At 44.2% G+C, this 72,089-nt stretch overlaps 1 long non-coding RNA gene and 1 pseudogene across 2 annotated transcripts in view; both read left to right on the forward strand.

Moving 5' to 3' along the window:
• The window catches only part of LOC310800859 (protein odr-4 homolog), a 3,380-nt pseudogene extending 1,190 nt beyond the window's left edge, over window positions 1–2,190 (forward strand). The window contains exons 4-7 of the transcript in view: window positions 166–272; window positions 440–476; window positions 1,200–1,343; window positions 2,065–2,190. The product of the transcript in view is annotated as a protein odr-4 homolog (transcript). The remainder of the gene's footprint in view (window positions 1–165; window positions 273–439; window positions 477–1,199; window positions 1,344–2,064) is intronic.
• A 7,434-nt stretch (window positions 2,191–9,624) lies between these two features.
• Window positions 9,625–33,464, forward strand: LOC310800866. The gene is made up of 7 exons (XR_014553913.1): window positions 9,625–9,764; window positions 11,672–11,721; window positions 12,265–12,379; window positions 14,925–15,008; window positions 23,259–23,313; window positions 31,587–31,616; window positions 33,316–33,464. It is a non-coding gene; the product is annotated as an uncharacterized lncRNA (long non-coding RNA).
• The last annotated feature ends 38,625 nt before the right edge of the window (window positions 33,465–72,089 follow it).

Raw genomic sequence — 72,089 nt, forward strand, 5'->3', positions numbered from 1 at the left:
AAAGAAAGCTGGCACTAAGTGAGTGCGTGGAGGTATCTTTAACACCACCCTAATTAATTTGTTTTGGGCAGTCTGTAGTTTGTTTTTAAGGCGCTGCGGTGTACTATTATACCAGGAGGTGGCAGCGTAATCAGGAGGTGGCAGCGTGTGTGTGTGTGTGTGTAGCTGGTTTTTGCAGTGGAACAACTGATCTCCGGGGATCGCCTGTGGAGCCCCGCGGACGACGACGTCACAGATCGCATCACGCTGCACGTCAACCCCAAAACCAGGAAGTATCCTTCTCCACAGCCATCTGATTGGATCATATAGCCCCCAATAGATGGATGGATAGAGATGAAGGGATACGACCGATATGCTCTAGCATCAAAGTATTATACATGGTACAGAATACACAGGAAATGATGAGTTTTTGTGGCTGTTCCTTAACTCACCATGTCAGAACCATCTGCAGAACCTTTGATGTCAGAGACCCCAAGGTTAGTTTACATAGCATGCTGTCAGAAAGTATTCAACCTCTTTTCAGTGACACTCCAAATCAGGTTAAGGTTTTGAATGTCCTTAAGATTTCTCCAATTAAGTGTAATTAAGTGGTTATGCCCACCTGTTGTTCCAATCTATACCTTTTAGATCATCTGTTTATTTCCAATGCATGATACACAAATAGCTGAATAAGATGTACCGTAAATTCCGGACTATAAGCCGCACCTTTTTTCCCGTTTTTTGGCCTTTTTTGGCCCCTGCGGCTTATATAACGGTGCGGCTTATCTATGGATTTTTTCAAAAAAAAAAAAAATCTCTCTTTTTTAGCACTCTTTCTAACTATAAAGCCACTTCTGTTTTAATTTCCTCTCTTGCCCTCTTTTCACCACACTGTATGACACTGTATGACACTGTATGACACTGTATGACACTGTGTGCACTGTAAATAACAACACAGGTGGTGTTGTGTTATGTTGTTTTGTTGAAATGTTAATAAATGGGAGCATTACATATGGTAATTAAACATTAAAACACAAAAAAAAAAAAAAAAAAAAATACCATTAAAACACCCGCGGCTTATAGTCCGGTGCGGCTTATATAAGAAAAAAATAGTCAACTTTGCAGGTGCGGCTTATACACCGGTGCGGCTTATAGTCCGGAATTTACGGTAATGTAATCATCTGGCTGTAAGTTAACGAGATTGTGATTGGCTGTTTCAGAGCACGGCCAAGCCTGCTGATTGGAAGTACCAGTCCGGTGTGTGTTCTTCCTGGATTATGGTGTCATGTTGTCTAGATTTGGACATGATGTTGGCACTGCCAGAGGACCGAACCAGCACAGAAAGCATGGAGAAATGTCTCATGGTTAGCAGGCACGCACGCACACACACACACACACACACAGTATGATATTCCTACTCTGCTCCCTTTTACTTTTACATTGTGACCGTATAGTGTACATTGATTGGAGTTGGTCCCTGGTTGCTGCTCCTAGTTCTAGGAAGCTTCCTAGTAGAGGATGGGTCAAATGCAGAGGATGAATTTCCCCATGGGGATAAATAAAGGATAACTTAACTTATAACAATATCCACTACACTCTTATCATATACAAATATATTCTTGCATTTAAACAAAAGCATACATATCACTGACTCTAAATGCTCAGTTTTACACAACAATATTTTTGCTTTACTACCACCTTTTTGGTTCCCAAAAAATGCAAGCACGTACTGTAACTAACACATGCAAGTCTCAGCAGTCTTCACAAAAGGATTTTCACCCAATTAACTGGTGATTTACATAGCATATAATACAGCACTTTTAACACATGTTAACATACCTGTAATAGTAGGACAAACACAACCACACTCGGTAGGCACTTTAATTAGAACATAAGAATTCAGATAAATTATCGTTGTTGGTCTCAAATTAAACAGAAGTTGAAATGTATACATTAATTATTCATTAATCATTCATACTGTTACTCTTACACACATGCAAAGATGCACACAGTTACAGAACCCATACAGACATTCAATTCAGCAGCTTGACTGGAACTGTTCTCAGGTCAGGTCTTTTGTTTCAGGAGGGACTGAAAGCGTGGGCGCACCAGATTGAGGACGGAGTTTGTCTGATTGATGGCAAGAGGCTGCCGGTTGACAAAGAGATCACAGCAGGCCAGGTGAAGGACTCCTGTCACCTAATGATCTAAATCAATATGAAACTGAATCTAAACAATACAACTCGTTCTCTGATTGGAGGGAGGACAGGAGGGAGAATCTAACTCTGGCTTTTCTCTGCAGAGGAGGAACGTGAAACAGACTCTCACTGCTCAGCTGCTCGTCACACCGGTAAAACACACACACACACACACACACACACACACACACACACACTAGTGTTTTATAAAGGCAACCTGGTCGATGTCACCTCAGCAAGGAAAGACATTGGCTCCAATGTGAATGCTGCAGTACATGTCACAGGGTTCCTACGCAGGTCTGGAAAGTCTGGAAAACTATTCAAGATGAATTTGATCATTTCCAACTATTGAATAGATTGGTGATTTGAAGAAAAAAAAAGTCTGCAAAAGCTTGTGGTTCACGTCTGATACTCAGATAATTATGGTAAAATCGGGCTTCTCTAGTCCAATGGTTCTCAACCTTTTTGAACTGTGACTCCCAAAAAACTTTAGGCTGGGGTTCGCGACCCCCCCTCCCGCCACAACCCAACCCAATGACATTGCGCACGCATTTACACACTGATTTCACTCGCTCACTGAACTCGTTTTTATAGTTTATATAGCTTTATAATACATTAAACCATTGGTATGGGAGATTTCATCATCATGGGAGAAAAATAATTTATTTTCTTTTTTCTCTTTTGACAATCATCCTGCGACCCCCCAAAATAATCTTGTGACCCCCTGGGAGGGGGGGGGAGAACCACTGCTGTAGTCTACCAACCACTCAAAGCGCTTTAGTGCTGACATTCACACACACACCCATGACGGCAAGCTACGACGCAGGGTGCTGCGCAACCATCGGGAGCAATTTGGGGTTCAGTATCTTGCCTAAGGTCACTTTGACAAGTGTCCTGGAGGAACCGGGAATCGAACCACCGATGATCGGCGGACCGACCTCCTCGTTAGTGGACGGCCCGCTCTACCTCCTGAGCCACAGCCGCTCCACAGCGTTGAGGTTGTTGTAGAGCCACTTTGAGTCCACAGTTGATGTTGATGTGAAGAATAATGCTCAGAGGGATGCTCGTATTTACCCAGCCACTGCATTATATCAAATCAATTCACCAAAATCAAAACCAGTCAAGAACATGGTTAGAACACACGCCTGGAAAAATATGGAACTTTTAAAATGGAAAACCGTGTAGGAACTAGAGAGCTGCGCGGGCCTGAAATCTCGGCCCGAGCCCCCCCCGGCCCGTGACATGCAGGCCCGTGCCCGACCCGGCCTGGATGAGTCATGAAAGTAATTGGCCCGAGCCCGTTGCGAGGCCCGACATCAATATCACGATATGACAACACATCTCTCTCTCTCCCTCTCTGTGCATGCTGCCGTGCTGCTGAACTCGTTGGTCCAAAACGTTGCTAGACTGTGTTGCCTATAAAGACAACCACCGCAGCTTTCTCTCTGTCTCTCTCTCCCCCTCTCACACACGCTACCGTGGCCTATCAAAATCCAGACATATTGTCTCGAGAAAGAGAACGTTAGATCGTTTAATTGCCAACAGCAACAATGCCCATAAACTGAAACATTATGTCACTCAAGCATATCGAAATTAAAACAGCAGACTTAAGCTGTGTTCACACCAAGATATTTATTTTTCGCTCTGTCGCTTGATTCAACCCTTTGGAATCGCTCTGTCGCTCTGTTTAAATCGCTCGTCAACAGGCACATGAATTGACGGAGATGTGGGGGCTATAACGTTACGCAATGTCATGATATTTGTCCACTACGAGCCACCATCATTGTTTACAAGCTAAAGCCTATCAGTGTGCTCCTAATGCGAGCTCCATACCGGTAGGACAGACTTCACTTCATGTCAGCTGTCAGCCTGTCAATCAGCTGTCAATGCGGTTTGTTGCCACACAATAAACCAGCGGTTTGTTCCAAGCCAGTGTGATCCTTGACTCACTCTCACACGGCAGCCAATCAGCGTTGAACAGCGAGCGACTGATGCCAGCGTAATTTCGCTCGAGTTGGGATATTTCATCTCGAGCGACGAGCGTATTTTCTCCCTATCGCTCTGTCTCTGTTGCTCGGACGCCCAGCGATATTTCTCCCAGGCGAATATACGCTCAATCGTTCGTTTGCATTGACTTTTTATGTAAACTCGACGCCAGCAAAAAACTTTAATAGGTCGGTGTGAACGCAGCTTTAGATTCACATGTCCTCTTACTCCCTGATGAAGGCTCCTGTGTGAGCAGAAACATGTTGGTGTGTTTTTTAATCTATAGCCATGTTTAAGATAAAGGCTTTTTAACATTTTCTACTAAAAAGACCAGTGTTGCTGTGGGATTTTTTTAAGGTTTGCTCGCTTCCACTCTCCACAAAAGGTTTTTTCTTGCGGGAGACAAACTTTATTTTTCTATAAGACACAGCACCTATCCGGACGAGCCTAGGACCACTCTGGAACCTGAAGCGCAGCAGCCAGTGTCCGTTCTGCTTTACTACTCCAGCCTGGGCCAATAACAGGACCTGTTATTGCCCGGGACAAGAGTAAGTACTCACTAGGCTCTTTCACACACAGATCGTGGCAAAAAAGCAGTTTAGGAGTCCCGCAAAGCCCGCAGCCTCGCCACAGAAATTGCTTTCACACAGAGCCAAGAAGCACGGCCACATTCCCGTGCTGCAGTGTACTTTCAGGTGAAATCCCCTGCTCCCGGATTGAAAGGCAAGCACCACTCGCATGGTGGGCGGACTCGCCTTAATATCAAAACGCATGCATCTGCTCCTCAGACCAACTCGCCACAGACGGCTATTCACCTTATTCTTTGCTCACACATGGACGCTTCCGCATTACGTCATTTCGTAATAGTATTTCCGTTTTGACTTGCCAAAAACCCCGCAGGCAAAATGGCCGCGCACACTCCCCTCCTAAAGTGGCAAAATTACTCCCCCATAAACTAACATATCTTGGCCAATACGTATGTAACATACAAAATAAAACAACCCGTAATATCTTAATTTTATGTAGAATGCAGAGGACATGTAACTGTTTAGTTAAACTTGCATTCCAGGAATATTGTGCTCTAAAGATGACGTTAGTGGAGTCGAGGCTGTTGCGTCCTGAAACCCACATAACCTATGTGTGGTTTGGCGTAACCTACGTATGTGCGAGATAGAAACGTTATGAATATAGCCACGTTACAAACAACAAACTAACGCTGGTGATCCGTATGGAAACAGTGTTACTCAAAATGGTTAAAAGTTATATCAATTTGGGAGGTACGGTGGTGCAGTGGTAAGCACTATCGCCTCACAGCTCGAAGGTCGTGGGTTCGATTCCCACCTGGGACGAGGTGAACGCTGAAGGAATGCGTGCCCGTCCGCATGTCCTCGAGTGCCCACCGCCCGGGTAGGGTCGGCAAAAGGGCCTTTCTGTGTGGAGTTTGCATGTTCTCCCCGTGCCTCCCGGGGGTTTCCTTCACATAGGAACCCCCTTCACAAAAACATGCAATATCCTGGTTGCTAATGTGGTTCCTCCTCTGGTCGTTAAGGGCGCCTGTTCAGAGGGAGGGGAACTGGTTGGAATAGCGTGAACCTCCCACGTGCTATGTCCTACCGGTGAAGCTTCCTCTGTCAGGTGAAAAGAAGCGGCTGGCTGACTGCCCATGTCTCGGAGGAAGCAGTGAGCCAGTCTCGGCTCTCCCCAGATCGGCAGAGGGTGGAGTAGCAACCAGGATTGAGAAATCAAAGCTATTTTCACACATGAACTCCGGATCAGGTGAGGGTTGCCCCCCACTGAGCCTGCCCCGGATGATATGTGAAGTGTACCCTTTCACACATGAGGCATGTTGCTTTCACACATGAGTAGCACCTCCGCAGAGTTTGTAAAGTAGAGAGGGGGCGGGCAGCGGGGGTGGGGGAATTTGGGCATGACCACACGAGTTGTGAAAACGAAAAATACATAATGGGCGATAACTGCCTAACGTTCACGGCATATAATCGTTTGCGCATAACGTTAGTAAGTAATTAATTAAACAACCCTACAACTCACGCCCAGATGCATCGATTTCATCGAGTCGCAAGCAGTACAAACAAAACAGGTCTTTGCTATGTTCAGTCCTAAAATGCATCCAACCTACTAGAATTATACAGAATACAGGAAGCTAGACGTTTTTACCTTCAAAATAAAATAAATGTTGTATTACTTAGTAACAAAAAATCAGAATGTCGACTCACTACGGGTTAAAATTGACTTTTCGAAGGGAGCAGATATTCTTCCAGTTTATCTCCATTCTGTATCTTTCGAAACACACACAAAAAACATTACACGTGCATTTACTTTATTTAATTGCCATTATTGCGAAGGTTATACCCGGAAGTTTTTGTTATATACTGCCTGACTTGACGCTACTTGGAATTTGCGGTTCTGCCATTGAATCTTCACAAACGCTGTGTACACGTTAAATCAAAGACATGAACGCAACCAGATCGAGATACCCTACCTAGCGATGTCCAATACTGGGAAGCGGGACGACCCTCGCGTCCAAAAATGCTTATTAAATGTGTGTGCTGTGCGAAGCAGACATGAAATCAGATCAGAGCCATGAGCCTTTCAATCCAGCAATCCAGCAACATGTTGGCTGTCGCACACGGAGCAGTTTTGAGCTTCATTTGGAAACCAAATGGCATGTGTTTTTTGCTCGCTCATTCACATCGACTATTTATATAATAATAATCTGTCACGATCGTCTCTGTCCTCATGCACTCACGAGCTGACTACTTCACGGAGCTCTGGGGGGGGGGGGGGGGATCCACTCCTGCGACTACGGCTGGGGCTACATATAGGATAGGACGAGGATCCGCGGGAGCGCGCATGAGCCACATGCACACATTCACACATGACAGCCATCCGGATAGCCTCTAGATAACTCCTGAATTCCAGACATGTGTGAAAGCAGCTCAAGTGAGCACTAATGGGGGATAAAATGGGATAAAAAAATCGGGGGGGGGGGGGGGAAAAGTTATATCAATTTGGTCATTCAGTGGCACTTTACTGCCATATAACATAACTAACTAGCGGCTAATATTAGCCACATAAGGCAACTAGCGCTGAACCGGAAGAACAAATATGTTTGCGTTGAACGCGGAAGAGAGAAAAAGTGGGTGTGGTGAATAAGGTGAATAGCCCTCTGAAGCTTATTATTATATCCGTTAATTTTACCTACCGTACTAATGTCAACATCGTTTGAGCATAAAGCCTAACCGCACGGAGCATTCCTCCTGGCGTCCCTGCAGTCATGATTGTATAGGCTACTTTTTTTTACTTTCACTCGTGCACTTTCTTGCTACATGAGGTGATTTCCCCTGTAATTTTTTTATGAATGAGCTGACCATTCGCACCTTTTCCGGCTTGCTGCGACACGCTTTCAAATGGAGGCGGGTTGCCAGGTAACCCGGCACTGTTACTACCTCCCGTCGCGGGACAAAAGGCGTAAAACAATTATCCACCAACGCGCGTTCACGACTTTCACATCGGAGGCGCAAATCCTATTTTCCGTGCATTTTTCGGCTTTCAAGGCCGGTGTGAAAGAGCCTACCGAATTGCGGCGGACACATTTGGCTCATTTCCACCACATTTTACTGCCCTGCACAGCTCGTCACCAGTCGGCTCTACTCGTTTCGGCCCGATGGATGTTCTGCTTCGACCGCAGATCATCTGCCCCCACCCACCCCCGCCCACAGCTGGTCGTCATAGCGACCGCATATCTGTCCTTCGCTTATAGCCGAAGTAGGCTATAACATCACGTTACAATTAAATCCATCCACAGAACTTTTAAACTGTTTATGAAATACTGGTGCCTCTAAATGACCTACAGTGTACATGGGCAAATGTGACAATCGGCCAGGAGATGCATGCGCTGCGCTGCGCGGGGACGGGAGAGGCGCTACAGACAGAGTGTGAAGCCTGTACCCCGGCGGCCTCTCACCGGGCAAGACCGCGGCTTCAGCAAGACCCGCCTGCGGCCCAGCGGAGCGCTGCACAGGAGCTTCCTGAGCAGCGGACTTTTTTCACACTCAAAACAATTGAAACCACCGCCAAGATTTTATTTCACCAGAGGCGAAGGCAGCAACACAAAAGACTGATGGAAATATACATAACAGAAGAGAAGGTAAGCCCACTAAACTGGTATGCAGAATTGCATTGACAGTCAGTAGATAGAGTAAACACGATTCTGCCTGACCAATTGTAACAAAGCTCTAGCATTGGTAGTACTTTGTTACCAATAATTTGCACTATTTTCACATATATATGGGAACATGGAATTATTGACTTGTTTACACAGCATAATTTGCACAGCATTAATAATGACACAAGACATGTGTAGTATTTATTGAATATATTTTATTTGTGACTTAATTGGTCTTGTCCTGCTGGATCAGCTAATCAGCAGGAGCAATGAGCTCCACCTGTGAAACAAACAAACAAATGGTTAGTAGCCTGCTTAACCTGACATGTAGTAGGTTTTCATAGTTTGGTTTGGGCTAGTGCAATATAACTTAAGTGCAATATAACTAAGTGCAATATAATTCTAGTACATTGTGCAAAGCAAATATTTTAATTGTTTGATGCATGCAGTCACTTACCTGTTGTCTCTCTGTTCTCAGGGTGTTCGGGCAAAAGAGTCCTCTAGGTCCGAGCACCTATTTATGGTTCCGGGAGGAACTATCTAATGGGATAGCAGGAGGGGGGTGTTGTGCATTTGCTTCAACTTGAAATGTGTATTGTTTATATGTTGCATTATTAAATGGATTGAGAGCAACATTTATTTAACTGTCTATTTGATAGATATGTAGACTGGTTGGTTAAAGGGGCAGTATGCTGTTTTATTTAATGCTATTTTTAAAGTGACCCCTATGTAATTGGTAGCATCCAGCTAATTACCTGAGGCAGACTATAAAAAGCTGCCAGTGTGTGTGTATGATTCAGTTTTGCTGCTGGTAAGACACTGGAGGGCTGCTCTCAGCCATGCCTCATTTCTGTCAAATCCTTGTTGTCCTGTTAAAACTATTTTGTTCTTTTTTTGTTGGTGAATAAACACCCTTTGATTGCACAGTTCAACTGCCTCTTCTTGCTGTAAATCCAGCCGCTATTTGGGCCAGCCTAACACCAATCAGTCGTCAACAATGTTTTCATGTCACTGTATGGTACCGGGTTGACAGAATAGAACCCCGACGAGGCAGGTACGAAAAGTAGCACGACTCAACCCCAATACAACCCGGGCTGGGACGGTTTTAACCGGTGGAATGAGACAATTTATCGAGTCGAGCGGAGCGGGATCGCGCTACTACCTGTGGTGGAAATGGGCCAATTGAGGCCGGCTGCGGGGCCAGGCAGGGTGGGGAGAGCATTGTGCTTGTGTACAGAAGATTAGCTGTGGGTTTCCTGTCCTCCAACAGAACAAGGTGTGTGGCACTGGGACGACGGCCTGTGATTGGGCGAGCTACGTCGGAGAAGCAAGAGTCATCTGTGAAAGCAAGGGGGAAGCCATTGGACCGCAGCAGAGGGGTGGTGTTGCGACGTGCCCCTCTCTCGAGTTAAAGTGTAACTAACCCCCAAAACACTTTTTTTCATTTGACACCAAACTGTTACCATTTGACCATTTGTATCATTTTTCAGCAGCATATCTGGCATAAGCGCCCTCTAAGGGTGTAACACTGCTTTTTTTTCTTTTCTCAAATGAATGGGAGATTAGGAACACACTGACGTCACAGTGTTCCCAAAGACTATGGGATTTCAAGATAGTTACTCCACTACTCCCCCTGTACCCTTTCGGCTCCTCACAACTCCAAGCCTATTCCTATTGAAGTTTGCTCTTAAAATACTGAACCAAACGTCGTCAAAGTTGGCACATGTCTTAATTATAGTTAGTTTCCCGCTGAATGTGTCATTACTTTATTAATATCTTACCTGGATAAGCTCGAATGATGATGTTTATATTATCAGTCCGAGTTGAAAGCACTGTCTCCAGCCCAGGCAGGCGGGAGAGAGTCGTACTGTAAACCTCATGGACGAGCCCCAAGCTCCGGGAGCGCGCGCAGCAGCAGCTGGGCTCTCTGTGCTCCGAGAGCAGAGAGAGCACAGTCTGACATTTCCGCGGCTATCAGTCCGACTTGGAAGCACTTTCTCTCGGCCAGTCAAACGGGAGAGTCTGCTCTCTCATGCACCCGCGGGGGCGCGCAGCAGCAGCAGCACACAGCAGCAGTGAGAGGTGGGGGCTTTCAACAGTCTGACATTTCAGCAAACAAATCTCGTCGCAGTTTAGCGGACATGTAAAATATAACGCTATACTACGACGTGACAACGTGACAAAGCTTCTCTAAACATATCGGCTAATATAATATCATCACTGTGTACAAGCAATGCCAACTTCTCAGGAAATCAAGTCAGCAGAGCAGAGCGACTGGCTCTGTCTGTGTGTGTGTGCTCATCGGGGGGATTTGCATAGGAACAGTCTGTGAGGAGGAGAAGAGCTCTGCGCTGCCTCCTGCGCCCTGAGAGGAAAATCAGAGGTGCTGTAACTTTCAACAAGAATCACGAAAAGCCCCAAAACGCAAATTAAAAACGGATTTCATTGCGCGGTTTATCTCTAGTTAGACGAGGGAATTACGTGGAGAAATCTCGCATTGTGTTACCCCAGAGCGAGAGGTTTGTCCTCACTGTGCTGTGTGCTGAGAGCAGCGAGGCTCTTTAAACAGAAGTTTAGACAAGCCACGCACACACACATGGGACAAAATGGGACAAAAATAATTAAATTTCTAGTTCACCACTGAATGGCCAAATTGATATAACTATCAACAATTTTGAGCAACACTCTTTCCATACATGCCACCAGCGTTGGCTAGTTGTTGATATTTATAAAGATATTGCCCCTCTCAAAAAAAATATTTTTGAGGCGGTAGGCAAACTGTAATGGCGTCCATTTCCGAAAAAAAATCTTGACTTGAACACAGCCAAAGAGTTTAGTATAGACAAGAGCATATGTCATTTCTTGGTTTTTTCCATAGGTATTTTCAAATCACTGTTCTGATACATATCTGGGGGGTTAGTCCCCCTTTAAGTACCCCTTGCTCCCTTCCTCCTGTCCAGCATTTTATAAGAACACGGCGATTGCCATATTTTAGACCTGTTTTTAGCGTTTTATCTGGGACATTTTTATTTATAGTGTTGATCTTAATGGGCCCTTTTACCCCCAGCCACTTTTAAAATATTCCGTAGTTCCACCTGCTGTCACCAGGACCACTGGGACTTTTGACTGCTATTGCAGCACATCCCCCTAGCCTCGACCCAATTACTGTGAGATTTGTCGAGCTTAATACCTACGGGTTCCTATCACGAGTGATTAGCATGCAGAGTCGCTATTAATTTGCAGTGGATGTTTTGCAGTGGATATTTGCCTTAAAGTTAACTTGAGTGGCAGTGGTGGCTGACGCTGTGTTTGATCTTTAAAGGATACCGGAGAGCAAGCGGGAGGACTGAGACAAGTGGACCTGGATCTTCAGTCAGTGGAGCTGGGCTGGGTCACCTATTTTTATAAATAAATATTGTTATTCCCTTTTTACCTTGGTTGTAGTTTTTATCTCTGCTTACTCCTGATTTTAAACGAACCTGTGCAGCTTTTAATCTTTCAGAACTAGAGTTCCTAGGCTCTGCTGCAAGCCTAGGTGGCGTTGTCGGGCAACATTTTATTAAAGACCCTTTTAAGCATTTGTAAAAGTTGGCCACGTTGGCCCAATGTATTTTTCTGTTTCATAAATTAATTAAAAAAATCCACCTAAAACCCCATGGTATTCTCTAAGATAACCATGTATATTAGATTTTAATGTGCATGGATGATAATGGAATTATAGGCTACATGACCCCCTTTTTTCTACAGAGAGCAAACAGAGATATATAGAGAAAAGATAAATGTTTATACACACACACACACACATATATATATATATACCGTATATATATATATATATATATATATATATATATATATGTCATGGAGTAGGATGACAGAATGTAAATGTTTGGGTGAACATATCCTTTAATGCAGGTGCAGTGAAGAGAAGCCACTCCCCTGGGTCAGAGGTCGTGTTCCAGCCGGCAGTGTTGGGCATTCCTCCTCCTCATGTGCTCCGGTCCATCCCAGCCAACCACATTAACAAACAGTAGGTGTTGTTAACACGTTCACTGCCGTGGACGAGATATCTCGTCAAGCAGAAACCAATGGTTGACTGCCAATGACGAGATATCTCGTCCAAAAAAAAAAAAAAAAATTTTTGACGGTGGGACGTCGATCAACCCCTTTTACATCTCCTATTAAAATATGGGAGGTATTGAATGTGTATAATCTATTTTACCGACCCACTAAGTGGCGACAGTGCTCTCCAGACGAGAGAAAGCCAAGCAAAAACAGCCGCGTGAGGAAGCCATTCTCATGAAAATGGATTGGCGAAAACGCTTTCGCTTTCGCGCAGGGAGCTGGCGGTGGGGGATTGCAAATTTGCATAATAGATTATGGGTGCAACACACTTTGAAACACGCAGCATAAATAAGACCAGAATCGCAAAAGCTTCATCAAAGCTCTCAACCGAAACCCCAAGAAATGAGCGAGCCCATCCAGACTCGCCCAAAGAGTGGCCGCCAGCAGACAGGCAGCAGCAGCAGCAGCAACTCGCTTGTGACACGCCCGCTGCAGAGCCAGGGAGGCAGGAGGAGAACACACACGGAGGGAGGAGTTTGAAGGAGAGGGGGGTTTCCTGCTGTTATGGAGGAAATTACTGTTCAAAACTATTGTTTAGATGTCTGACGTCTTACTGATGCCAAAAATGAATGGTTAAAGTGACTGTTCTATCGAATTTCACAAAAAGCCATTTATCTCAGCTTAAATTTTCAGATGCTGAAACCATGCTGTATTCAAGTGCTAATGCCTACATAACTACTAACTCTACAAACTAACTCTTTTAGACAGAGAAAGCACACATTATATTAGTTCTTTTGAGATATTTTGTGTTCACAAAATCTTAGCAGAAAATAATCCTCGGCTGTTGAAAGATGAGCCAGAATCCTCAAAAAAAAACCTTGGCAGAAGCTACCTACAGTAAAAAAAAAAACGGCTGGCAGTGAATGTGTTAATGGTTCCTGAGTGGCTTGTACACATAGTAAAGTCATGACAAGAAGTGATTTAAATTATGAAAATTTAGTTTTGAGAGTGCACACATACAGAAAGGGTGTTCCTAAAGCTGTGTTCACACCCGAGATATTTATTTTTTGCTCTGTCGCTTGATTCAACCCTTTGGAATCGCTCTGTCGCTGTGTTTAAATCACTCATCAACAGGCACACGAATTGACGGACATCTGGGGGCTATAACGTTACGCAATGTCATGATGTTTGTCCACTACGAGCCACCATAGTTGTTTACAAGCTAAGCCTATCAGCGTGCTCCTAACGTGAGTTATATACCGGTAGGTATATACCAGGGGTACAGTGGTGCAGTGGTAAGCGCTGTCGCCTCACAGCTCGAAGGTCCTGGGTTTGATTCTCACCTGGGACACTGTGGGCGCTGGAGTTGTGACCCCCCCATATCTTCAGTGCCTACTGCCCAGGTGGGCTATCTCGTCGAAAGGGCCTTTCTGTGTGGAGTTTGCATGTTCTCCCCGCACCCCCCAGGGGGTTCCTCTGTACATAACCCCCCAACTAAAAACATGCAGAAGATCGTCATTCGACCAGTGACGACAACATCTGAAGTTGGTCCAATGATGGTCCAATGAAGGTCCCCGGGCGCTGGAAAGAAATAGCGACCACTGCTCCTGGCCTGCCCCCTGGAGGAAAGGACAAGCCTGGATGGGTCAAATGCAGAAGACATATTTCACCGGCCACCGTCAGCATGAGTGTGTGTAGTGGCCGCATGCATGTGTTGTAGTGTGTTCGTGTGACAATAAAGACGGGCTGCCGTCTGAAATCGTGTTTTTAGTACAGACTTCACTTCATGTCAACTGTCAGCCTGTCAATCAGCTGTCAATGCGGTTTGTTGCCACACAATAAACCAGCGCTTTGTTCCAAGCCAGTGTGATCCTTGACTCACTCTCAACACGGCAGCCAATCAGCGTTGAACAGCGAGCGACTGATGCCAGCGTAATTTCGCTCGAGTTGGGATATTTCATCTCGGGCGACGAGCGTATTTTCTCCCTATCGCTCTGTCTCTGTCGCTCGGACGCCCATCGATTTTTCTCCCGGGCGAATATACGCTCAATCGCTCGTTTGCATTGACTTTGTATGTAAACTCGATGCCTGCGAAAAACACAATACAGTGTAGGTCAGTGTGAACGCAGCTTAACACCTCTGCCATTTCAAAGAAGGAAACATTTTGAATTTTCCTCTGAAACGTGGTTGGATGTTTGCTACTTCAGTAAATGTAACCCATTATAGCGCTCAATAAAGAACAACCTTGATTTGAAACATCCACACCATGACAAATGATATACAGTAGATAGTGAAGGTATATAGAGTCATGAAGTGTCTCACTCTTTGCTGTTGGCCTGACCTTGTCTCTTGAAGGCCAAGGTGTGCTCACCACACAGTGAGGCCATTTTTGCAGTTGCTGGTAACAAGAGTTAGGGGGGGAGCATGAAATGGCAAAGGGGCTATAGTGACACTGTGTGGTGGAATTTGCTGGTTGGATCAGAAACAATGGTCTTTTTCTTTATATTCAGATGAAAAAGGGGCTTAAGCGGAAGGCAGACGACTGTTCTACCTCTGACTTGGAAAGAAGGAACGCCGTTGAGCTAAAACAACAGGTTGGTGTTTGTGTCTGTAAAAGTGAAAAGCCGTTTGGAGAATTTAATCACCACTACTTGGCTCTTTTGCTGAACCCAAAACTGAACCCAAAAATGACTTTTCTTTTCTTTTAGTTCAAATACCTGGGTATGCAGTGCACCTGTTTAACTCATTGAGTGCCATGGACGAGTATGTTCGTCATTTCGTTTAGTAACGTAGAGTGCCAAGGACGAGTATGTTCGTCAATTGCATTTTTTGACGGTGGGACGTGGATCAAAGCATCAGGCATCTCCTGTACAAATATGGGAGCTATTGAAGGTGTATAACCTATTTTACGGACTCATTAGGTGGCGACAGTGCTCTCCAGATTACAGAAAGGTCCGGAAAACTGCAGCAAAAAGCAGTGATCAAAGAGAAGCCGATGCATGCTGCAGCCAGAGCCATATAGATTGCTCTGTCTGCAGCTGACGTCGGGCTGCGAACATCAGTCAATCCGCGCACACAACTGAGCTCCTCTGCCTCTGTCTGTCTGTCTGCATATAGTTTCTCCACATGATTACCCACCAGAAAGGCAGCACCCGACGCCGAAGGGCCAAACCTATCCCTGCAGTCCCGTTTGGCATTTCCTTGTCGCGCTGGGAGCCGCCCGGCGCAAAAACGGAGGCTCCGAAAATAGACTGGGTGCGTGTGGGGAGGAGTTTGCAGCTGAGGCGGGGAGAGGGGGGTGGGGCACGCAGGCTCCACAGAACTACACCACGTCACTACATCAGAAAATATTAGCTAGCGTCAGTGAATGTGCTTGAAATGCTGCATTTCACAAAAGGCTGAATATCTCAGCTTATAATTTGAAACCTGTCTTTTTGCTCAAAACAGCCTATCTTCTCCGGCTCATAACTAAAGAACGGAAAATGGGATCAATAAACTTTTTTTTGCAGATGATAGAAGAGAGTCTCCTCGTTCTTTGTGCGTGTTCGGTGTTTACATAGTAATATCACACAATATTCTGTTGCCCTCGAGAAATCACTGAAAACGCTCTGAAACTCTGGCACTGGGAGCTTCCGTTCTCCAAAAGTGGCTGGCACTCAATGAGTTAATAATGTATGCCAAAAAAAATCACAAATCTAATTTATTTAGTTTTTCATACTTTTTCATGTCAAAAGTTCATTTTTCAAGATTTCATTGATAACGGTAATCTACAGTTTGCTGATGTCAGCTAGTACTATCAAATTTCTACCCCATTTCCACCAATCATATCACGACATGCAGCTGTCAATCAAATCTTCATTTCAGGATAATTTTCTCTTCCAAATGAAGTAGAAAATGGTGCCTAGTGCCTGTCATCTGGCCGAATTCCTATCCCATAAACTAACTACTAACTTGGTCAATTGTATGAAACATGAACAAAAAACAAAAACTATAATCTCTAAGAATGCAAAGAAATGTAACTAGCTCGTTAAAACGCGCATTCCAGGAATATCGTATTTACAGAAATAGCGTGAATGGCGCGCGGTTGAGAGCGTGGTAGTCAGGGGTCGCCCCTCGGAGATTCCAGGCGGGCGGGCAGCACCCATGCATCGGATTGTCCGCTCGCTCCGCACGAAGCAGCTGGCTGCCTGGTACTCTGATTGGTTTTGTTGCAATTAGTGAGAGGTTGACCCCAATTTAGTGGTAAAATGCCTGACCACCATGAAGACAGACCACATGTTGCGAATTCCTTTATCGCAAAAGAACTGGGATGTGGAGGCTAAATGACGTCACATCCGTTTTGTTAGCGTTCCATTTGCAGAATACTTGAGCTGGGAAGTTCACTGGTCAGATCCAGTCCCTAGCCAGGCTAGCCATTGTTAGCAATAACAGTTGATAACATGGCATTTTGCGCATACAAACACTGTAGCCTCATGTCCACACAGATATAAGTTATGCAGTGCTGTGTGTACAGCTGATTTAATGAGACACAAACAAAACAGCAGTGCTAAACAATATTACTGTGATTATAATCGTGCATTCCTTTATAACTGGGAACTGGTAATCTTACGACTTCAAAGTTCATGAGCTGGGACGGTGATGTCACCGAGCTGGTATTTCCCATTCCAAACTTGTAGGAGCCTCAGCAGCCCCAACCTCAAAAATCGCACAACAACAGTAGTAGTAATCGTAGTAATGTTGTTTAGCACTTCTGTTTTGTTTGTCTCATTAAATCAGCTGTACACACAGCACTGCCTAACTTATATCTGTGTGGACATGAGGCTGCAGTGTTTGTATGCGCAAAATGCCACGAAATGCCATGTTGTCAATTGTTATTGCTAACAATGGCTAGCCTGGCTAGCGACTGGATCTGACCAATGAACAGTGAACTTCCCAGCTCAAGTTTTCTGCAAATGGAACGCTAACAAAACGGATGTGATGTCATTTAGCCTCCACATCCCAGTTATTTTGCGATTTTGGACAACTCAAGTAGTTACCTTGTGAGCCAATCAGCAGTCACTTCTGTTTTTAGAACAGGTATGGTGATTGGATAAAATATGATGTACAATTAATTTACCATTGAAGTCGTCAACTTCGGCACCAAATGTATTTCGATAGTCTGTACCAACATCTCAAAGAAACTGTAATCTTGTTCCTTCCTATGTATGAGATGCATGCACAGCTTGAAGAAGGCGAAGGGAGGAGATGGTGTTTTTGTCACTCTATCCTCAGGCTTCTTCAGCTGCTATCTATCTGCTCGGCTACACGCCTTGCTCCTCCTTCATCTGTCAGCAAACATTGAATATGGATCATGCATTGATGTGAACAGTGAACACTGCAGCAAATATGCCATGCTTCACTCCCTGTAGACTAACCAGAGTTAGGAGGGTTCAGACTAGAGATGTAACGGTATGAAAAATTCACATCATTGGTCACATCGTGACCAAAATGATCACGGATATCAGTATTATCACAGTTTGTTAAAGTGTGACTGAAAATGTTCAAAAAGTACTAATACACTCACAGAAATCATTTCACCTGGTTTCATATTGAAAACTCAGACCCAAAAAGGATTGATACGCTCACTGAAATCATTTCTCCAAGGCTGCACGTTTGCATCTGGGAGACGGTTGACAACTTTGGTTGATGATGGACAGTATTTACCAAGTTTTTCAAAGCACAGTAACCATGGTACCACGGTAATCATGGTACCACGGTTTTAACGATCATGAAAATTTGAAACGGTACGGTTATTGTAAGGAATTTGATCACGGTGATCATTAAAACCGGTTATGGTTACATCCCTAGTTCAGACTCTTTTAAAGTCCTCTCAGTGCCCCTCTGACCAAGGCACTGGCTAAAGAGTTGGTGCAGGTGTTGTACTGCTGCGGCTGCCCTCTGCTCTGTGTGTTCTGGATGGATCAAATGTGGAGGATCAATTGCTTCTCGAGGATAATAAAAGAAAAAGTAATCAACCTGGCCTATTTAACCATGGCCAAATATGGTGACTCTCCACCATTCACTCTGTGAGCGCTCTCCTTTTCTACCATCAAGGAGGAGATGAGAGGTGCAGGGACAAAAAAAGCCCTAGTATTCATTTCAGCTCTGTGATCTCAGTCAGTCAATGCCTTGTTATCAGATTCTCAGAGCATTCAGATACATTGTTATCAGATTCTCAGAGCATTCAGATACATTGTTATCAGATTCTCAGAGCATTCAGATACATTGTTACCAGATTCTCAGAGCATTCAGATACATTGAATCAGATTCTCAGAGCATTCAGATACATTGTTACCAGATTCTCAGAGCATTCAGATACATTGAATCAGATTCTCAGAGCATTCAGATACATTGTTATCAGATTCTCAGAGCATTCAGATACATTGTTATCAGATGCTCAGAGCATTCAGATAATACGTTGTTATCAGATGCTCAGAGCATTCAGATACATTGTTATCAGATTCTCAGAGCATTCAGATACATTGTTATCAGATTCTCAGAGCATTCAGATACATTGTTATCAGATTCTCAGAGCATTCAGATACATTGTTATCAGATTCTCAGAGCATTCAGATACATTGTTATCAGATTCTCAGAGCATTCAGGCGGTGCTGAACAACATCACTGTTGATCCAGGGTTTCTGGTTTGGCATTAGTTTGATTATTTTTGTTGGGATTATATCCTCTGTGCATCTTTTTATGAAGCCTGTTACCGTTTCTGCATAATCGTCCAGGTCCCATGCAGCCCTGAACTCTTCCCATGCTACTTGGTCAAAGCAGTCCCTCAGGATGTCCTCTGATTGGTCTGACCAGCAGTGGGCGGTTCGGAAGGCCGGGGGGTGTTGCTTGAGTTTTTGATGGTACCTGGGAACGAGCAGGATGGAGGTGTGGTCCGATCTGCCGAAGGGGGGGCGGGGTGTAGCCTTATAACAGTATCGGATGTTCGAGTAGCACTGGTCCAGTGTGCGTTGCTGAGAGGTCGTAGCGGCATGTCTGGGTTTTGAAAGCACAGTAAGTTAAAATGTTTCTCCTCCTCACAAAATGCCTGAAACGATTAATTCAGTTTGTTTTGGTTTTGTGTGTGTGTGTGTGTGTGTGGTGTTAGGGGGGCAACTCATTACAAAAGTAACATATTACATGAAATATATTACTTTTAGCAGTAACTCAGTAATATAACTTATTACGTATAGGATTTCAGTAATAGTATACCAGTTACTTAAGTTAACTGAAGTTACAAATTGATTATTTTTCGGGATGGTTCCGGGGTGGCGATGTCATTCTGCTGCTGCTGTTGTTTTGGTAAAAGTAATGCAAAGGTAGTGTAATAAGTAACGAGTTACTCTACATAGAAAGTAATATTGTAAAGTAACTTATTACTTTCAAATTAAAGTAATTAGTAATATGTATTATGTACTATATTACATTTTGAAAGTAACTTGTGTGTGTGATGTGGAGGGCAGCTCGTGTCCTGTGCTGGGTGCAGAAAGAGAGGAGCAGCCAGACTCTGCTCCAGCAACCCTCCAGATCTTGCCTCTTCATCATGAGCCAACTCGTCCGTCCGCAGCCAGAGCGAGAAACAGAGGAGGAGACGAGAGAGGGACAGGGCCATACTGTCAAGTCAACACAATGTCACTTCTTTTATCAGGCTGTTTTCTAACTCAGTGGTTCTGAAAGTGAAAGTGAAAGTGGGGTCCAGGGACCTCCAAGGGATCCTCGAGGGGGAGAAGGATACGATACGATTTTGCATTGGGACCAGTTCTATTGAAGTGGCATGGAAAGTCAAAAATGCTTCCACCCAATAAAACACATTGATACGGTCATGTATCATGATGTAGTTAGGTCATCTAGCTCTACTTTGGACCAAACAGGGGCTTGAGTTGAGCTGTATGCAGCTGAGGGTCAGAGCTAGGGCTGGGTATCGCCACTGACTTCCCGATACGATACAATTCCGATACACAAGGTCCCAAGTCGATACGATTTCCAATACGATACGTTTCGATATCGATATTTTAGTTACAATACCAGTTTTGCTTTGATAATGGAAGAAATTCTCAAAGAACTAATGCTGTAAATTGTACAAGGAAGGAACCCTCTAACCTGGTGCATTATTAAAAAATATTAATATTTACATTCAGAATTGACCATAAAGCAAGCAGTTACATCATGTAATTATTTTTTATTTAAACATGACCAACATAGTCATTCAACACCTTATCTTTCTTTACAGTCTTCTGTCTCTTTCTTTACAGTCTTCTGTGAGAAGCCAAACAAATTTAGATTTCCACTATACAACAGAATCATTGAACAGCAGCATGCAGTAAACTGTTTTATAAAGTATAAATGCTTTGTAAATAAAATAAAATACAATTAAATACAGCTCATGAACATTTCCAGTTCACAAACATTATAGTGCAAACAGAATCAGATTTGAGGTCTATACATCTGCCCAATATTGAAATGGATCGAATCGGAATCGAATCGAATTGAAATTAATCGATTCGCAACCTTGTGAATCGGAATCGAATCGATTCTTGAAATTTGAACCAATACCCAGCTCTAACTGAACAGTACAAGTACAACCAAACTAATTTCAGGGTACGTATGGTCATGAGAAACCTGGAAAAGTCATGGAAATTTAAAATGCAATTTGTTTTATAAATATTTTCATGACGTTCATTTGCGCTGAGTTTCCAATAATTCATGCGCTAAGAAATAATGTTCACAAGCATGCAAACACTATCTATCTATCTATCTATCTATCTATCTCTTGGTTCACTATTATTTATACAGTAGGGCTGGGCGATGGGACGAATATATGGGCTATCTGCGATTGAGTCCACTGTCGGTTGCGTGATTTGATTTGAGTTGAGCTTTAAGCAGTGAGAGAGGTGGGGGGGAAGAAACTAAAAGGTGGAGCTGAAACGCGCTCTCCTGAGAATACGAGGCAGCAGGATGAGGGCAGCAGCTAGATTAGGAGCAATGCGTCCTCGCATTTAAAATAACTGCCAAAGTCTGACTGAAGCAAATTAAACTCAAACTATCACAAAGATAAAGCAGCCATCATAGATGAGATTCAGACACTTTTTGCGCGATGAGTTCCCCTCGATCTGCCTGTTTGTCTCTCTGCCAGTGCCCGCATGTTTGTTTAGTGTGCGTGTGTGTGTTGTAAAGGTTGCATTTGCGTTCGTGTCATTTTCATCGCCGTTCATTAACGAGCAGAGCGTGTGTTTAGGCTAGCAGTTTAGGCTGGCAGGAGATACTTAATCCCAACTTTCAAAGTCAGACTAAGAAAGTCCTTTATACATCAGTCGATCCTGAGGCTTAATCAAGAACATGGCCGAGGGTCAGTGGAGCAGTGACCAGTGTGTATGTATCTTTGTATTTTTGTCATGTGTTTGTGTGTGGGACTGCCGCTGTCTTGCAAGACAAATTTCAGTCTGAACTGACAATAAAGTATATCGTATCGTATCGTCCAGGCTCCGTCCCCAAATTAATTTTCATCGTCCCTGACGCTATTTTTAAGGTCCCCGGGATGATGGGAGGTCCTTCGTGTCAAGGCAAGCCCTGGTTGTGTGTGTGTGTGTGTGTGTGTGTGTGTGTGTGTGTCAAACCACTGCCCCTCCGTGTTGTCATCGTCCATGCTGCTGCACTTTGCAAAGTGAAAAGGGGGAGGGGAGGACAACTTTGGAAGCGTCTTTCACACATAGAAAAGCAACTGATAGAATGTGCACTACATGTAGCGCGATTCTAACGATCTGTCTGGAAAGGCAGATCGTGGAGCCATTCTGATCGTGAATGATCTGAGATCGTCATATCGCCCACCCCTATATTGAACCATATTTTTATTGTATTGATGACATCTCTATCGCAATATATATTGCTATCGTTTTATCGCCCAGCCCTAATGCCTACACTATCACCATGTGGTTATGTTCTGATATTGTAACGTTGTATTGTAAAGGCATTGAACATTTAACAAGATTCAGACTTAGAAAACTTCAAATAGTTCATCACACTATGACAAATCATTTCATTTTCACATGTGGGCAGAGTAAGACAAGAAGGGTGAGATTCGCTAAGGTTTGTCAACACCTAAAAAAACATGCGCACACATATTCTCTCATTCTCTCTCTCTCTCGTACCAATTTAAGCCTTAGATTTTATATTTTTGTTCCAACAGCACTTTGAACCTGTCTTTAAACGCTGCCCTTGATCAGTTGAATCAGGCGTGGGGTTATCATCAGTAGGGTGCACCTGGGGTAATGAAGGCAGATGATGTTTTCATTTCATTCAATCATGTTAGAGCAGGAAGAGCTGAAACACATGCAGGGCAGTGGTCCTCCAGTGGACAGCTGAGATTTATTTAAAGTGGACCTAATGTGTCATTCCTACCCCCCCTCCCCCCCCCCCCCCCATAGTGCCTATCATGGAGTCACCATTGCCCTCTAGACCAGTGGTTCTCAAATGGGGGTCCGGGGACCCCCAGGGGTCCGTGGCACTTTGCCAGGATGTCCGCGAAAAGTTTTCAGGATTTTTTTTTTTTTTTTTTGTAAAAGCTTCATAGTTCAAAGAAAATATTTAATACTTAAATCTAAAATGGTTTATGGATTACATTCTATTCTAACAAACCTATCAATTTAAAAGTCAAGCACGTGACCATGGAAACAATTAAGCTTAGCCCAAAATCACAAATCAGAATGAGGGGGTCCCCGGTATATTTTCTATCTTGTAAGGGGTCCTTGGCTGAAAAACATTTGAGAACCTCTGCTCTAGACAACACTCCTGTCACTTTTTCCCTCACCAAGGCCACCACCAAAGCGGCTCAGGATTGCCAGTGATGCAGTGTTGCATATCCTTCAGGTGAGAATTGGTCCTCTACTACTATCAATGTAATCTATAATGTGTCCTTACACTCACTACCTTACTGCTGTTCTCTTGAAACTCTTCTAATCCAAATTTAAATGTTTGTCCTTGCATTCAATTTTAGCCAACCTGGAGAGGCGCCCTCTTTTCACCGCAGTGTTAGGGCCTAAAAAAAGGAAAAGTTTGGTTCCTGTTGGTTGTCAGTTGAGGTGATGGGTCGGTAGGGATTTTTTTTTTTTTCCAGTGGCAGCAAGGGATAGATAGGAAATATATATATATTTTTATTTTCCTTAAAATTACAGCAGCGATGGATACTTTTTTCACAACATAGCCTACATGTACTCTACCACTGTGCTCTACACACGGTTTTATATGAACAAAATATTTAAGTCAATATGAATGCTTCAATGTTATTAAAACGTGCTGTGCACGAAACAGTATCTCGAAGGCGGACGGAGTCGCGGTACTTTGAGCCGTCGAGGGCACAGGTTCTAGCTCTGTCGTGCACTTCAGTGCTAAATACCTGAATTGAAATAAAGCCATGACGCCACTGACGAGCGAACCAAGCTGCTGAGTGGGGGTCGACACAACATCGCTGGCGATATCCATCCATTTGTCAGCTCTGTCCACTTTGCCGGCTGCTGATACGAATATACAAGGGCACTGTTTTAACTTCCTGAAGCATGTTTTCAAATGATTTTAACCCCAATCTCACAATTTTGGTTGGCACGCTAGTGCTGCATGGGCAGAGAAGCGACACAAAGCACATGTCCGTCATGCTCCCTGCAAACCCCGCCCCTTAGCGCCACCGTCAAATCAACAAGCTCATAAAATAAATTTGGGTCGCACGTAAATTGACAGGGTCGGTCGGAAACCGGAACCGAACAAAAACATTTTTTAGGCCCAGTCTTCGATGGAACGGCCTGCATGCTCGCCGAGGGAAACGCCTGCGAGCCCCTCATCAAAAATACCTCTCTCTCTCGCTCTCTCTCTCTGTGTTGCCCAAGTACACAAGTCTCTCTCTCTCCCAAGTCCACACAGTCTCTCCCTCTCTCTCCCAAGTCCACAGTCTATCTATCTGCCTCTCTCTTCCAAGTCCACACATGTTGGGTTTCCATCCACCTGTTTTTATGCCAAATTTAAAATTGTGCATTAAAATCCTGAGTGGAAACACCAGAAAATTTGATAAAACCTCCAAATATCACAAAAAAGTTTTCACGCTTGAGGAAGGCGAGGTGTATCGATAAAAAGAAATGTGATAAATGCAATGATAACAGCGAATCTGTAACTAAACTCCATTCAATAACATGCAGTTTGAACGGAGTAAGACAGCGGGATTTCAGGCGACTCACATCCAGAATTGACATTTTATTCACTTACAGCAGTGATCCTCACTATTTCTTCGATGAGAGCCGCACTGGCAGGACAAAGTCAATAGGAGAGCCACTTTTACCGCAAAACACCAAAAGCCACCCCAACCAAGCACATCTGCCTACCATTTTTTTGTTTTATTGTTTTCCACACACACACACACACACACACACACACACACACACACACACACACATATATATATATACCAGTTTCCCCTAGAAAATCTTTCAGGCCTGGAGGGATTTCGAAACGCACCCCGACCGCAACGGTGGCGGCCGTCGCTGGCGACGCTAAAGTTTTAGCTAACCTGTTCACATCTATGTTCGCAATGGCATCCCAAGTATCATCATACTATTATGGGATGCGATGCGAACAGTTGTATTATGGGATGTGCGTTTCCCAGGCAACGACACACGTTGACACATTTTGGAACAGCGCTGCACGCTGGCACAATACTCCTAAAAGCAAAATGCTTATTGTTTTGAATGATTTGGCACCTTCTATTACTGTCAACACCAGTATTGTTGTATTGTAATAATATGCCATAAAGGTTTATTGACATTTTGGGGAGAGCAGGGGGGAAAAAAAAAAAATCTTATTTTTTTTTTGCAATTTCTTAGAGCCGCCAACTAAAGCTTCGAGAGCCGCCAGCGTCTCGCGAGCCGCGCAATGAGGAACTAGGACTTACAGTAACATCTCCATGGATTATATATATCCCGAATTGAAGAGTGGCGTCTGGTAATACATTTGACGTACCTCTGTATAATCAAGAACCGTTAAATGAATGTGATGTTTTTCATAGCGTGACAACGGCACGCACGTGTAACAGCAGAGGCAGACAGCAGCTTGCACTCCGTCACCAAGCTTCCCACATAATGATTTCCTCCCCTTCAGTCTGAATATCAGGCTGGGTTGTTTTCTCTTTGCCTCACATTTATTCACAGAACGGGGGTTAATTTGCCTCGTTTGAGGGTTTGACTGGTGTCTGGCCATGTTTTAATCACATCAATTAATTGAACCTCCTCTTCACCATTCCTGATATTACGCATAACGGCAGTGGGTGGAAACATGCGTAATATCGCATTTTCTTTTGCCAACTTTCTGAAAATTCAATTAAAAGTTGCGATACCTTTGGATGGAAACGCAGCTACAGTCTCTCCCTCTCTCTCCCAAGTCCACAGTCTCTCTCTTTTGATATCTGCTGCACACAGTCTGTAAATTATGGTTGGATTATGGTTATGATTGTTACATATGCTGGCAATATGAACATGCCACTTGATTAATCCAGATAAGAGATCAATTTAAATACTGTACATTATCTGCACTTGTTAACTGCACTTGTTAATCAGATGCTCATTACGTTCACATAGAAGTGATGCTTGTGCTATTGTTGATATTGCGCTGTTCTCTCATCTAGGCTCAGCCCCATATGTTCCACTGTTCCTCAGAAACAGCGTCACATAACATCAGTATCCAACATTTCTGGTAAAGTGATTAAAACGCTCTCCTGCCCATCTCTGGCGTCCGATTGCAGATCTGAAGATGTAATAATCTACTTACGGAAGCCAGTAGTATGGCCGGGGGTCTTATAATGATATATAAGATGTCGGTGGCCTACCTGCCACCGACATCCGACCGCTTCAGCTCATTCAGAACGCTGCAGCCCGTCTGGTATTCAACCAACCCAAATTCTCTCATGTCACTCCCCTCTTCCGGGACCTCCACTGGCTTCCCATCTCAGCTCGCATCAAATTCAAGACACTGGTACTGGCCTACAGGGCAGTACACCAGTCAGCTCCCCTGTACCTGCAATCTATGGTCAGGTTCAGTGGCGGACTGCATAATCGGGCACGTCGGGCAAATGCCCGGTGGCCTGGCCTGGCCTGCAAAAAAAAAAAAAATTTTTTTTTTGCAGGCCAGGCCAGGCCACTCACTGAACAGCAGGCCAGGCGCCGCCTACTGGTTTACTAGTGGTTTTATTACTTTATTCAGGTTTAAAGTGGGTGCATCTCATTGTAAAATTGGACTTGGCCCAAATTGGGCTTCAAACGGCCCAAATCGGGCTTCAAACGGCTCAAATCTGGCTTTAAACGACCCAAATTGGGCTTCAAACGGCCCAAATTGGGCTTCAAACAGCCCAAATTGAGCTTCAAACGGCCCAAATTTTTCGCCGCCGCCCTTCGGACGCCGGCACGCGCGTCGGCCCGTATCAGCCTGGCCTGTTTGGTATCTAATGCCCGGCCTGAATTATGATCCCAGTCCGCCCCTGGTCAGGTTCCAAACCTCTCAGTGCTCCCTTCGCTCCTCCACCAGTGCAGGACGCCTCGCCCCTCCTTCGCTACGGGGGCTCAAAAGTCGCTCATCCCGATCTCGACTCTTCTCGTCCCTGGCACCCCAATGGTGGAACGAGCTTCCACCTTCGGTCAGGACTGCTGAATCACTGCTGATCTTTCGGAAAAGACTAAAGACTCACCTTTTCAGGCTCCATCTGGGCCCTTCTTGATCTAACTTCTTTCTCTCTCTTTCTATTAAAAAAAAAAAAAAAAATCCTAAACTAAACTCGTACCACTGTTCCTTCAGAATTTGTAGTTGTCATAGACTGTGCTCCATAGTTGATTGCTCTATTGCTGACAAAAAATGTGTTATGACTGACTGACTGACTTGATTTGGTGAATAATCACCGAGGATAAAAACACAATAAAGCCACTGGCTTATTTCCATTGCGGTCCTCAATTGTAAGTCGCTTTGGATAAAAGCGTCTGCCAAATGACGTAATGTAATGTAATGTAACCTTGTCAGTATTTCATGACATGTTTTACTTCCCAGGTGCGCTGGAATTGCTAACTGCCGCCGTATCCATGTGCCTGCAATGTTGTTTGCTCGCCGCGTGCAAGCGGTGCACCATGATAGTGAGATCAAACACACCGTGCTGTAAATTTGCTACAGGCTGCGATGAAAGACTGTTTCTAAATGGTTGTTTCACTCAGGAATATCATTTTAGCACCCCCGGCCATACTACTGGCTTCCGTAAGGAGATTATTATATCTGCGATTGGACGTCGGAGACTGGTAGGAGAACGTTTTAACTAGAGATGCACCGATTGCCATTTTCTTGGCCGATTTCCGATTTTTGAATAGTCTGACTTGCCGATACCGATTTTTGCCGATTCCGATTTTCTTTCTAAGAACAACAATTGACAGCTTACACAAACGTTTTTGTAACTTTGTTGGAAAATTAAGATTCATATCCAACAATTCTTATCATTTGCATGAAGTAGGACCATCTCACTCAAACACATCTCAAAATAAAAGTGTTCCAGGTTACTGGACAGAGCTTTTTTGTGCAAATACAATGAATACAAAAATTAAATAAAATCCAATAGCCTATATCCCACAGCTATCATGCATTTACTTTTCCAAAAGAAAACAGATGCAACAGAACATCAAAATGATCCATGGACAAGGAGTTTATAGCCTGGATCCAGACCAGTCCTCTTGAGTAGAGGGGAAATGAGTTTATGGGTTACAGTAACGATCTTCAGTCTGAATACCAGACTAGAAAAAGCCGAGCCAAAACTGCAGGGGAACGCGCGAGGAAACCATTATCATACTGTAAAATGGATTGGCGAAAACGCTTTCGCTTTCGCGCATTATCGCGCTGGGAGCTGGCGGTGGGGGATTGCAAATTTGCATAATAGATTATGCGTGCAACACACTCGCAAGCAGACTCGCCCAAAGAGCAGCCGCCAGCAGCCAGGCAGCACAGACAGGCAGAGCCTCGCTTGTGACAAACGCTGCAAAGCCACTAGAGACACACCCACGGAGGGAGGAGTTTGGAGAAGAGGGGGGTTTCCTGCTGCTATGGAGGAAATTACTGTTCAAAACTATTGTTTAGATGTCTGACGTCTTACGCCAAAAATAAATGGTTAAAGTGACTGTTCTATCGAATTTCACAAAAAGCCATTTATCTCAGAATAAATTTTCAGACGCTGAAACCATGCTGTATTCTACTGCTAATGCCTACATAACTACTAACTCTACAAACTAACTCTTTTAGACAGAGAAAGCACACATTCTATTAGTTCTTTTGAGATCATTTGTGTTCACAAAATCTTAGCAGAAAAGAATCCTCGGCTCTTGAAAGATGAGCCAGAATCCTCAAAAAAAAAACTTGGCAGAACCTACCTACAGTATTGAAAAAACGGCTGGCAGTGAATGTGTTAATAATATACATTGCCTGTTTGTGTTTTGCAGTATGGATATTGTTTTATTTATAATTAAATTGAGCATTGGGCCTTTATAAGAATGTTTATTTGTATTATTTCAATTGTCACACTCATGGATACATATTTGAGGTTTGTTTATTAATTGGGAAAAGGACCACTGGAACAAACGCCGCGAACATGATCCGGCTACTTTTTCAATCTGACTGGCTACTCAAAAGTTTGGGGAACTCTCTGTGTTCCATTATCATCGCTCGTGTTCAATCCCCTTTTTGCCCATATTTGGCCATGATTCAATATTTAAATCTTAGACCTCATACCAGCCCGTCTTCACCTCTTTTCTTAATAACGCCCCATCAGCATATGACTAGATCTAGGTTCATTCACCATTTAAAGTTGACTCTGCAGAGGTGTAACCTCCCTGCAGAAAAATACTCAAACCATTCATTTAGGATTGGTGCAGCTACAACGGCTGCTATGCAAGGAGTGTCCTCAGCCTCCCTTCAACAACTGGGGCAATGGACATCTTCCGCCTATGCTTCCTATGTTCGTCCTGAGTAAGATGCCATCCTGTCAGCTCAAAGATCCCTCCTACCATAATTTGGTAAGTCTTTAAAGCCCCATTCAGCAAGTTTTCCAAGTTTTGCTATTGGAGAAACTGCGCCCTCTGGGTGCAATAGTATCGATAACGATATCGCCGTTCAAAGTCAACAAAACACAGCGTCAGAAAGCTCTATGTACATGTTGTGACATCGGGTACTCACCACGTGATGAAATAATAATCCATAGTTCTGTGAAACATCATTTCCGTAGCAAATCCGAATCGAGTTACTTCCTTATTTTCATGAAGACAGCGCTTCCGCTGTACAGCGCATGCGCGCATCCTTTTTTTTTTTTTTTTTTTTATTGCCATGGGACGTGGCAGACAACCTGCTTAGTCCCAGGGCTGGCCAATGCAGGGCGGTGTGGGATAAATAAAGTCGAGAGTCTCCCTATTACAAGTCAATCTACCATGTCCTATGACTAGAAAGCTCTTACAGTAAAAAATGTCAAAAATCTTACTGATTGGGGCTTTAAAGCAAATCTTTGGTGGTGATCCTTCACAATCCCTTTGCAATTTATTCCCCATGTTTATCCGCATAGCTGGCCTACATCTTCCAGCATGCATTTTGCCCCTCATAGTGAATATCCCTCATAGCTGGCCAACATTTCCCAGCATGCATGCATAGATGGACTACAACTTCCAGCATGCGTTTTGCCCCTCATACTGAATATACCGCATAGCTGGCCTACATCTCCCAGCATGCATAGATGGACTACAACTTCCAGCATGCATTTTGCCCTTCATGGTGAATATCCCTCATAGGTAAACACCCAGCATAGCTGGTCTACATCTCCCAGCATGCACGCATAGCCGGCCTACATCTTCCAGCATGCATTTTGCCCCTCATAGTAAATATGCCCTAGTAAATAATTTGCATAGCTGGCCTACATCTCCCAGCATACATGCATAGCTGGCCTACATCTCCCAGTATGCATGTTGCCATTCATATTTATTTTAATCTAGTCTTGGTTAATTCAGGCTGGGTTTCATATTTTCTTTGGTGAGCTCCATGATTCCCTTTTACTTATCATTCTATCTGGTTAACTTTAGTTTTTCTTTGGGGGAATTCTCTATCCTATAAATCACTGACGTCTTCCGCTCATCTCAGGAGGATCCGTCATCATATCATGGAGCCATTCCCCAAATCTAATTACTATCATTAAAGGTTTATCTGTACCTTCTACCTGTCTCTAGTCTCTCATTATTGAAATACTATTGTGTGTGTGCCCCTTAAGTTTACATCAGTGCCTATGACATCATCAGTGATGTCATAAGATGATGTTTCTCTTATGACATCACTGATAACATCATCAGCGATGTCACAATGCGTCCTATGGCCGTGTGTCCATCTAGCTTCTTTTTCTGACCGTTAAATGCTGGAAGTATGCTGGGGAGAGCTGATCTCGGCGCACAATATGCAAGGAAGCAGTCTGAAAGTAATGTTAGCTCAGTGCGGTAGCTAGCTTGATAGCTGACAGCTAACATTAGCAAACAACACACATACAGTGTGATTTAGCTCAACACTCACCAGAAAGATTAAGTGTCTGGCCAATCTGCTCCCAAAATTGAGCCTTTCTGTCTCTGTTGTGATAGTTTATCCATATGATTAGTTGCCAGAAAAGGAGCACCCGACACCAGCGTCTTTCTGAAAAATGAAAATATTTTCAGCTGGAAGCGCTGTGAAAATAGATGCTGGGCACAGCGCACTTTCTCTAGACGTCTGTGTGCGCCTGCATACGCTCGCTCCTCATTGGAAACAACTGAAAAAAGACGCTAGATGGACACACGGCCTACGACAACATCAGCGGGACAAAAACTTTAAACAGAATAAATAAACATTGCCCACTTGTTCCCTTTTATAATAAGATAGAAGATACTGAGTAAAATTCAGTTGTCATTTTGATCACTTGTTTAAATTACATCCTCATTAAAAAAAATGCCAAAATCAATGTAATGTTGTGCTTTACCTCATTTTGTATGACTGAGTAGGTGAGATTTTCAATTTTGTCTGAATATTTTTCAGTTTAGGTGATTATCTAACTGGCCCTGTGCTTGTTTGTTCACCTCCAGGCCATTCTCTCCTCTTCATCAGGTGACTTGGTGAGTTTTTCCCGTTGCATGCTGGTCAACGTTGTTCAATCACAGCTTTGTATTGAAAACTTCTAATAGTGGCTTTCCAGTAAGTCACTACATTGTTGGCATGTCGGTGAAATTAATTGCTGTGTGCCGTTGGCATGGGTTGGGTAAGACACAAACCAATTACAATGTCCAGACATCTACTTTTGCTTTTTGTACTTTAAAAAAAAGATTATCCGCGTAAATTCCATCATCAGAGGGTGTGCACGCAGGCTCTCTGCAGACAACCCGCGTAGGCTACTTTTGGACTGTTTTAGTGGCCTCCACTGGACATGGCTGTGCATTTTCTTCTCTCTGATTTTTCCGCGTCACGTTGAGCCTCCCCTGAAGTTGGCTGGCGCCCCCCAGGGAAGGCACTCCTCACACTTTGAAGTGGAATATGTGAATAGAAATCAGTAGATAATTACATGTGAATAATCAGAACACATAATGAAGAATAACTTCAGTCACCAAGTGCTGCTAATGTGGAGGAATCTGTCATCGTCACATTAGTGCAGCGACACATCTGACAGAGCAGTGATCAAGTCCCAATTTAATATGTGCAATCAAACTAAATAGAGAGGCAAAGTGGAACGTCACTTCCTGCTTCAGCACTGTACCAGGGAGTTTCATCCGCCATTTATTTTCCCATAGACATTTCGTAAAATGCTTATAAAATAGTTTTACTTTGTTGAACCAAACGCTTCAGCTAACGCTATGATCAGGAGAGACCATAGAACATTTGACTCGGCCCAAAAGTTTAAAAAAAACATAGAAAAAAATATTTTCTTTAAACCCACATTTTTTTTAAAGTTTTGGTCACAGTGAAATGTTATGCGATCTCTCCTGTTTCTAAATATATCTGTACCGTTTGGTTTGAACCAGTAAAACTATTTTTATACGCATTTTACGAAATGTGGTCCAGGACATTTCTATCGTTGTCCCTGTTGTGTCAAGAGTCCACTGTGGCGACAGGCATCTGCTGAAAGTGCATTACAATATAAAAATGGAATTAAAGCAGGAATAAAACCTATATCAATACATAAATGTGTTCATCCTTGAACCAAAGTTTAAAAAAAGTGAAACAGAAAGATATCTGCAAATCAACACTCACGTTATATCACATTACATATCAAAATTGAGAATATATAATAATATAATGTATAATAATACAATACAATATAGACCGGTATAATAGACATATATATATAATATATAATATACAGGTTATGCAGGAAGGTCGCTAAAAAACAGTTTCCTGATCCTCTGGCGATCCGGGGAGAGTTGCAGACTAGCACATGCTTCCTCAGATACATGTGACGAGTTTCACCAGCAGGATGTAGCGCGTGGGATGATCACGCTACCCCCCCCCCCCCCCAATTCCCCTCCACCCCAAACAGGCGCCCTGACTGACCAGTGGAGGCGCTAGTGCAGCGACCAGGACACATACCCTTAATCCGGCTTCCCACCCGCAGACACGACCGATTCTGTCTGTCTGACCAAGCCGGAATTACCGCTGCTGGGAATTGGACCCGGGTCTCCGCGTCAAACATTTCTCCTGTGTGTTGTCAGTTTCTGTGTGAACCTCATTGTTGAACAGTGTTTCTCGTGTGTGTGTGTGTGTGTGTGTGTGTGTGTGTGTGTGTGTGCGCGCGTGTGCGCGTGTCCGTGTCCGTGTGTGTAGTTTGTCTGTGAACCTCAGTGTTAAACAGTGGAGACATCGCGCTGCACCTGAACCCGCGGCTGAAGAGCGGCCTCTTGCTCAGAAACTCCTTCCTGTCTGACTGCTGGGGGCCGGAGGAGACACGGCTCGCCGCCTTCCCCTTCACTCCGGGACAGTACAGTACTTTGAGGGGTGAGATCGTGACCTTTGACCCTGACATGGACGCCGCTTCAACACCACTCATCACAAACGTGATGTTTTTTTTGGCATGTGGCTTTGAGCTTGTTCCTCTGCTGTATCATAGCTGCCAACATGAGGCTGAATCTGACAGAGACTCTTTAGCTCACATTCAAATGAGCTTTATTGCTATTCATTCATTCAGTATCTGTCGCCAAAATGAAAAAAAAAAAGTAGCAATACAAATAATTAAATTTTAATTATTCAACCACACACAAAGAAAAAATATATAAATATCTTCTCTCCTCTCTCTCTCACCCTATCTCTCTCTCACACACACTCTCTCTCTCTCTCTCTCCATTTCTCTCTCTCTGCAGATTATCATCCTGTGTGAGGCTGGGCAGTTTAAAGGAACAGCTCACCCTAAAATCCAAAATACATATATTCCCTCTCACCTGTAGTGCTATTTATCCATCTATATAGTTTTGTCTTAGTTGCCTGAGTTTTGGAGATATCGGCCGCAGAGTTTCTGCCTTCTCTCCAATACAATGGAACTGGATGGCACTCGGCTTGTGGTGCTCAAAGTGCCAAAGAAATACATTTGAAAAACTCAACAGCAATGTCTCTTTCCAGAGACATTTTGGCGTAAAAAAAATATATAAAAAAAAAATATTGGACAGTATTGGAAAGTACGCAAATAGTGCATACTTTCCAATACCGAGTACTTTTTCACATGGCGGAGCCGATGCTCATAATGGTAAACTGCAGTACACCCTCCCAACCACTGAGCACCGAACCGATAGATCTGGCGCTGTGGAGCACCTAAAAACTTTGGCACTGGCATGTGAAAAACAGCTCGGTTTTGGAAAGTACACACTATTTGGGAGTGCCAGGGCACCCACACCATGGATAACAACATTGTCTCGGAGGTGGGTCCAGTTGTATTGTGATTGATAGCTTGTATATCGCGTACAGCCACTTAGTCGGCGTTGCAGTGGCTGTAGGGAAAAGGACTTTGGGGTGAAGGGCATGGTGCTACAATGTACATTTCATGTACTTAACACATTCACTGCCAGCCGTTTTTCAATACTGTAGTTAGCTTCTGCCAAGGTTTTTTTTTGAGGATTCTGGCTCATCTTTCAAGAGCCGAGGATTCGTTTCTGTTAGGATTTTGTGAACACACAATATCTCAAAAGAACTAATAGAATGTGTGCTTTCTCTGTCTAAAAGAGTTAGTTTGTAGAGTTAGTAGTTATGTAAGCATTAGCAGTTGAATACAGCATGGTTTCAGCGTCTGAAAATTTATTCTGAGATAAACGGCTTTTTGTGAAATTCGATAGAACAGTCACTTTAACCATTCATTTTTGGCATCAGTAAGACATCAGACATCTAAACAATAGTTTTGAACAGTAATTTCCTCCATAACAGCAGGAAACACCCCTCTCCTTCAAACTCCTCCCTCCGTGTGTGTTCTTCTTGGCTGCAGCGGGCGTGTCACAAGCTCGTTTCTGTTGCTGCTGTAACCTTGCGTCACCAGGCTCACTGCTTTGCTGCTGCTGTGCCTGTCTGCTGGCGGCCACTGTGCAAGTCTGGATATGGGCTCGCTCGTTTCTTGGGGTTTGTGTTGAGAGCTTTGATGAAGCTTTTGCGATTCTGGTCTTATTTATGCTGCGTGTTTCAAAGTGTGTTCCACCCGTAATCTATTATGCAAATTTGCAAAACCCCACCGCCAGCTCCCAAGCGCGAAAATGAAAGCGTTTTCGCCAATCCATTTTCATGAGAATGGCTTCCTCACACTGCTTTTTGCTTGCCTTCCTCTAGTCTGGAGAACACTGTCGCCACTTAGTGGGTCGGTGGAATGGGTTGTACACGTTCGGTGGCTCCAATATTTTTATAGGAGACGTGGGGAGCGTTGATCCACGTCCCACCGTCAAATTTTTTTTTTTTTTTTTTAAGCCGAGATATCTCGTCATTGGCAGTCAACCGTTGGATTCTGTAAGCCGAGATATCTCGTCAATGGCAGTGAACGTGTTAATCAGGGATGCAAATTAGTCAACAGTCACCTTTTTCATCCCAACATAGGATGCTTAAATTAATGATTTTTTGTGGTTTTGTGTCTGCCCTGGTAGATCTGTCACCTTTTTCACTCTACATGAGTTTGCATCTCTGACTTAATGGTCGCGAATGGTCATGGAAATTATATTCTGCGTCCTTGAAAAGTCATGGAGAAATTTTTGAATTTTGGCTGTGAAAAAGGGTGGGAACCCTGAATACTGTTGATGTGGTCGTAACGTAGCACTGGACCAAAGCGTCAAAGCAGTGACTGAGCAGGCTTCCCCCGCTGTGCGCCGCAGGTGTCCACGAGGAATACCAGCTGCCCTACTTCAACCTCTGACCCCTCCAGAGAAGAGATGAGGAAGATCTGACCCCTCCAGAGAAGAGATGGGGAAGGTGGTGTGTGACCAGAGGCTGAGGCCCAACGTGCCCAACTGGTGGCAGAGCTACGAGGTATTCATACTGGTTGACTCACTGGTTTTCCTGAAAATAGAGATTCAGATTGGATGGGTTACATAACTAACTGACTAACCTTTGGTCCTGAAATCCTCCATTACAGTTTCACATTGTTTATTTTGTACTAACTGATGGCCCCACCCACTCTGATAAACAGTGCTGTTAATGGGAATTAGAACACGGCTCTCTTGAATACTCGATTCTGATTGGTCAATCAACAATATTCACCGGTCATTATTTCTCGACAACCGACCGCTGCTCTGCCACACCTGGATTAATTAGTTGATAAGAGCCTTTTGTCAGCAAGACACTACTAATTAGGCCAACCAGTTGCAGCTGTGGTGTCTTGTGTGCCAATTACGAATGAAACCGCTTTGTCGTTGAAAACGCTATTAAAAAATATATTTGAATAATTATTTTTGTCAGATTATTGAATGATTTAGTTGTAGGCCGTGTTCTAAGCGGGATAATGTATATTGAGGCGGTGATTACTGGGAAATAATGACCTTCAGGTGAACGATTAAGCCCTCCGCTACGCGTCGGGCTCAATCCACCTGTCGGTCATTATTTCCCCCGTAATCACCGCCTCAATATACATTATCCCTTACGTATATGGCACCTAAAAAAAACAAGATTCAGATGCTATGAAAGTAGGCAGTTGGCCGTTGCAATGCAGCAGTAGACGTCTTCACGATGGAGTACTTCAGGAATGAGTCCAGAAGAGCTGGATAGATAGATAGATAGATTTTTATTTCTGTGTCATGCACCATATTCAAGGTGCCCAGCCCGTCTGGGCTTACAAGACACAAATCATTCAAGTTCAACAATACAAACAAATCAACAAACAAGCTACAAAACGCTCAAACATAAACAAGACAGAATTATATATTCAGATGAACAGCTTCTCCATTCTGAGTTTCCAAGCCCTCCCAATAAACCTGGCCAAACTGAAGACTTCATCTCTGAACAACCATTCCAACTTCGCATCATCTCCTGACCAAAATAGTTCCGGTTTCTTATTTTGCATTAACTGAAATAGAGACAATCTTGGTTCCTCATATAGCGTACAATGAAACACAAAATGAAATTCATCTTCCACAACACCTACGGTAATTCACATACAGTACAAAGTCTCTCCTCAGCAATAGAATTGAACCTGCCAACCTCAATAGCCAAAGGGAGGGTACCCGTTCTCAACTGGGCACATAAAGATCTTCTGGATCTATCCAGGGGTAAAGTAACATAGGGTTCTGGAGTGAACATATTTTTAATTTGAACATATGTTCTAAGTTTTGGTTTGAGCCAGATGTCATTGGCCCATTTTTCTTTATAATCAAGAAATAGCCTATGTTTAATATAGCGAACACTACAACGTAAACTGTTTCTGAAAATAAATTGCTGGTCAGCTTCCCTGAGCACAGCATTCATATCATTACACCATGGATAGTTATGTGCTTTATCCCAGTTAAACACTTGTTTTGCTACTCTACTCTCTGGCATATTAGATAGACGGTTCCACAATCTCAACATTTCACCTTTTTGTTTGATCAAACAAGGCTCCCAACCCATATCCCCTTGAAAAGCCAACACAGGTGTAAATTTATGTACGCCCAGAAAACATCGGATTGCACGGTTTTGGATGGCATTCACCTTGGAAAATTCCTTACTTCCCCAAACTCCAGCTGCATAAAACAAAACTGGTGACACACATGCATCATAAAGCTTTGAAAATGTAGCATAACCAAGATTTTTACAAGTTTTCACTTTACTTATTACTGAACCCAGGGCTCTACCAGCAGTGTCGGCCAACACACTGACGCCCTCTTCAAACGTAGAAAATTCATCAAAAGTAAAACCCAGATATTTATATGAACTGGTATATGCCAATGACATAGCTCCAACATGAAAATCAAAAATGCTTCTCCTTGTACCTGATTTCCAGACATGTACAATTTGAGTTTTTTCTCTATTAACTAATAATCTCCATTTCCTACTCCAAAGATGAACAACATTTAACATAATCTGCAGCTCTTTCTCATTCCCTGCTAGGAGATGGATGTTCGCACTTCTGGTTCCTATGTGTAAAAGTCAATAGGATTGTTGTATGGGGATTTGGTTAAATGGTCTGTCGTTAACAAATGTTTATGAAACAACAACGTTTGTGTTTAACGAGATCATCTTCACAAAATGACTTTTTATGATTTTCAAAGGAAACGCTTTAAAAGTCATAAAAGTGTTCTTCATTTGTGAAGATTATCTTGCTGAACACAAACTTATGTTTCATAAACTTTTGTTAACCACAGAACTTATTTCATGCATTTAAAGTCAAGCTGAAATGAAAAATGACTTTTCTATTTTAGATCACAGCCCTGTGTATTCAGTGCATCTATTTAATAATGTATGCAAAAAAAAAAGTTTTTCACTTTTTTTTTTAACATCAAAAGTTCCTTTTTCAGGATTTCATTCATAACTGTAATCCATAGTATGCTGACGTCAGTACTATCAAATTTCTACCCCATTTCAACCAATCATACCATGACATGACATCTGTCAATCAATCTTTATTTCGAGGAGAAAATTCTGAGCAGGCAAGATGGCCACCTAGTACCTGTAACCTGGGCAGACTTTTCTGGCCCATAAATGTTAACATACTTGGCCAATAGAGAGGCAAAGTGAACGTCACTTTCTGCTTCAGCACTGTACCAGAGATTTTCTTCCGCAATTTATTTTCCCATTGACATTTCGTAAAATGCCTATAAAAATAGTTTTACTTGGTCAAACCAAACGGTTCAGGTATATTTAGAATCGGGAGAGACCATAGAACATGTCACTCGGACCAAAACTTAAACAAACATTGAACAAATATTTTCTTTAAACCCGCATTTTTAGGTTTTGGTCTGAGTGAAAGGTTATGCGGTCTCTCCTGTTTCTAAATATATCTGTACCGTTTGGTTTGAACAAGTAAAACTATTTTTATAAGCATTTTACGAAATGTCTATGGGAAAATAAATTGTGGATGAAAATATCTGGTACAGTGCTGAAGCAGGAAGTGGCGTTCCACTTTAGCTCTCTATAAGTATGTAACATACAAAATAAAACAAATGGTGATGTCTTCATTTAATGTAGAATGCAAAGACATGTAAGTGGCTCGTTAACTTGCATTCCAGGAATAACGTTAACGTAACGGGCTCTTACCCCGGCCTCTTGGACATTTCAAGGCAGCAGGCAGCACTCTGCCTCGGCTTGGAAACTGCAGTCTGCCCGGAGGCAAACAGCCGGTCCTATCTGCCCTGGGGGCTCGCGCAGTGAGCCAGCCAGTAACAGCGCCGTATTCACATTATATTGTATATATTGTTTGTACCGTACATAGACTGCACAGTGGCTGCCCACTGCTCCTAGTTCTAGGAAGGTTCCTAGTAGAGGATGGGTCAAATGCAGAGGATGAATTTCCCCAAGGGGATAAATAAAGGATAACTTAACTTAACTTAACTTATTGAAACGTGACCGGTAGGTTTCAGATTTGTCCGGTAAAATACATTATTTTGCAGTGCAGACTGTGCGGAGCAGTGCAGGCTTGTTCTGCCCCCAAGCGCCAGGAGGCCAGGAGGAGGATTGGCCAATGTCAACTCTAGTCCCCAGAACCATCAAACCAAATCATCCACACGCCATGTCCCGCCTCTCCACCCTGTTCCAGTCAAAGTAATGTTTGTTTTCACTCGGATACGTCATCACAGACCGTGAGATGTCACTTCATGTCGTCTTTAACCGAGATCCCCATACAAAAATCCCATTGACTTTTACACATAGGAACCAGGAAGTGCCGGGACTTCTGGGTAAGCCTACAATAATCTGTACAGGGATCTGCAGTACTCTATTTTGGGGTGAAGGGGATCATTATTCAGTATTTCTAAAATACTGTATATCCATCTAGTGTTATTGTTTCATAATATCTATAGAGAGTATCGTAGGTACTGGATCACTTTTATCTTCTTCCAAATGGTAGATTTTAATTCTAGATTAAACCCCTCATTGTTTCCTAATATCTATAGAGCAGAGATGGGGACTTGGCCTTGAGACTTGGGAGATTTGGGGCTTGAGATTTGGGACTTGTGAACAATCTATTTTTGTGTGTATTGGCATTAAGGCAAGGGTTACTAATAATCATTTCAACTAATCAATGTTGGTACTGTATGCTAATAGATAAAGGAGTAAAAGCCTTGATATGCTTCCGCGTCAAACCCCTCGCCGAATGCGCCGAGGGGTGCGCCGCGGCCGGTGAGCCTGCGTGCAACTCCTTGAAAATGTGACTTGACCCAGCTGACGCGAACAGCGCGAGTATAATATAATAGGGGAGATAACAGGAGAGAGTGAAAGCTTATTACCAAGTATATGCACTACATTCTCTCCATGGGCTAACTTCTAGTCATTGAAATCCTAGTGAAATCACACAATTGACTCATTTTGCTGGGGACCGACTCCCCTGCGACCCCTCGTCAAGCTGATGTTTGAGTGTATAGGACCAGCTGCCGCCGGCAAGGCTCCAAGTCAAGGCAGACGCAGAAGTATATTTCAGCTTTAAGGATAATACAGTACATGCTTTGATTCCCTTAGCTTTAGCTCTGCAGTGTTTTAAGCAGACAGGATGGCATCCAGCAGATGATAAAACGCTCATCCATAAGAGACTTGAGACTTGACTTGGACTTGCAAAAAATGACTTGTGAGCATCTCTCAGGCCTTCTTCAACGCTGAAGAAGGCCTGCTGGCTGAAACGTTCGTTGTAACTGGTCTTGATGGAATAAAACCCCTGAAAGGACATTCATTGAGTGCTGGCATTCTTCGTTCTTTGATCATCAAAAACCTTACAATGCCAAAACACATCTGCTACAGTGGTCTTGTCAACTAGCAGTTAGGCCACAATTTTAGGGGCAACCAACCAATTCCAATTCACTGCACCAATTGTTTTTGCCAGTGTCTGGATTGATTTAGTTTGTATAGCCTAAATGGATTCACCTTAGCACCTCAGCAGGTTTCTCCACGATGCAATGCAACATTGCTCTCTAGTGGTGAATGTGTGCATGGGTTTCAAGCAGGGTCGCCAAGGTTTGACTACATTTGGGTCTGAGCCCGTGTAATGTGGGGCTCAACCAGGGACATGAAGAAAAGGTAGAGCATGCCTACAATAAGGCAGGTGCTGGACAAATAAAGCAAATAACTAGAAAAATAAGTAGAGTCCGCACACTGAAATTTACAGGCTCCTGGTCAGTTTATTGACGTTTTGATCAAAGGATCTTCATCAGAATAGAAGCAGGAAGTAGGAGGGACACTCATATACAACAAAAGACTCGATCCCATTGGTGGAGGGAACCGAGGGCAGGTGAAAACACTGATGCCAATCAAGAAACAGAGACCAATATAAACATTATCTGTCTATATATATAAGTACAGAGTGCAAAAAGCTGACCATATACACAATTCAGAAGTACAAACCCAAGAACAATCAGATCTATACAATATATAAGATCAGAACAGTGTAGAAATAAACAGCCCACTCTATTAGTCAATGATATAATTCCTACAAATAGAATTCCTACACTGGTAGATGTAGGAAGACAACTAGTGAAGGCACGAGGACTATACAATACTAAGTGTAGATATAAAATGAATAATTTGAAATTTGAAAAAAAGGGGGGGGGGGTATTTAAAGGGAGCGGAGCTCCAGGGGAAGTAGGCAAATTGACCTGTACAAGACAAGAGGACATAGGTTGAGTGTACACATTCCACACATGATGGACAAAAGATCTATGAAAAAGCTCTGAAGTGAAAAGACTCATTCATGCCCCTGTTGACTGTGTCTAGAGTAGAGATCCAGTAGGCCTCCCTCCTGAGTAGGAGGGAGTTAATGTCGCCACCTCTAGGCGGAACCTTCACATGTTCAATACCAATATATTTTAATGAAGAAATAGTGTTGGGCCTGGAAAAAGTGAACAGCTACAGGGTTTCTAAAATCCTGAGTTCTAATATCGCTTCTGTGTTCACAAATCCTAGTCTTGAGGTCTAGATGACTTACCTATGTATGCTAAACCACAAATACACTTGATCATATAAATGATATTAGAGGTGGAACAGCTGATAATTCCTTTGATTTTAAAACGTTTGCCAGTGATTAAAAGTGTGGCATTTATACTGTATGTGAAATTACATTGGGCACATCTGCCACATTTGTAATTACCATCAGGAATGTCACTTAGAAAATGAGAAGGTACAGGTTGTCGCAGGTGTGACCTGACAAGTAAATTACTCAAATTCGGGGGTCTTTTGTAAACGACATGAGGGGGAACTGAAAAAAGATCATTGAGAGAAGAATCAGAGCTTAAAATGTGCCAATGTTTTCTGATCGTTTTTCAAAGTGACGACCGAGAGGAGAGTACTGTACTAGACAGTTGAGATGCTGATCTCCAGCACTTCTCTCTCTAGTTGTGAGGCACTCAATTTGAGAGCAGTCACTGAATTTTATATCTTTTATATAAGATAAGATATAGTCCTCATGCCTTCACTAGTTGTCTTCCTACATCTACCAGTGTAGGAATTAGATTTGTAGGAATTATATCATTGACTAATGGCGTGGGCTGTTTATTTCTACACTGTTCTGATCTTATATATTGTATAGATCTGATTGTTCAGCTGCGTTACCAGGCTACATGTCCCTGATATGGACTCTGAACTGAAAAGGGCCGGATTAACATGTCAGTCAATCCAGCTCTGGTCCACTAGCTGTCTATACTCTGCATCCTGTGTGAGACACTAGAGACAATATCAATTATGAGGGGATCCTCTCATTTCAGATATTAAAAGATTTTTTGTTCACTGTGTAGATGGAACACCAGATTATGACAATCAAACACTTTTCAAGGAGCATATTCAAATTCAAGCATGTTCCTAACCTTGAAAACATGAAAAGATTTTCCAAACTTTCAAGACTTTGTACGAACCCTGTACAATAAACACAGGACAGCACAACAAAGCACAATAACATTCACATTATACATAGATAAACACTCAAATTCCCCCTCCATCACAGATAACAATTAACAGAGTTCCCACATATGCTCATTTTCAAAGAAATTCAAATTTCAAAACTTTTCAGGACCGATTAATAGAATTTCCATGTAATGTGAGGCAGTGACTCTGACTCTGGATCAATACTGGTATGATTACCTATAGGACAAATCGGACATAGCTGCTATTTATATGGGTTTTCAGTGCTTTAGTGTCACTGCATTGTAGAAGCTAAACTAAAACAGGAATTTTCCATAAAAAATCATATAAAATACAAGAAGCACTAAAATCGACACATATTAGAGCTACGTTACATCAAGAGCTACAGAGAATAAATTTGCTGTGATGTTACATTATAGAAGGTTATCCACGGGAAGATTACTGTAACAATTTCATTACACACATTTCATGACTTCCTAAACTTTCACGGATTTTACTAATTCCATGACTTTTCTTTCCATGGCCGTGGGAACCCTGAATGAAATGGTTACTCTCCTATGTGGATTTTCAAGCATGCTTTATGACCAAAACCTTTACCACAGACGGAGCAATTAAATTGTTTATCTCCTGTGTGGATTATCATGTGTGTTTTCAAGGACCCTTTTTGACCGAAACCTTTACCACAGACTGAACAATGAATTTTTTTTCTCACCTGTGTGGACTATCATGTGTCTATTCAAGTCTCTTTTAGAACCAAAACCTTTACCACAGGCTGAGCAATTAAATTGTTTGTCTTGTGTGGACTATCATGTGTTTCTTCAGGTTTCCTTTATGACCAAAACCTTTACCACAGACTGAGCAATTAAATTGTTTCTCACCTGTGTGGACTATCATGTGTGTTTTCAAGTCTCCTTTACGACCAAAGCCTTTACCACAGACTGAGCAATTAAATTATGTCTCTCCTGTGTGGATTATCTTGTGTGTTTTCAAGGACCCTTTTTGACCAAAACCTTTACCATGGACTGAGCAATTCAATTGTTTATATCCTGTATGGATTATCATGTGTGTCTTCAAGCTTGCTTTATGACCAAAACCTTTACCACAGACTGCAATTAAATTGTTTATCTCCTATGTAGACTATCATGTGTTTTTTCAGGTTTCCTTGATGACAAAACCTTTACCACAGACTGAACAATTAAATTGTTTTTTCTCCTGTGTGGACTATCATGTGTTTCTTCAGGTTTCCTTTATGACCAAAACTTTTACCACAGACTGAGAAATTAAATTATTTGTCTCCTGTGTGGACTATCATGTGTCTATTCAAGTCTATTTTAGAACCAAAACCTTTACCACAGACTGAGCAATTAAATTGTGTCTCCCCTGTGTGGCTCATGTGTGTCTTCAAGCTTGCTTTATGACCAAAACCTTTACCACAGACTGAGCAATTAAATTGTTTATCTCCTGTGTGGACTACCATGTGTTTCTTCAGGTCTCCTTTATGACCAAAACCTTTACCACAGACTGAGCAATTAAATGGTTTCTCACCTCTGTGGACTCGTGTCTTCATTACCAAATATTTGAACACACACTGAGCAGCTAAAGTGTTTCTTCCTAGTTACTTCACTGTTTTTCTGTGAGTATAAACCTGACTGAGGTTCACTAGTTTCCATCAATTCATCATCACTGTCTTCAGTCTCAGAAGAGTCTGAAGTCTTGGCATCAGTTGGTTGTGAATTTACTAGCTGGATATAAGATATAGCTAAGTCCTCTCCACCAGCTTCTGTTTTCATCTGTTCAGTTGAGCTGCTGGCTAAAGGCTCTGCCTCTGTGTTCTCCTCAGTTTGGCTTTGATGAAGCTGTGAGTACTGAGGTTTCTCTTCCTCATATTAACTCTTCACAGGAACAGCAGTGAATGGGAACTTTGTGATATCAGCCTCCTCCAGCCCTTGAAGCTGCTCTCCCTCCGGACTGGTCCAGAGTTAATTATGTTGCTCTTTAACATGTGGGGGCTCTGGGTCCTCCTGAAGCTGCTCTCTCTCCTGACTGGTCCAGAGTTCCAACTTCCTCCTGTTTCTCTTTAATGTGTGGGGGGTCTGGGTCCTCCTGAAGACGAGCGTGACCACGATATGAAGAAACAACAATCCAAATGGTTGTCGCGCACTGATTACGTCACGCCGACACCGTGATTGGATTCGGACATTACATTAAAACTTTATGTAGTCTCAAGAACAGCAAAGCCTTAAAAACTGAATATTTGTAAAGATTTAAATATTTTTATTAATGCCCGAGTTTATTCTAACATGATACCCGTTTGTTCTGTTTTTTTATTTATTTTATTTCTATCGAAGTGGCATACTCTGTACTGATGTTGAATGTATGCTTGTTGACTTACTGGTATGTGTGAATATTGCGATAGGCAGGAAACAGAACATGTAGGCTAATGATTGATTGTCCATACTACCAACAGGAAAGACAGATCCTCAACAACAGATTGGAGAGCAATCGTATCAAGCTGGAGTTAAAATAAATATTGCAGTTGAATTCAGGGAATGTGGGGTATAGGGATATATTTTCATTTTTAGAGGAAACTGGACTAAATGGAAGAATATAGGCAGGATAGTGTAGTGTTTTAGAAGTCCATACTGATCCACACTCTATTTCAGAAGGTGGCGGTAATGCACCATAAGTTGTTTGCCAACCGCCATAAAAGACTAGTAGAAGAAGAAGGTGCTTGGCTGTCAGTTGCGACCGGAAAGGGCGGGGTTTTGTTGTTTAAATGGACAATTCGGCGGTACATTGATTCATCAGTTGTTGAATGGAGCTCACAGGTAAGGGTTCATTTATAACGTAGCGTCGGTTACATTTTATCCCGCACTCAAGACAATTCGGACCGCCGTAAGTTTCAACACGGAACCTCCGGCCCGGACAGATTTGCGTTCACGCTGCACCTCTGCAACCAAACTGTTGCTATTATTCGCTAACCCCGGACAGCGCCATATTGTTGACATACCGTCCTGCAGCTGACAACTATAGTAACGGCCTTATTGTCGTTTCTGTTCCATTGCAAAATAGCGATAGTGATGACGGCAATAAAACCACAGAGTTGTTGTTTGTATGCTGCCGTTAATGCCTGTAATAATATACAAAAGAAAAAACGAGGTGAACAGACTTTGCTGTGAGGAGCTGTCAGAAAGTTTCACCTGTCTCTCCTAACTATCCACACGTCTCCTGTGCTGCTGACGTATCCTCCGTCTCGCTCCCTTCACGTCTGTGGACGGTAGAGATAGAAACAAACCACGGGGACTTTATTGCTGTCATTACTACAGCCACATGTAACGCAGGTCACCATCCCAACACAATTGGAACATACAGGTAATGCTAACGGCGGCTAGCTTCCTATAAACGCTGCTCTCTGTAGCGCTGTGTCGAGAATATGGCGGCCGTGGACGTGCCCGTACGTGAGTGATGTCAATCGAATAAGGTCTTAACACATATTATGAAACGTTAACATTACATAATTAAGACCTCAAATTGTGTTAAAACGTCAACAATGTCAGCTACTACCGTTAGCTACTGCTAACCGTAAGTAACGTTAACGTTACTTCCGGTTGCTAGCATTAGCGTTAGCTAACATTAATGCATTTTCCTATGTGCTTCTCTCTTTTTTACAGCAGAATTTTGACGTCGTTCTCCTGTTAATAGTAAGTAAGCTACAGTACACTGTATTCAAACGTGTTTTCGGCTTATCAATGCATTGAAGTTTCAATTTAGCTAACCCAATCAGACAAGCACCTCTGTCTAACGTAACGTCTATGTTTTCTTTCAGTTCTGCCCACCCACACGATCACGAATAATCCAGTCTGACTATGTTGTTAGCTGGGAAAAAGAAGAAATATATGTTGCCCTCAAGCTCAAAGGCCTCCAAGCAGCGTGAGTGTCCCATTCGATTCAGTTACACATTATTATGATAAGATAAGATATCACTTTATTGTCAGACAGAGTCCAAAATGTGTCTTGCATCCCTAAGACACTTGTTTCTCATAAATACATACAGGTGTACAATACAAACGACAACACCATCACCATCATCAAAGTGCTACATACTGTGGAACTTCAATACACGTAATTGATGACAAAAAACAAACAAGAGACAAGAAAAGTGGCTGCAGTGCTTCCTTAGTCCTTAGACCTAGAGCCTCTAACCTGATTGAACAGTTTGACAGACTGGGGCACAAAAGAGTTTCTCAGTCTGTTTAAGCGAGCCTGTGGGACTCTGAATCTTCTGTTTGAGGACAACAGCTCAAATTCATTAAACAGAATGTGAGTTGGGTCACATTATGCTACCTGCTAGAGACAACATTCTTCTTGTGTGTGCTTCTTGAAAGTTTGTTTCAAGTGTTTGTCCTACAATTTTTGAGCATATTTGGATTAACCTGCCTAGTCTAATTTTAAGCTGCACAGACAGACAGCTACAGTATATACCATGCACTGCTCCCATACAGCATAACACTCTGCACAATTGATTGAAAAAGCAGAGGTTGTGGTTTGCATTCTTTAACTGTGTTGTACTACAAAGAATAGCTGTATGCTTTTCATACATTGTTGATTGATTGCAAGAAGACAAAACGTGAAATAATTCTGTGGTCTTTCTTCTTGTCTACACCAGGCACCGCCTTCAATGTGTCTAAGGCCAAAAACGAGGCTGTTGCCGTGCCGACCCAGGAGGAGATTAGAAGGGAGCTGGAGATGGGCGACCTGCAGATGCAAGAAAATACTCTGCGCTCAGAGATGGCCAGATGTGTTCTCTCACAGCTCCGTGTTCTGAAATACCTGCATAGCAACACTCAGCTGAGCAACACTCAGCTGCTGCAGCACTTGGGCAGGATTATTCACCTTTTCTCTCGTCCTGATCTTGTGAGTATGCCTCAATATGTATCAACATATACTTTTTTCTGTGGCATGTTTGAGTTGTCTGTCAAGTCTCTCTGAGTTTGAAAATGTCAGAAAATGCAGACAACAGAACCAGAGTCTAAAGTCTTTGTGATTATTTCCTAAAGGATCTACATGGGCGGTCTGATTACTACAAGAGACAATCTGTCGACCGTAAGGATGACAATATGCAGATGGAAAGGTGAGTAAACATCTGTGTTCCCACAGGTCCTTGAAATCCTTGAAAGTTTGTGAATTTGATTTAAAAAAATCCCAAGGCCTTGAATGTTTTTGAAAATAGACATAGGTCATTGAATGTGCTTGAATTTATGTATTTTATGCAAGGATAGAAATTGAAGCTATTTTGATTCCCTTTACATTAGTAAATATTGATGATACTTTTGGAGAGGCACCTTCTTGTATCTCCATGGAGAAACCTTTAGAAGAATAAAGAATAGGATTATCATCTTGATAGGATTATTTTAGATTTGACAAGCTTCTCATGCAGGGTACGCCAAAGTCTAGGCCTACAGTAGGCCTTACATAGGTAGGCCTACACATACACACACACAAGCACGCGCGCGCGCACACACAGGCACAATGATCTGCACCCTAAACGCGTTCCTTATGGGTTATAGGAATGACTGTCAGTGAATGGCCTCACTAAAGGCTTTTTAATGGCTGCTTTGTTTGGGGAAAACTATGTGAGTGGGGGGGAGGGATTTCCCAGGGGAGAGATGGGGTGGGGGGATGAGGGACTACTGGAATTCCTGACTATTGACATTGACACTGCTGTATTTGAATGCAAATTCAATTGATAATTTATGACATTCTCTTTAAATGTTATCTAATTTTCCTCGTTTTTGCCATCAGGACGACTGTGTTCAAATTTGGTTACTTAGGCTGCTTCACCGTATGAGCTTAATGTAGCTTAGCTCTAGTCTAGTCCATTTGATGAACTTTGAAAAGCGCAAGAAAGGGGATTTCATTGCTTCAGTTTGAAAGCTTCACATGTTTTACTCATTCAAATCAATTGTATTTATGAATTTAAAATCAACCATAAATTAACTGCAGCAGATGTTGTGGGTCACTATTTCTATAAGTATTGTTGATTGTATTAGTGCGAATATTACCTTGATCTCATTTCTGTTTATTAATGGGATACATTCCGCTGTCTGCGTGTGGTCTGCCATCACTGTAGCACAGCACAGTTGAGACATGTTCACACATTCAAGCCTCTCTCTGTTTGTCATCTTTGTCTGTGAGCTTCTGTAAAGCTGCTAGTTTTCACTATACAATTATCAGTGTTGTAACACAGTGTTGTAACAGTAATTCACCTTGATCCATGTCTCAAGGGGTTTGGTTGGGTCCTTGAATTTGAGAGAAATGGGCCTGGAAAGTCCTTAAAAAGTAATTGAATGTTATGTTTAACAAGGTGTGGGAACCCTGATCTCTGCTAGATATATGCTTTTGGACCAAGCACAGTTTTATGTTTTTGAATGAATCACACTCTCTCTCTCTACCCCTTCCTCCAACTCATGTGTGTAGGCCTACAGTTCAGTCACTTCATCAGCCAGAACTTTCAAGGGATGAGATGTGTCCCAGCAAGTCCAGTCATACTTCTGAAGGTATGAGAATATAAGGTTTTGAATTGTTATAATCAATTACTTTCACATTATTTTATGCCTTAATGCAGATGCAGAGTTGACTGAAATATGTTCTATTTTTCATGTCTTTTCTTCACAGATGCCACAAATGATATGGAAAGGCCTTTGGGTCCGGATAGGCAAGCTGTCCCGATAGGAACATCCTGCCAATCTAGCAGCCACAGGGATGAAGTGGAGTGGTTCTCAAAGAGATGCTCTCCGTCCCTATTTGATATGAACTCCCGATGTGATATGAACACATCGGAAAAGCCACAGCCGTCTGTTTCTGATGACATCGTTTCTCATCCAAGAAGCTCAGTTATGGTGACTGATAATGGACAAAAGACTACGTTTCTGGACACAATCATGGAGATAACTCTAACCAATGCTACTGAAGTAGTCACAGTGGAAACCAAGGGCAAAGAAGACCATAGCTCTATCAAACTGAAGATGAAGAGAAACACATCTATGGAAAAGGTAACAATTGTGAAGGTAGAAAAGGAAGACAAAACTAACATGGAACAAGTTATAGGGGTGATGCCAACTCCTCCACATAGTCTTCCACTCAGTGGCAACAGATCTCAGAGCAAGATACCAACTCCTCCACGTGGTCTTCCACTCAGTGGCAACAGATCTCAGAGCAAGATACCAACTCCTCCACATGGTCTTCCACTCAGTGGCAACAGATCTCAGAGCAAGATACCGATTCCTCGACATGGTCTTCCACTCAGTGGCAACAGATCTCAGAGCAAGATACCAACTCCTCCACATGGTCTTCCACTCAGTGGCAACAGATCTCAGAGCAAGATACCAACTCCTCCACATGGTCTTCCACTCAGTGGCAACAGATCTCAGAGCAAGATACCAACTCCTCCACATGGTCTTCCACTCAGTGGCAACAGATCTCAGAGCAAGATACCAACTCCTCCACATGGTCTTCCACTCAGTGGCAACAGATCTCAGAGCAAGATACCAACTCCTCCACATGGTCTTCCACTCAGTGGCAACAGATCTCAGAGCAAGATACCAACTCCTCCACATAGTCGTCCACTCAGTGGCAACAGATCTCAGAGCAAGATACCGATTCCTCGACATGGGGGAAACCACAGAACAAGGAGCAGAAAGACATTTGTTATCTCGGTGGCCAGAGATAGCTCCTCATCATCACACGGTGCATCATCAGAAGGTCAAGAATCACCAGCAGTTATTGATGCAAATGTTGTGAGGCAGCATTCTGAACCAAATCCACACAGTTGCCCTGATGGAAGGCACAGCGATGGAGTCTTTCTTGCGGAAACGGCGAGCTCCTCTAAGCCTCCTTGGGTGGCCACTCAGGAGCAAGGAGACATTCCAGAGGAAAGGAACACCACACAGAGGGAGGAGTCTGTTGACTGTTCGAATGCCAAGAAAAAGAAACATAGTCATTGCACACAAGGCTTTAGGCCTCGGGACGATGTATGTTCTCCTCAGGACAACATTGCAAACAATTTGACATCTAATGTGTCATTGGCCTGTAGTCCAACAGTCGACAAAAGTGGTGAGGCAGTTCATCAGAAGATGAGCGACCTGGGAATAATGGACGAGATGCCGCCATGGGATTTTGCCACCGCCGACACTGAACTGTTCTCTAGTCCCAAGAGAGTAACCTCTGGCAGGGCAGCAGTGTTGGAGGAGCCTGCTGCTGCAATCACAGCTCAAACCTCTCCAGGTGTGGTGTCCTATATTCCTTCTCTTTCTACATGGTTGAGTGTTGATATGGATGCATTTTAGAGTTTATTTGCAGATATTTGATATGTAGTGATATTTTTTTTTTGGGGGGGGGGGGGGTCACATATTTGTGTACGAGTGTGTTATTTTGTCTGTTTAATTGTTGTTAGTGCTTAATTCTAAAAGGCATTTACTGTTTATTCTTTTGTGTTGTGTGTTGTAGCAGGAAGAGTCTTGGTATCACTGACCAGCACCATTACAACCCCAGTTGATGGAAGGCAAAGGACATGTGCTCAAATCAGTTACAAGGAACCGACCATCAGCAGGTGAGGACCTCACTTAACTAGAAGTGCAGTGTGAATGGCATAGCCCTGGGCTTAGGTCACCCTGGGTTAACAAATGTCTGTGGGCTAAGAGCATGCAGTGTGAAAATCCCCAATGTAACCAACAGAGTCGTGTTGTTTTTTGTGTGTACCACCAATGATGATGCATTCATGGATTTTTTCTTTTCTTTTCTTGTAACAGTAAGCTGAGGCGTGGAGATAGGTTCACAGACACCGACTTCCTGAGGTCACCAATATACACCGACTTCCTGAGGTCACCAATATACAAGGAAAATAAGAAGAAGAAACCAAAGGAGACCAGGCCAGACCTGCCCCCTGCTGCCTGGCCGAATTGCCAATTATTATTATTGTTGTTGTGTCAGTTCTTAGGGGCCTGTATGGTTGTTCTCATGTTATAATGTTCTCAAATGTGTTCTCCAGTTTCTTTTGCTTCTGCACATTGCATTTACATGTCTTTGTGTAGTCTCTATCTGTGTCTGTCAGTTCTTATTTAATTTCTTTTATACCTAAATAAGTTTGGATTTGTATTTGTTCTTGTTTCTGGCTTCTGTCCTGCCCAATACTGCCATCTACTGGTCATAGAAATAGAAACATGATTGCAAAAGTGCAATTATTTTAGCCCCAAGAATGGTTTAAATTAACAAACTGAAGGTAATTTCTTCTCTTAATCTTAAAGTAGGTACTGAAATGCTAGTTAACCAGACTTTGGACACAAAGCTCTCCAGTACTAACTTAAAGTTTAAGTAGGCTACTACAAATACACTGAGGAAAAACCACTAGGCCTATAATATTCCTAAAATGTCTTCTAGTGTGCCTATAGTAGTGAGTTTATGATGAGAATATCAATATTCCTATAGTATGCATACTGGTGATTCTAAAATGTTTTCAGATTCATTCTAATAGCCACAGTAAGGCCATGTTCAGCTAACTAGTATTAGCTGGTAACTAACTAGTATTAGCTAGCCAGCCTGTACAACACAATATTGCATTTATGTATTGATTACCATTCACATATTTCAAGCGCTAAGCAAGAGGGTCCCTGACCTGAGCAGCTGCCGGCCTGATATGCCTATGGCCAGGCCGGCCAGCAAGAAAACACTGCTTTCTCCCACACACTCAGAAGGATCACTGACACAACACACACTTTATCCTAATACTCTTTAAGGAACTTGATTGTAAGTGCAAAGTTCAGGTACACCAACTGAACAGTGACTTGTTTTACATTTTTACCACTAGATGTCAGAACACCATTTTATCCTGCAGTTATCCTCATCAGTGCTGATTGTATGCCTTGCTGCAATTAATAACTCATTCTGGTATATTCAATTAGGCTACATCTGATTGTTTTGGTTAAAGAAATGTAATAAGTGAAGGATAATGTAATCACATTTAAATAAAATATCTATCCCTCTAAATGTACATTTGAAAATGTTTGGAGGATTAGGGCCATGTGAAAAGTGTGTCTGAGTTCAATCAAAATTCTGACTTGTAAAACTGTAAAAACACTGTTAAAGTTGCTCAATAATGTAACAAAATTACATTAAATATTTTAACTATAACTAGTAATATGATGGTACGAGTTATTTGATTCTTTGATACTATTACTACTTGGTTACACATTTTATTAGGCATCATTTTGAAATTGTATAGCAGAAAACTTTTCTGTCCAATTTTAGCAAAACAGTTTTTTTGTTGTGAATTGTGAAATTGAAATGCACAATCATCAATATATGGCGATGATGGTAAAGAAACTTCTGAGATATTTGTCTGGATATATTGGATAGTGAACATCTAGTTCTGCAGTGAAGAATGACTGACAGCATATTTGTACAAATAACACAGAAGACAGGCAAACACTCATGTCCCTTACGGCACAATATTTATTCAACAATATACAGATTACTTTCTCTCTAGATGGTCATCAAGTTGTTTTTTTTACATTTGTCTTGCTTTCATTCTTTTGTACATTTGTTATTTACAAGATTTAAAATAAGTATTTCTCTCCATTTATACAACATCAACAGTACAGTGTTGTCACATCTTTCGCAGCCTCCAGATTCGATTCATCATTGATAATCGCTCTATATTTCATACACATCGACCTCTTTGAGCCACAGAGCAGCAGATAGACAGAAGGGCTCGACATGCACCATGAGTCCAGGTCTGGCTTCCTCACGGTCAGGGGCAGTCTGATGACCAATACGGACAGGGATATCGTCCTCGTGTGGCGGACTACCCACATGAGAGAGGTCCTTCTCTCTGCAGCACCACAACAGGGTGGACAAACAGAATCACATGGGATGCTGTTGAGGACTTGCACCTTAAAAAAAACAGCTTCAATCCATCTGACCCCCTCCCGCCCAACGAGGTTCAATGAAAAGCCCAAACAAAAACAAAAACAACAAGAAAAAGAAAAGAAAAAGGAACACAAACAAGTGTTGCATAGAATCAATTCTGACCTCAAAAACAGAAATGTTGGTGCTGCCATATTTAACATGTGGCTTTTTGACAGACATTAAACTCATGAGACCTTCCTGACCAGCCGGCCTTTGTTTTCAAAGAAAAAAGCACTGTGTTGGATGTGACATCGCATAGAAGTACTACTTTCAAGAGACTAAAACCCTGCATTACACATTTGCACATCTCGATATATATATTTTTTCAATGACTAACTTGAGGAGAGAGGTGGATAAAGATTGGATTAAAGTGCATTATACTGTATGAAAACAAAGCCCACGGCTTACATTTCCTTCTGTGTTGATCTGATAGTACCACAGAAAACTCTAACAAAGTATCTAAATAATAGAGCATACCTCACAAATGAAATCAAGGAGTGCATACATAGGAAAAAAGAGGCCTTCAGATCAGGAGACACGGCAGCTTTGAAGGCTGCACAAAAATAACTGAATAAACAACTGAAAGAATCCAGAAGGAAGTATAAAGAGCGTGCGGAGCAGGACTTAGTCAACTCGAACACCAAGAGACTCTGGGACTCCATCAGGGAGATGACCAATATGAAGCCTGAGAGAAAGCCCATTATTGCTCTAGATGAGAGCGCCAGGGCGAATGAGCTAAATAATTTCTTTATGCGTTTTGAATCTGACACTTCTCAGGGATGCTGTGATGTAATTAGTGAACTGAATTGTAATGCTAATAGTGACAGGTTGGTAATAGATCTGGACACTGTCTGTAAAGTGTTTAAAACCATACAGACCAACAAGGCGACGGGACCAGATGGAATGCACACGTCTCTGTTAAAAACATGTGCTGAGGAATTAGCCCCAGCCTGGCACAGGCTTTTCCAGCTATCGTTAGATTCACATACAGTGCCAGAGCTCTGGAAAAAGTCAGTCATAGTCCCAGTCCCGAAAAAAACAGGTCCACTTGAGAATAACGATTATAGGCCTGTAGCTATAACATCAAATGTAGTAAAATCACTGGAGAGGATTTTGACGGAGGCACTCCGAAAAGAGGTAGGACCTCGACTAGACCAGTATCAATTTGCCTATTCAAAAAATCGCAGTACGTGCGATGCAATCTCTACAGTAGCACACTTCATTCTGAAACACCTGGAAAGTACTGTAGCATACGCCAGACTGCTTTTTATTGACTTTAGCTCGGCCTTTAATACAATCCATCCAGACATTGTGTTGCGCAAATTAGCTCAGTTAAATGTGAACCCCTTTATAATCAAATTGTATTTTTCCTTTCTTTCCAGGAGACCACAGAGGGTGAGATTCAACTCTGTGCTCTCTGAGGAGACACTGTGTAGTACAGGTGTGCCCCAAGGAACAGTCAGTTCCTCCTTTCTGTTTACCTTGTATACAGATGACTGTGTCAGCTCACATCCCAATCAGTTCGTAATTAAGTTCTCAGACGACACCGTGATACTTAGTCTGCTCACGAGCGATTCTAACATCCTCAGTCATACATCTGGAGTGGACAGGTTCATTGAATGGTGCGATCAGCATCATTTAAAAATAAATGTAAACAAAACAGAGGAGGTCATCGTAGACCCCAGGTCCATAGGAGACCACACTATGATCAAGGTTCACAACCATAACATCAAACAGGTCTCCTCCTATAAATATCTAGGAGTGCAGATTGATCGGGATTTGAACTGGCACACGCATGTTACAACTTTCTGCGCAAAGATACATCAGCGTCTACACTTTCTTCGAAGACTCAGGCTTTTTGGAGTCAGTGTGAATATTATGTTGATTTTCTACAGGGCTAGTATAGAATCCATTCTGAGATATGGTATTTGCAGCTGGTTTGGCAACCTGACTGTTAAATACAAATCTCAAATTGCTAGGCTGGCACAAATGGCTGGGAAGATCATGGGGATGTCCACCCCCCCGATCACCCCCCCAAGCCATTTTTGAGCAATCAGTGATAAGACAAGCTCGGAATATCTTATCCGACCCCTCGCATGTACTGAACCCAGAGTACGAACTACTGCAATCTGGCAGGAGATATAGGATACTGCGGTGCAAATATAATAGATATAAACACTCATTTGTTCCTCTGTCAATCAAAATGATTAATGACAACTAGAAATGACTAGAGACACTTTATCACAGGGGTATGTGCAATGATGTATTAATTTGTATTATGCAATGTTTTTGGTTTTGGTGTTTTCTGTAAAATGTTCTATGTATGCAGATGTGGCCCTGTCTCCAAGACAAATTTCTCCCAAGGGAGACAAATAAAGAAAAACCTTGAACCTTGAACCTTGAGCCTGCCTTTTAGAGCGCGAGCACGAGCCGCTGTGCTCCAGGCAGCGGGGACGCGCGGGCGGAGATCTTCACTCTGCCAAGCCGGGGAGAGTGGCTCTGTCATGGGTTGAGCAGTCCCGGAGTAACGTGACATTATTCTTGTCAGAAACAACTTCGATTTGCATACTTTAAATGAGTTTGCAGCCCAAGGACAACCCGAAAACACCTTATTGATCTAAACCCGACCCCCCAAATAAGCTCCCCCCTCCCCCCACCCCCCAACATACAGGCAATTTCGCTCCTAGATTCCCACATGCCAGCGCTGAGGTGTGAAGGGAAATTCCGGGAAATGTCCGATATTGACTTGCAGGTCATTTTCAGGTACGCATGTGGGAAAACGGCTCAACAGAGAGAGGAGGGGGGGGGGGGGGGCTGTGTTACTAAAGGCCCAGACACACCAACAGAGAGAGGGGGGGGGGGGGGCTGTGTTACTAAAGGCCCAGACACACCAACAGAGAGAGGAGGGGGGGGGGCTGTGTTACTAAAGGCCCAGACACACCAACAGAGAGAGGAGGGGGGGGGCTGTGTTACTAAAGGCCCAGACACACCAACAGAGAGAGGAGGGGGGGGGCTGTGTTACTAAAGGCCCAGACACACCAACAGAGAGAGGAGGAGGGGGGGGGGCTGTGTTACTAAAGGCCCAGACACACCAACAGAGAGCGGAGGGGGGGGGGAAGCTGTGTTACTAAATGCCCGGACACAACAACAGAGAGAGGAGGGGGGGAGGCACTGTGTTACTAAAGGCCCAGACACACCAACAGAGAGAGGAGGGGGGGGGGGGGGGGCTGTGTTACTAAAGGCCCAGACACACCAACAGAGAGAGGAGGGGGGAGGGGGGCTGTGTTACTAAAGGCCCAGACACAACAACAGAGAGAGGAGGGGGGGGGCTGTGTTACTAAAGGCCCAGACACACCAACAGAGAGAGGAGGGGGGGGGGCTGTGTTACTAAAGGCCCAGACACACCAACAGAGAGAGGAGGGGGGGGGGGCTGTGTTACTAAAGGCCCAGACACACCAACAGAGAGAGGAGGGGGGGGGGGGCTATGTTACTAAAGGCCCAGACACACCAACAGAGAGAGGAGGGGGGGGGGGCTGTGTTACTAAAGGCCCAGACACACCAACAGAGAGAGGAGGGGGGGCTGTGTTACTAAAGGCCCAGACACACCAACAGAGGGGGGGGGGGCTGTGTTACTAAAGGCCCAGACACACCAACAGAGAGCGGAGGGGGGGAGGCACTGTGTTACTAAAGGCCCAGACACACCAACAGAGAGAGGAGGGGGGGGGGCTGTGTTACTAAAGGCCCAGACACACCAACAGAGAGAGGAGGGGGGAGGGGGGCTGTGTTACTAAAGGCCCAGACACAACAACAGAGAGAGGAGGGGGGGGGCTGTGTTACTAAAGGCCCAGACACACCAACAGAGAGAGGAGGGGGGGGGGCCTGTGTTACTAAAGGCCCAGACACACCAACAGAGAGAGGAGGGGGGGGGGCTGTGTTACTAAAGGCCCAGACACACCAACAGAGAGAGGAGGGGGGAGGGGGGCTGTGTTACTAAAGGCCCAGACACAACAACAGAGAGAGGAGGGGGGGGGGGGGCTGTGTTACTAAAGGCCCAGACACACCAACAGAGAGAGGAGGGGGGGGGCTGTGTTACTAAAGGCCCAGACACACCAACAGAGAGAGGAGGGGGGGGGGGGGCTGTGTTACTAAAGGCCCAGACACACCAACAGAGAGAGGAGGAGGGGGGGGGCTGTGTTACTAAAGGCCCAGACACACCAACAGAGAGCGGAGGGGGGGGGGGGAAGCTGTGTTACTAAATGCCCGGACACACCAACAGAGAGAGGGGAGGGGGGCTGTGTTACTAAAGGCCCAGACACACCAACAGAGAGCGGAGGGGGGGAGGCACTGTGTTACTAAAGGCCCAGACACACCAACAGAGAGAGGAGGGGGGGGGGGCTGTGTTACTAAAGGCCCAGACACAACAACAGAGAGAGGAGGGGGGGGGGGCTGTGTTACTAAAGGCCCAGACACACCAACAGAGAGAGGAGGGGGGGGCTGTGTTACTAAAGGCCCAGACACACCAACAGAGAGAGGAGGGGGGGGGGGGCTGTGTTACTAAAGGCCCAGACACACCAACAGAGAGAGGAGGGGGGGGGGCTGTGTTACTAAAGGCCCAGACACACCAACAGAGAGAGGAGGGGGGGGGGCTGTGTTACTAAAGGCCCAGACACACCAACAGAGAGAGGAGGGGGGGCTGTGTTACTAAAGGCCCAGACACACCAACAGAGGGGGGGGGGGGGGGCTGTGTTACTAAAGGCCCAGACACACCAACAGAGAGAGGAGGGGGGGGGGCTGTGTTACTAAAGGCCCAGACACACCAACAGAGAGAGGAGGGGGGGGGGCTGTGTTACTAAAGGCCCAGACACACCAACAGAGAGAGGAGGGAGGGGGAGGCTGTGTTACTAAAGGCCCGGACACACCAACAGAGAGAGGAGGGGGGGGGGGGCTGTGTTACTAAAGGCCCGGACACACCAACAGAGAGGGGGGGGGGGGGCTGTGTTACTAAAGGCCCGGAAACACCAACAGAGGGGGGGGGGGCTGTGTTACTAAAGGCCCGGACACACCAACAGAGAGAGGAGGGGGGGGGGGGCTGTGTTACTAAAGGCCCGGACACACCAACAGAGAGGAGGGGGGGGGGGGGCTGTGTTACTAAAGGCCCGGACACACCAACAGAGAGAGGAGGGGGGGGGCTGTGTTACTAAAGGCCCAGACACACCAACAGAGAGAGGGGGGGGGGGGCTGTGTTACTAAAGGCCCAGACACACCAACAGAGAAAGGAGGGGGGGGCTGTCTTACTAAAGGCCCAGACACACCAACAGAGAGAGGAGGGGGGGGGGCTGTGTTACTAAAGGCCCAGACACACCAACAGAGAGAGGAGGGGGGGGGGGGCTGTGTTACTAAAGGCCCAGACACACCAACAGAGAGAGGAGGGGGGGGGGGCTATGTTACTAAAGGCCCAGACACACCAACAGAGAGAGGAGGGGGGGGGGGGCTGTGTTACTAAAGGCCCAGACACACCAACAGAGAGAGGAGGGGGGGCTGTGTTACTAAAGGCCCAGACACACCAACAGAGGGGGGGGGGGGCTGTGTTACTAAAGGCCCAGACACACCAACAGAGAGCGGAGGGGGGGAGGCACTGTGTTACTAAAGGCCCAGACACACCAACAGAGAGAGGAGGGGGGGGGGGGCTGTGTTACTAAAGGCCCAGACACACCAACAGAGAGAGGAGGGGGGAGGGGGGCTGTGTTACTAAAGGCCCAGACACAACAACAGAGAGAGGAGGGGGGGGGGGCTGTGTTACTAAAGGCCCAGACACACCAACAGAGAGAGGAGGGGGGGGCCTGTGTTACTAAAGGCCCAGACACACCAACAGAGAGAGGAGGGGGGGGGGGCTGTGTTACTAAAGGCCCAGACACACCAACAGAGAGAGGAGGGGGGAGGGGGGCTGTGTTACTAAAGGCCCAGACACAACAACAGAGAGAGGAGGGGGGGGGGCTGTGTTACTAAAGGCCCAGACACACCAACAGAGAGAGGAGGGGGGGGGCTGTGTTACTAAAGGCCCAGACACACCAACAGAGAGAGGAGGGGGGGGGGGCTGTGTTACTAAAGGCCCAGACACACCAACAGAGAGCGGAGGGGGGGGGGAAGCTGTGTTACTAAATGCCCGGACACACCAACAGAGAGAGGGGAGGGGGGCTGTGTTACTAAAGGCCCAGACACACCAACAGAGAGCGGAGGGGGGGAGGCACTGTGTTACTAAAGGCCCAGACACACCAACAGAGAGAGGAGGGGGGGGGGCTGTGTTACTAAAGGCCCAGACACAACAACAGAGAGAGGAGGGGGGGGGGGGGCTGTGTTACTAAAGGCCCAGACACACCAACAGAGAGAGGAGGGGGGGGCTGTGTTACTAAAGGCCCAGACACACCAACAGAGAGAGGAGGGGGGGGGGCTGTGTTACTAAAGGCCCAGACACACCAACAGAGAGAGGAGGCGGGGGGGCTGTGTTACTAAAGGCCCAGACACACCAACAGAGAGAGGAGGGGGGGGGGGCTGTGTTACTAAAGGCCCAGACACACCAACAGAGAGAGGAGGGGGGGCTGTGTTACTAAAGGCCCAGACACACCAACAGAGGGGGGGGGGGCTGTGTTACTAAAGGCCCAGACACACCAACAGAGAGAGGAGGGGGGGGGGGCTGTGTTACTAAAGGCCCAGACACACCAACAGAGAGAGGAGGGGGGGGGGCTGTGTTACTAAAGGCCCAGACACACCAACAGAGAGAGGAGGGGGGGGGAGGCTGTGTTACTAAAGGCCCGGACACACCAACAGAGAGAGGAGGGGGGGGGGCTGTGTTACTAAAGGCCCGGACACACCAACAGAGAGGGGGGGGGGGGGGGCTGTGTTACTAAAGGCCCGGAAACACCAACAGAGGGGGGGGGGGGCTGTGTTACTAAAGGCCCGGACACACCAACAGAGAGAGGAGGGGGGGGGGCTGTGTTACTAAAGGCCCGGACACACCAACAGAGAGGAGGGGGGGGGGGCTGTGTTACTAAAGGCCCGGACACACCAACAGAGAGAGGAGGGGGGGGGGGCTGTGTTACTAAAGGCCCGGACACACCAACAGAGAGGGGGGGGGGGGGGGGGGGGGGCTGTGTTACCAAAGGCCCGGACACACCAACAGAGAGAGGAGGGGGGGGGGGCTGTGTTACTAAAGGCCCAGACACACCAACAGAGAGAGGGGGGGGGCTGTGTTACTAAAGGCCCAGACACACCAACAGAGAAAGGAGGGGGGGGCTGTCTTACTAAAGGCCCAGACACACCAACAGAGAGAGGAGGGGGGGGGGCTGTGTTACTAAAGGCCCAGACACACCAACAGAGAGAGGGGGGGGGGGGCTGTGTTACTAAAGGCCCAGACACACCAACAGAGAGAGGAGGGCGGGGGCTGTGTTACTAAAGGCCCAGACACACCAACAGAGAGAGAGGGGGGGGCTGTGTTACTAAAGGCCCAGACACACCAACAGAGAGGAGGGGGGGGAGGCTGTGTTACTAAAGGCCCGGACACACCAACAGAGAGGGGGGGGAGGCTGTGTTACTAAAGGCCCAGACACACCAAACTGATGTCAAAGAAATAACGTCAATGAAGGCTGGATGTTGTGTGGCCTTAGTGCCCGTTCACACCACACGCCGAAGCAACGCTCAACCTACAGTATGCGGAACACACAAGTTTCATTTAGGCGTCGTTAACAGGCGAGGCGGTTCACACCAGTCACGCTCAAGGCACGCTCAAGGCATGCTCAAGCGATCGTTCAGGATTCGGTCGTGTGAAGCTGCCAGGCATGAATTCAATGGAAGTTGTGGGGGGGGGGGGGGGGGGGGGAGGAGCCGGTGGAGCTGAGGAAAAGAGAGGGCTTCTGGTGTGACCGGTTACACTCAGGTTCAGCGTGCCTCAAGCTTCAGCTCTGCTTATGTTCAGCGCCTGGTGTGAACAAAGGCTTACATCGCCTGTGTTGGGGCCAAGAGGTTGTGCTTAACAGTGTGGGACACACCACAAAGAGCAGGGCCACAGACGCTCACCCACGCACCTACGTTGACCGTTCGGCTCGGTGTGTCTGGGGTTTTCAAATTTTAGAGGAACGGAGATACTTCCTGATGACCTCACCTGGAGCTGAGAGATGATTGGTCGCACCTCCTCAGAGAAGTGACATGCCACAAGGTCAGCTGACTTGCTGGGGTCAAGGTTCACCAGCTCCTGAAACACATGGACATGTGTGTGTGTGTGTGTGTGTGTGTGTGTGTGTGTGTGTGTGTGTGTGTGTGTGTGTGTGTGTTTGCAGATTCTTCTTTAATCCACTAGATTTAAAATTAAGAGTTGAACTGATTCAGCTGATGTCAAAATGTATGTGGATGTGTGTGTGTGTCTGTCTGTGTGTGTGTACTGTGTTCGTGCATGTGTGCTGACCTGTATGTGCTGAAGTGTTTTGTCCGAGACTGTTTGTTTCTCCTCAGAGCTGTAGCCCGGCATGGACAGCAGGTTGTGGATATAGCTGAAGATCTCCTCCTGACATATACACACACGCGCATGTGCACGCACACACACACACATGCACGCACACACACATCAAGAGACATGCAAGCATCAACCTCCGGTTGTGAAGAAAAGAAAAGCCAACATGGAAGTACCAAAAAACTGCAGTTCCCTCGAATGGCCACTTGAGGCAGGCTGGAAAAGGAAGTCATTCCCCATAGGCCCCCATGTTAAAATGCCCCGACTTTACAGCAGAAATAAACATGTTTACAGCCTGGTACAAAGAAAACACACAGTTCATGACAACTGTAGTATTATATAACTCATGTTACAGTCTAATAGACTGTAGACTATTAGACTACTATAGACTGACTCTATAGTAGTCTAATAGACTATTAGACTACTATAGACTGACTCTATAGTAGTCTAATAGACTGTAGACTATTAGACTACTATAGACTGACTCTATAGTAGTCTAATAGACTGTAGACCACACATGGGCAAAACACCTCCTGTGTGGCCCACGATGGAATTGAAAAGGGGGGGGGGGGCTGTGTTACTAAAGGCCCAGACACACAAACAGAGAGAGGGGGGGGGGGGGGGGCTGTGTTACTAAAGGCCCGGACACACCAACAGAGAGAGGGGGGGGGGGTGTGTTACTAAAGGCCCAGACACACCAACAGAGAGAGGGGGGGGGGGGCTGTGTTACTAAAGGCCCAGACACACCAACAGAGAGAGGGGGGGGGGGGGGCTGTGTTACTAAAGGCCCAGACACACCAACAGAGAGAGGAGGGGGGGGGGGCTGTGTTACTAAAGGCCCAGACACACCAACAGAGGGGGGGGGGGGGGCTGTGTTACTAAAGGCCCGGACACACCAACAGAGAGAGGAGGGGGGGGGGGCTGTGTTACTAAAGGCCCGGACACACCAACAGAGAGGGGGGGGGGAGGCTGTGTTACTAAAGGCCCGGACAGACCAACAGAGAGAGGAGGGGGGGGCTGTGTTACTAAAGGCCCAGACACACCAACAGAGAGGAGGGGGGGGGCTGTGTTTTCAAACAGTCTCGGACAAAACACCCATGTGTCTGTGCACATGGGCAAAACACCTCTGTGGCCCACGATGGAATTGATCATGTCATTCTGGCCAATACTCCACTTCTGTTATAGCATTTCAGTCTGGAATATGGAATATCTTTCAATAATCTTTATGGCTAAAAGGCTAAAAGTAATCTCATGTGTAAGAAATGACTGTTCTACATTGAAGTAAATATTTAAATAATTAACTTGTTGGTTTTGGATTTATTTAGCTTCAAAAGTGCATTTTTGTTCTTGTGTGACCCTCAACACAGGCTTTGAGAATCCCGGGACACTTACTGATACTTATAGACTGCAGACTATTAGACTACTATAGACTAATAGACTGCAGACTATTAGACTACTATAGACTGACTCTATAGTAGTCTAATAGACTGTAGACTATTAGACTACTATAGAGTCTATAGACTGACTCTATAGTAGTCTAATAGTCTGTAGACTATTAGACTACTATAGACTCAGTCTATAGTAGTCTAATAGTCTACAGTCTATTAGACTACTATAGAGTCTATAGACTGACTCTATAGTAGTCTAATAGACTGCAGACTATTAGACTACTATAGACTGACTCTATAGTAGTCTAATAGACTGTAGACTATTAGACTACTATAGAGTCTATAGACTGACTCTATAGTAGTCTAATAGACTGTAGACTATTAGACTACTATAGAGTCTATAGACTGACTCTATAGTAGTCTAATAGTCTGTAGACTATTAGACTACTATAGACTGACTCTATAGTAGTCTAATAGACTGCAGACTATTAGACTACTATAGACTGACTCTATAGTAGTCTAATAGACTGCAGACTATTAGACTACTATAGACTGACTCTATAGTAGTCTAATAGTCTGTAGACTATTAGACTACTATAGACTCAGTCTATAGTAGTCTAATATTCTCAGTGTTTCCCACAGGATTTTGAGAATTTGTGGTGGGGGACCGCAGACCCCCTAGGGTGGTGCGGCGGCATGCCCGCCCGCGAGATTTTTTAAAACATTTTAAAGTAAAATGCATGAATTTCGTGTACTTTGAGAAAGCTTAAGAGCTAAATTAAAAGGCTGGATCTATGAAGAACATGTCATCATTACTGTGCTGTGGGTTTACAATGACAAACTAAATTTCTCCCTATAGGTCAGGGATACTCAACTTGCTTTGCCACTTTCGTGAAATGATAGAAGGCGAGGGGCCAGTTAATAAACAAACAATATACATTTTTCTGTAGCGGATTGTAGGTTTTTGGGGTGTCAGCCGGAGTTTATAGGCTGACAGTGTTGTGCACACCGGATAGTTAGTTAGGTTAAGTTAGTTGGGTTAAATACATACATAAGTGCCTGGGTAGCGAGCAGATGGCGGTATTTGACAATTTAGCAGCTAAATCATAGATTATTGAAAGATATTCCATATTCCAGACTGAAATGCTATAACAGAAGTATTGGCCAGAATGACATGAACATTTATTGGACACTTATTCAGCGGATATCTTGCATGTTGCATCAGGGCTGCTGGAAGTCATTTTAAGCAGGGGGTGCTGGGAGGAAGGGACTCTCGGTGGGGCCCGCAAATTTGGACGTTTTTTTTTTACATTTTTTTGCCATATTTAGAGGAATATCTCATTTTAAATTAATATTAGGATACTGTTGTGATGTAATTATTCAGTATTTTCTCCTTTTCTCACTCATTCAGAGCAAAGAGGGAGATATATAGCATGATGATAATGCTCTATATCTTCCCATTTGCTCTGAATACACCAGTTAACATGACACAGACTTAACATGATAGAAATATTATCAGCAAACTTAATGACTAGACTAATTATTCTGATCTGAATGGCATATATCAATAAACATTGACTCCTCTCTTTGCTGTATAGTGGGAGGTGCATTTTTGAGTAGGCTATTAACTCATTGAGTGCCATGGACGAACATGTTCGTCATTTCGTTTAGTAACGTAGAGTGCCAAGGACGAACATGTTCGTCAATTGCGTTTTTTGACGGGGGGATGTCGATCTAAGCCTCTTACATCGCCTCTTACAATATGGGAGCTATTGAATGTGTCTAACCTATTTTACAGAACCCTTAGGTGGCGACAGTGCTCTCCAGATTACAGAAAGGTCCGGAAAACTGCAGGAGAAAGCCGTGATCAAAGAGAAACCGATGCATGCTGCAGCCAGAGCCATATAGATTGCTCTGTCTGCAGCTGACAGTTGGCTGCGAACATCAGTCAATCCGCGCCCACAACTGAGCTCCTCTGCCTCTGTCTGTCTGTCTGCATATAGTTTCTCCACACGATTACCCGCCAGAAAGGCAGCACCCGACGCCGAACGGCCAAACCTTTTCCTGCAGTCCCGTTTGGCATTTCCTTGTTGCGCTGGGAGACGGCCGGGAGCCACCGTCAGCCGCCCGGCGCAAAAACGGAGGCTCCGAAAATAGACTGGGTGCGTGTGGGGAGGAGTTTGCAGCTCAGGGGGGGAGAGGGGGGTGGGGCACGCAGGCTGCACAGAACTACACCACGTCACTACATCAGAAAATATTAGCTAGAGTCAGTGAATGTGCTTGAAATGCTGCATTTCACAAAAGGCTGAATATCTCAGCTTATAATTTGAAAACTGTCTTTTTGCTCAAAACAACCTATCTTCTCCGGCTCATAACTAAAGAACGGAAAATGGTATCAATAAACTTTTTTTTGCAGATGATAGAACAGGGTCTCCTCGTTCTTTGTGTGTGTTCGGTGTTTACATAGTAATACACAATATTCTGTGGGCCTCGAGAAATCACTGAAAACGCTCTGAAACTCTGGCACTGGGAGCTTCCGTTCTCCAAAAGTGGCTGGCACTCAATTAACAAGGAGATCCCACAACTTTCTTTTAACTCATTCATGGCCAGTTTAGGACTGCCAATATTTAGCACAGGCCAAAGATTTTCATAATTGTTGGTCATCTTTCAAGACCCACAGTAAATGATCTATTAGCACCAGAGTGATTTGCAATACCTCAAAAAGAAGATGTACGTCTCTGGGTTCACCAGGGGAAAAAAAAGTGAGCTTTTAGCATGTTCTGTACTCTACTTATAGCCATTTATATACACCCTGTTTTCACCAAAAAGGTCTCTCTGAGAAAAGAAATTGCAGAAAATGGCATTTTTGTACAGCACACTATCTCAGGCAGAACTCGCTCTCAATTCTTTTATTTTGAACTGTATTGACATCAGACATGTAAATATTATTCGTTATGACACAAAAATATATATATATATACATGAAGTGCTTTACATTCAACAATACAGTTTACTCAGTGTGAGTGAGTGTGCAGACAGACACACAGACAGACATACAGACACAGACACACAGAGAGAGAGGGAGTTCTGTCCATCGCACCTCCTTCCAAGGGAACACTATTGATCGCCCCGCAAATTAGCATAGGAGAGGAACACCCATCTGGTCTGAGATCAGCGTCTAGCCTCCTCTGCCTCGCATCGTTTTCCTCCTCTCGTTCGAGCTGGGACGAATGCTGCGACACAGGAACGGGTCCGGCTTGGCTTTGGGACCAGGCGCTGGAACCGGATCGATCATGTTCGTCACGGGTTTGACTACTGCGAACAACTCAATCCAGGTTCGCCCTGCAGCAAGGCGAGCAGTGCAGCGCGCCGAGGGGCGTTTCAATGGCGTTTCTCCTCTCTACAAGGAAGCGCGTTTCTCTGTTTTTCCTCCTGCTCATTTCAAAACAACAGCTGCGGTATGCGTTTGATCGCGTGTTGTCGGCTTGACTTTGAGGCAGGGACCTGATACCATGTCACAGGCTGGGGAAGTGTTTGAACTACGCGCTGCACTAATAAAAACAAAAACACGTCATTGGCGGGGAGGGCTATTTCTGATAACAAGTCAAAGACGTCTTTGGCGGTGAATGAGTTCACCGTGGCCAGTTCAAAACAGGGAATGCCAAACTGGCTGTGTGGAGAGTTAATTTTAGAAGGGGCATTACCAAACTGCGGGGCATCCACCTCTGTCTGTTTGACCGTGGTATTCCTGCTCTGGATGATGCCCCTTGCGAAACTTGGTGCCCTACGTTCAGCGCGTGTGTACGTAGCCTACATACCGTACATTCATTCTTATGTTGTAGAGCAGGTCTTTACAGTGTAGCTGCACCCACATGCTCTATACTATGTTACTACTATGTTACTTACTTATGCTACTATGCTATATTTCAGAACAGTCTCTGGCTGCACTGCTGAACATTGCAGGACAGGACTAGTTATTGTAGAATAGGGGTGAAAAGAGTACTAGAAAAAGTATCTAATTCAAAATAGTAAGTAAGTAAATTTTATTTATATAGCACTTCTCACAGAGAAAACTCACAAAGTGCTTCACAAGTTAAAATACATACAGGATAAAATAACAACAGAAAAACAAAACAAAAAGACAAAAGCAAATAACAGTCAAATACAAAAATACAGGACTACAGATCAAATTTCAGAGGAGCAGTCAAATAAAATTGAAATAAAATTAAAAGAGTGAGTCCCTAGACAAAGGCCTGTGTGAATAGAAGCGTTTTTAGCCGCCGCTTGAAAATGTCCACAGAGGCAGCAGTTCTCAGATCGTGAGGAAGAGAGTTCCACAGCCTTGGTGCCACGGACTCAAAAGCTCGATCCCCTTTGGTTTTGAGCCTAGTACGGGGAACAACTAAAAGGCACTGGTCAGCAGACCTCAGTGACCTGCTGGGAACATGAGAAAGGAGCAGATCACCCAGGTATGCCGGTGCCTGACCATGCAGGGCTCTGTACGTTATAACGAGCACTTTGAACTGGATTCTGAAACTAACCGGAAGCCAGTGCAGCGAGGCCAGGACTGGAGTGATATGACAATACTTACTGGACCTGGTCAGTAAACGGGCAGCAGCATTTTGGATTAATTGAAGATGGTCCAGAGAGGATTTGGAAAGGCCAGTAAAAAGAGAATTACAATAATCCAAGCGAGATGACACAAAAGCGTGTATAATCATCTCTAGCTCGGAGTGTGACACAATGGACCTGAGCTTTGAGATATTTCTAAGATGAAAAAAGCATGTACGTGACAGGGACTTAATATGTTTTTCAAAGAGCATGGCCTGATCAAAAAAGACACCCAGATTTCTCATGCTGGATCGCACATTCTGGTTTAGGGACCCAATACAATTAGCCACCTTCGCAGCAATGTTATCAGCAGCAATGATCATCACTTCTGTCTTACTGGCATTTAGCTGAAGAAAATTACTAGCCATCCAGTCCTTAATTGCGGACAAGCAGTCATGCAATACAATGAAATCGTCAGCACCGCCAGGAACAAAAGAAAAATACAATTGAATATCGTCAGCATAACAGTGGTAAGAGATCCCCTTAAACTGTTTGATTATGAGGCCAAGAGGAAGCATGTAGAGAGCGAACAGAACTGGACCCATAATGGAACCCTGCGGCACCCCACAGGTTAAGGGAGCGGCCTCAGATCCATGAGGGCCTACAGCCACAGTAAAACTCCTGCCAGAAAGATAAGAAGAGAACCACTCTAGGGCGCTCCCTGAGAGGCCCACCCACTCTCTGAGCCGGTCTATCAAGATGCTGTGATCCACGGTGTCAAACGCTGAACTGAGATCAAGCAGCACCAGGACAGAGCATTTGCCAGCATCAGAGGCCATCAGAATGTCGTTAGAGACTCTAAGAAGGGCTGTCTCAGTAGAGTGTCTCTGACGAAAACCTGATTGAAAGCGATCAAAAATGTTGTGGTTGTTTAAGACAGTAGTGAGTTGTTTTGTAACAACCTTTTCTAAAATCTTAGAAATGAAAGGCAACTTAGAAATTGGCCGATAGTTGCAGGGTAGGGATGGATCGAGGTTTGTTTTTTTTAGAAGTGGCTGGACAACAGCCTGTTTAAAATAAGAGGGGACACAACCGGATTCAAGGGAACAATTTATAATGGAGAGCAGACAGGGGCCTATGGTGGTGATTGCATCCTTCAGCAGAGATGTTGGTAAAATGTCTAGAGGGCTGGAGGAGGTTTTCATGGTACTGACTAGCTCAGTTAAATCTTGCAGGGAGATGGGAGAAAAATGACTCAGTGTTGGTTGCCGGTTAGGACAGACAGGTAGGGGGGAGGCGGACGGGATGATGCTTGACCTAACCTTGGCAACTTTGTCCACAAAAAATGAAAGAAAATCATTGCAGTCCTTGTCAGAAGACACAGGTACAGCAGGTGATGGGGGACTCGTAATATTATTTATGGTCTCAAAAAGAACTTTGGGGTCACGCCTACTAGAAGAGATCAGCTGTGCAAAATAGGAAGCCCTTGCAACACTGACCATAGTGTTAAATTCAATTAAAAGTTCTTTAAAATGGATGCGATGTTCCTGGAGCTTAGTGGTCTTCCACCGGCGCTCCACACTCCGATATATGCGTCTAAAACGGCGAATGTCATCATTCAACCAAGGAGAGGGTTTAGCCAAAGGGACAGTTCGCGTTTTTAGTGGAGCAACTTTATCTAAAATTATAGCACAGTGCGAGTTAAAAGAACCGACTAAACAATTTACATCGCGGTGGGAAGGCTGCACCATACTACCTGAGTTAAAAGCAGAACAGAAATTCTCTACAGAGAGGGAATTTAACATCCGTGAGCACTTCACTCGCTTACCGGATGGACAATCAGTGTTAAAGGACAAATTAAAAGTAATACAATCATGGTCGGTCACGGGCAACACAACAGCGCCGACACTGTCAATGTTTAAACCAAAAGAAAAAACAAGGTCCAGAGTGTTACCCATAGCATGCGTCGGGCCTCTGACATGTTGAACAAAGTTAAAAGAATCAGTGATACTTAAAAAGTCAACAGCAAAACTGTTTGTTGGGTCGTTTACATGGACATTAAAATCCCCAACAATTAAAATCCTCTCAAATTTAATGATGGAGGCTAAAAATTCACCGAAATCAGATAAAAATGAACTGTTTGGACCAGGGGGGCGATAAATTAAAATACAATAAAACGGATTAGAACGCCCGACTTTAGTCATTAAAAGTTCAAACGAAGAAAAGGAAAGTCCTGAGCTAACCACCCGAGATAGGAAGCGGTTTCTATACACCATGGCTAGGCCTCCACCTCGGCCAGTGGTTCTAGGTGCACAGGTGAAAGAGCATTCTGGTGGGCATAACTCAATCAAAGAGGTAAAATCTTCGCATTTTTGCCAAGTCTCTGTGAGGAGCAAGAAGTCCAAGTCTCTGGAGATGAAAAAATCATTCAAAATGAATGATTTGTTGGCAATAGAGCGGGCGTTTAACAAAGCCAACTTGCAGGGCTCGGATCCAGCAAGCTGGGGGGGGTGTACGAGACTGGACAGATTTAATTAATAAAAGATTATTTTTATTTACACGTGATTTATTCTGCTGAGTCCTGGATGTTACAGAGGGGTCAAAGTGATTAAGTCTATGGGTTATAATTACAGGAATATGAGTAGCAGAATGAAAGCTATTTGCCACTAAGTGGGTTATAGGTATGCCTGACCACAAGAGGGAGTCAGCGTGACAGGGAGGTGAGAGTGAGGTATGCAGGTCACAACCGGAAGTGACCAGTGGACCAACAGAGGGCACAGCAGGACCCAAAGAGAGCTGGTCAACGGAGAGGGTGGGTTCTGGGGCAGGGTCATGCTGGGGTCTATGTCAATCTGAGCTGAAAGCAATATGCTGAATGAGATTATTAATCAGGATTTTTACACCCTTGATGTTAGGGTGTAAACGGTCCTGTTTGAGGAGGTCCCATCTAGACCAGAAATGATCAAAATGGCTAATAAAGCCTATCCCAGTAGCACTGCAGAAATTCTTTTGCCATTCATGCAGACCAAATAGGCGGCTAAAACGGTCAATACCATGTGAGAGTGTGGGGATGGGGCCAGAAAAAAAAACACAGATTTTGCCTAAACTCTGGATTGTGATGGAAAGTGATTCGAGATTGTTGCGGAGTGCTATTGATTGTTTACTGTTGACGTCATTTGTACCCACGTGAACAATGAATGTGTGAGCTGTGGGATGTAGGTCAACGAGCAATGGAGACAGCATGATAATGTCAACGACCTTGCCACCTGGGAGACAATAGGTGAAGGCAATGTGCTCAGAGTAAAAGTTACTGAGTTACCTTTTAGAAAAGAGAACATTGCTATAATATATTGTGACCAGGTCAATATACTCGACAACGCCACCTGGGGAGTTGCACCCCAGGAATACCACTGACTTAAAGCCAAATATCACAGATTCAGTTACCAGGGAAGACAGAGACGTGTTTCTGCATAAAACCAAGAATTTATTTGATCAGAAATAAAAGGAGCTGCGGAAAAAGAGTTATGCATGTAATAACACAGTCATAAACTGATTATAGAATGTTATATTTATTACAGCACAAACTTTTTAATCAGTTCCCAAAGTGGGATTAACAATGGACAATGGATAAAAACTAGCACAAGGAACGGAGCATAAATAAAATAGTGTAACGCTGCAGTGGGTGAGGGCCAATGTAGTCAAGAGGTAGA

This window comes from Poromitra crassiceps (genome assembly GCF_964638095.1).
Source record: "Poromitra crassiceps genome assembly, contig: HAP1_SCAFFOLD_129, whole genome shotgun sequence".
Lineage (NCBI taxonomy): Eukaryota > Metazoa > Chordata > Actinopteri > Beryciformes > Melamphaidae > Poromitra > Poromitra crassiceps.